Genomic DNA, 72,089 nt, shown 5'->3' with positions numbered 1-72,089 from the left:
TCTGTTGCGGAACTCGCTCTCTCAACTCGACCAACTCTGGGTCTTCGTACTGCCTTTCCTTGACTTCAACTATGAGGGATGATTTTGCAGTGTTTTGGAGTACAACTCCACCATCCTTAGAATCTACTAACCGAACCCCCAACGAAGCCAATTGATGAATCTCTCTAGCTAATTGTCTTTTCTCGGGCTCTACATGTGCTAAGCTACCCATAGATCGGCGACTTAAGGCATCTGCTACAATATTAGCTTTCCCTGGATGGTAGAGAATGTTAACATCGTAATCTTTCAATAACTCAAGCCATCACCTCTGTCGCAAATTCAACTCTTTCTGCTTGAAGATATATTGTAGGCTTTTATGATCAGTAAATACATCAACATGAACACCATATAAATAATGCCACCATATCTTAAGTGCATGGACAACCGCAGCTAACTCGAGGTCGTGGGTCGGATAATTCCTCTCGTGCTTCCTCAACTGCCTTGAAGCATACGCAATTACCTTCCCATGTTGCATCAGGACACATCCTAACCCGACACCTGATGCATCACAATACACGGCATAACCCTCTAGACCCTCTAGAAGTGTTAGAACTGGAGCTGAGGTCAACTTGTTCTTAAGCTCTTGGAAACTCCGCTCGCAAGCCTCTGTCCATTGAAACTTAGTTTCTTTCTGTGTCAACTTCATCAATGGTGCCGAAAGGGAAGAAAAACCCTCTACGAACCTCCGATAGTATCCTGCTAAGCCTAGAAAGCTACGAACCTCTGTCGGAGTGGTAGGTCTAGGCCAAGATTTCACGGCCTCAATCTTCTGAGTGTCCACCTTTATCCCTTCATCTGATACAATATGCCCCAAGAATGCTACAGACTTCAACCAGAACTCACATTTAGAAAACTTAGCATACAACTTACGATCACGGAGGGTTTGGAGTACCGCTCGTAGGTGGTCCGCATGCTCATCCTCTGAACGGGAATAAACCAGAATATCATCAATAAATACTATCACGAACAGATCTAAAAATGGTCGGAATAGGCTATTCATCAAGTCCATAAATACAGCGGGTGCATTAGTCAACCCGAAGGACATGACAAGGAACTTGAAGTGGCCATATCGGGTCCTGAAGGCTGTCTTCGGAATATCTTTTTCCCGAACTCTGACTTGGTGGTACCCCGACCTCAAATCTATCTTTGAAAAGCATCTAGCCCCCTGCAACTGATCAAACAAGTCATCGATCCTTGGAAGTGGATACTTATTCTTAATAGTTACCTTGTTCAGCTGCCTATAATCGATACACATCCTCAGCGAGCCGTCTTTCTTCCGCACAAATAGTACTGGTGCACCCCAAGGTGAGGTACTGGGCCTGATGTAACCTTTCTCCAACAAATCTTTTAACTGCTCCTTCAACTCCTTCAATTCGCCAGGTGCCATTCTATACGGAGGGACGGATATTGGTTGAGTTCCTGGAAGCAAATCGATGCTAAAATCAATCTCTCGCTCTGGAGGAATACCTGGAAGCTCATCTGGAAACACATCTGCATACTCTTTGACTACGGGAATAGACTGAAGTATAGGTATCTCAGCATCTGCATCTCTAACTCGCACAATATGATAAATGCACCCTTTTGCGATCATTTTCCTCGCCTTCAGATAGGAAATAAACCTACCTCTGGGTGTTGGTGTATTACCTACCCATTCAAGGACTGGCTCACCCGAAAAATGAAATCTGGCTGCCTTTGCTCGGCAATCAACTGTGGCATAGCAAGCTGCCAACCAGTCCATGCCCATGATAGCATCAAAATCCATCATCTCTAGCTCAACTAGGTCAGCTGAGGTCTGACGACTACAAATTGTCACCGTACAACCTCGGTAAACCCGTCTAGCAATAATCGATTCTCCGACCGGTGTAGATACCACAAAAGGATCACTTAGTATTTCAGGCACTATACCAAACTTCCTCGCGACAAATGGGGTAATATACGATAAAGTAGATCCTTGGTCTATCAAAGCATAAGCATCGTGAGAGCAAATGGTTAATATACCTGTCACAACGTCTGGTGAAGACTCCTGGTCCTGTCGACCCGCTAAAGCATAGATACGGTTCTGATTACCACTTGAACTGGAACCTCTACCTCTGCCCCGACCTCTACCAGCCGAAGACTGAGACTCGCGCCCTGAAGGATGCACGGACATAGATGATCCTGTTGCTGAACTCGCTGGTTGTGCCATTCCCCCCGAATCTCTATTTGGGCAATCCCGCATCATATGCCCTGGACGCCCACATGTATAACAAGCATCAGAACCTGCTCGGCATTGGCCCAAGTGTCCTCTACCACAGATGTCACACCGTGGAGGAAATGACCATGTCTGCGCAGATCCTCGCTGTCGCTGCAAACCCGACGCCCATGAGCTCTCACCTGGTCCTGACTGAGTATAGCGGTCATACCTGTAACCCTGTAACTGAGGTGGCGGAGGCCTAGGTGGCCGTCCGAAGTACTGGGTCCTATAACTACCCTGATATTGCTCCTGAGACCTGGGAAATCTCATCCTCTTACCTTGCCCTTGCTCAGCCCTTTCTGTACCCTGCTGCCGATGCCTACCCCTTTCTATATTTTGGGCGAATGCCTGAATCCGGGAGATATCCATACTATCCTGCAATGCAGCGGTGGCACATGCCTCGGTTAACTCTAGGGCTAACCCTGCTATAAACCTGTGAATCCTGTCCCGCATAGTAGCAACTATGGATGGTGCATATCTGGCCAATGAGTCAAAACGGAGACTATACTCTCGAACACTCATATTACCCTGCTTAAGGGCTAGAAACTGATTGACTCGAGCCTGTCGGATCTCCCGTGGTAAGTACTAGTCAAGGAAGGCATCTGAAAAATTCTCCCAAATAGCTGGAGGTGCATCACGTCCCATGGACCTCTCCCATCCCTCATACCAAAGGATGGCTATATCTCGGAGTCGAAAAGCTGCCAGCTCAACTGCCTCTTTCTCCGTGGCATGCATAACACGAAAGATCCTGTGAAGCTGATCTATGAAATCCTGCGGGTCCTCCCTCTGATCTGTCCCCGTGAACTCTGGGGGACTCAAAGTAATAAACTCTCAGACCTTTGAACTCCCAGACCCCTCAGAAGTTCCTGCACTAGCTGATGCCCTAGCCTGTTGCTGGGTAGCTACCAACTGTGTCAACAAATGCACAGCACTCCTTAAGTCCTGATCTGATGGAAGTGGAGGGGGAACTGGATGTGCGGTTTCCCTAGGAATCTCCGTAGTTGGTGGAGGAGCCGGTAATGGCTGAGTAGGGGTCTCACCTTGAGCCTCAGACTGGGCCCCATCTACTGGGGGTACCCTGCTGGTCCCCTCACCTACTGCTGTATCTCTCCTCTGGCTAGCCGTAGTCTTCCTAGTCACCGTCATCTGTGCATGCAAACACCAACACATAAGTTTAATTCAAATTTCCTATAACTCAGTTCTGTAGCACGATTTAGATTTCAAAGAAGGGTAACCAACTCCTAAATGCCCTGTAGTGCCCTGCTTATATAATGTGGTGCACAACACATCTATAAACAAGACTCTACTAGACACGGCTTGTAGATTCCCTAGGATAGAACTGCTCTGATACCAAGTTTGTCACGCCCCGACCTGGAAGCGAGACTGGCACCCGGTGCCTCAACTAACCTAGTGTACCAAATTGAGACTAAGGGACTCTGAACACATAATATCATACTTTGGCCCTGGGGCCACCTTGCAAGACAATTTGCGAAGCAAAATATAAAATTGAATGGAAACTAGCGCTAACTAAACATCAATATAAAGCTAGGCTGAAAAGGCCGTCATAGCTACTACAGCTGACAAACCACCAAATTATACATACCAGGCCTACAAACCCAACATACTGCACTAACCAACAGGATATGTCTACAAGCCTCTACTGATAGATGTACTATGATCGGAACAGGGCCCCGACCTACCCATAACATATATACAGATATACATAAGATGTACACAAAAACTCTAGACCTGGCAACTCCGAAAGACGTGGAGCTTACCGATCAGGCTGAACTCTGGAAACACCTACTGAGGAGGTATACCCGTCTGTCTATCTGAACCTGCATGCATGAAATGCAGCGTCCCCAGAAAAGGGACGTCAGTACAAAATAATGTACCGAGTATATAAGCTGATAACATAACTAAAAGTTGAAACTGAACTGATAATATAATAACTGAAAGTAATTGGGAGTCAAAGATGATCTGGAGATATACTTACCTGTTGATACTGACTCAACTCCTTCAATATAGTAAGTAAAATAATTATCCGGCCTTATAAGGCTCGGTATATATAACTGCTCTGCCGTAGTAGGCTCGCTCATAGGCGCTCGGCCATACTAGGCTATGTATCTCGACCATGCTGGGCTCGCTCATAGGCGCTCGGCCACAGTAGGCTCGGTATATAACTTTCCATCTGATCAGAGGTTGCCCAATAGGGGCCTGCCCATCAATTATAGCTCGATGGTAATGAAAATACTGTAATACTGTATATATAGGCTTGCTGCTCTCTTGACTGGAAGAAGACAATACTATATTGAATATAGAATCTCGATAAGGAATAATATTGTAACTTATGAGACTAGAATAGTGTGAATAAATTCATGAATATGAACTTCTCTTTTGTCTCATTACTAACACATGTAGCTACGAGATCATGCCAAAATGAAGGAAGGCTTAGCCTTAACATACCTTATCACAATCTTTGTAATAACCAAGTTGAACTCACCTCTTCGCACCTTAATCTACAAGAATGATAATAATACTATCGTTAAGTTACGAAAGGTACAACTATCGCACAACGAACGACAAACTTATTTTGTATTAAAACGGTCAGCATCTCCCCTATAATCCTTACTTCCTCCAAATTCAAGATAACACCAACAATACAAGAACAGAACAATAACAACATATATACATCATTTTCCAGCCCTATATAAACCATCAAATACTACAAAACAGCCCAACACACCCCAATCTCTTCATACACAAAACGACCACCGTAGTAGTATCAAACGACCCGGAAATGTTATGACGAATGACCAGCCAATCACCCTACATTTATATGGTGTTTATAAACCCCCTTCCTCCTCCAAAACTCCACAAAACAGTAGTAAAACACGCAGCCCAACAGCAACACAAAACAGTCCACAAAACAGTCCGCTACAAGTGAATAACTCAAACTCACGGCTTCCGATCACCGTCCCGTGAGTTCTTACAAGTATAGAACGACTTACCATGAATTTTCAGAAAAACAACTGGATGAAAGAGAGAAGTAAACTCACCTTATTTGTTGGATAACTCAGCTCCTATCTTGGTTCTTCAAACTCTAGGTTTTACCTCCAATTAGAACTTGAAAGGGAGAGAAAATCAATTAGGGTTTGTGGGAAATTTTTGGGAGGATTCTTTGTAGAGCTTATGTCTGGTTATTATGCTCTATTTTAAGTCTAATATATGAAGAAAATAGGCCCTTAAAAGGCCTCTTTGGACGACCCGAAATGGCCCATTTTTGGGCTTTCATTTAAGCAAGTAGGTGACACACCTACTTGTCACCTAGCAGCTTGCGCAGTATCGCACAAATGCCCATATCTTTCTACTCCAATGTCATATTGACAAACGGTTTAATGCGTTGGAAAATAAACTCATAGATCTTTAATTTGATGGGTGGAACACCCCATAACTCTAAGTATATTGGGAGAAAATCGCAGTTACATTTGACCCAAAATTTCAGTAAAACTTATGAGTGTAACTTGTGATGACTTTCATCGACTTTTGTTCCACAACTCGCTTGACATTAAAACATAACACACGGATGTCATACGACTAATATAAATCATAACATAATCTCCTTATCATATTAATCACCCTAGTCTCACCCCAAAGGTACATGTTATAACATTCCCAACTTGTCGACTTTCGACGAAATATTGTTTTATTTAATTGCTTTAGCTTCTGAACTGTCCAACCCTCTTTGTACTTGTTGTTCATGATCTTCAATATTTGTAACCTCAGAGGTAACATGATTAACTTACTTTATATACTTTTAAATATTATCTCATCTTTGGTCCTATATTAGTTTGCTTACGACGCATATTTACGTACGAAAATATAGGGTTTAACATGCACACAAGGTGCAGGGAGTAACGTGAGTATGCCAACTCAGTAAGTAACAACAATAAATAAAGAATGAGTAGTAGTGACGAGCAATAAAGCATAAAAAGTTCATATCATGAAATCTCAATAAAATACCACATGCTTTTAAAATCAGGATTTGAATCAAAACATCTCGTTTAAACCCAGTTCCAACAAAATCATTTAAAGATATTTTTCAACAGTTTTCAAACAGAGGTTAAATGCAAAGGTGAGAAACAAATGATGAAATCATAAATAGCCCCTCGGACAAAACATCACTCATATACAGCCCCTCAAGCAAACCTCACAGTCACTCATGCCTCTTGGGCATACCTCACAATCACTCATGCTACTCGGGCATACATCACAATCACTCATGCCACTCGGGCATACCTCATAATCACTCATGCCTCCCAGTCACTCAGCACTTGGCACTCGGCACTTGCACTCAGTAGGTACCTGCGCTCACTGGAGGTGTGTACAGACTTCGGAGGGGCTCCTTTAGCTCAAGCGCTATATCAAGCCAAATCATGGCATAAATCACTCAGGCCCTCAGCCTATATCGAACATGTTGCGGTGTGCAGCCCGATCCCATAAATATCCTTACAAATCAGGCCCTCGGCCTCACTAAGTCATAAACCTCTCAAGCCACTCGGGCATTTCAGTAAAAACAGGGCATTCAGCCCAAAACAACATTTATATGCATCAAAATAGAGTCATAAAACTGAGTTATGCAGTAAACAAGTATAATCATGACTGAGTATAGATTTTCAATCGAAAATAGAGATAGGATAGTAAGAAAAGGCCCCTAAGGGTCCAAACAGTACTGGCACAAGGCCCAAAACATGGCATTAAGCCCAATTTACAGAAACTCTTTCTAAAACATATAAGTATCATATAGTTTCAACAAAATATGCAACTTCACAGTTGCTACGGGACGGACCAAGCCACAATACCCAACAGTGCATGCCCATCACCTAGCATGTGCGTCACTTCAAAATAGTAAAATGATACGAAATCCGGGATTTCATGCCCTCTGGACTAGATTTACAATCGTTACTTACCTCAAACAGATCAAATCTCTACCCTGCAATGCTCTTCCCTCTCGACTCGGCCTCCAAATGCTCCGAATCTATTCATAATCAGTACAATACCATCAATATACGCTAATGGAATGAATTCCACAAGAAAAACTATCAAATTAGCCCAAAACTCGAAATTGGCTCAACCCGGGCCCACGTCTCAAAATCTGACAAAATTTGCAAAACTAGGAAGCTCATTCACTCACGAGTCCATACATACAAAATTTATCAAAATCCAACATCGTTTGGTCCTTCCAATCCTAAAATTAAATTCTCCAAAATCCCAAGCCCTAACCCCTCATTTTCACTAATTACATGATTACACAACGGGAAATCACCATACATACGAGTATAAGGGCTCAAGAAACTTACCTCACTGATAGCCCTTGAATCACCTTTCAAAATCACTCCAAAAGCTCCAAAAACCGACTTGAAAATAGTGAAAATGAACCAAATTCGCGAAGGGTTCTATTTATGGTTTCTGCCCAGGCTTTTTGCACCTGCGGACAATTTCTTGCTTCTACGCCACCGGATCTGCGGTCCAAACAACTGCACCTGTGCAAGTCACTTAAAAGCCCAGACTCCGCACCTGCGCTCCATTTCCGCATATGCGACCACACAGGTGCGGAAAATAGCTCGCACCTACGGCCACTGCCTGACTTCCTCGCTTCTGCTTCTGCATCACCTATCCGCATCTGCGAACTCGCAGATGCGACCTATCCTACGCACCTGCGGACCCAGCCTACCTCGACATTGTCTGCACCTGCGACCTTTTGTGCTCTTTTGTGGCCTCGCAGGTGTGGGAACTTCATTGCACCTGCGCCTTCTTCCCAACTCCTCTAACCTCGCATCTGTGACATCCCGCTCGCTTCTGCGGGCTCGCACCTGCGATGAGACATCCGCAGGTGCGATTATGACCGTTGATTTCTAACTTCCGCAATCCTCCAATATCCAAACTTGTTCCGTTAATCACTCGAAATCACCCCGAGGCCCTAGAAACCTCAACAAGTCATATATCAACATAGAAACTTAGTCGAACCTTTGAATCACTCAAAACAAGATGAAATCACCAAATTACCCTCGGATTCAAGCCTAAGAACTTCTAAACTTCCAAATTCGACATCCGATGCCGAAACCAACCAAACCTCGTTCGAATAACCTCAAATTTTGCACACATGTCACAAATGACATTACGGACCTACTCTAACTTCTGGAATTCCATTCCGACCACGATATCAAATTTTCCACTGCCGACCAAAATCGCCATATTTTTAACTTTTGCCAATTCAAGCCTAATTCCACTTCGGACCTCCAAATCACATTCTGGATGCGCTCCTAAGTCCAAAATCACCTAACAAAGCTAACGAAACCATTAGAATTCAAATACGAGATCATTTACACATAGGTCAACATCCGGTTGACTTTTCCAACTTAAGGTTCTAAATAAGAGATTAAGTGTCTCATTCCACTCCGAAACCACTCTGGACCCGAACCAGCCAACCCAATACAACACAATACAGCTAAATAACACATAAAGAAGCAGAAATGGGGGAAACGGGGCTATAACTCCCGAAATGACTAGCCGGGTCATTACATCCTCCCCCTATTAAACAACCGTTCGTCCTCGAATGGGTGTAGAAACATACCTGGAGTCTCGAATAGGCGTGGATATCTACTCCACATCTCCCACTCAGTCTCCCAGGTGGCCTCCTCCACAGGCTAACCTCTCCACTGCACCTTCACTGAAGCTATATTCTTTGACCTCAACCTTCGAACCTGCCGATCCAAAATAGCCACCAGCTCCACATCATAAGTCATATCACCCTCCAACTGAACCGTGCTGAAATCCAAAACATGGTACGGATCTCCAATATATTTCCGGATCATGGAAACATGAAACATTGGGTGCACACTCGACAAGCTGGGTGGCAAGGCAAGCTTATAAGCCACATCCCCTATCCTCTAAAGCACCTCAAAAGGCCCAATGAACCGGGGGCTCAACTTGCCCCTCTTCCTAAACCTCATAACACCCTTCATGGGTGATACCTTCAGCAAAACCTTCTCCCCAACCATGAAAGATACATCACAGACCTTCCTATCTACATAACACTTCTGCCTAGACTACACCGTGCGAAGCCGCTCCTGAATCAATTTCACCTTATCTAATGCATCCTGGACCAAGTCTGAACCCAAGAGCCTAGCCTCACCTAGATAAAACCATCCAATCGGAGATCTACACCTCCTCCCATATAAAGCCTCGTACGAAGCCATCTGAATACTCAACTGATAACTGTTATTATATGCAAACTCCGCGAGTGGCAAGAACTGGTACCATGAACCCCCAAAGTCAATGACACAAGCACGCAACATGTCCTCCAATATCTGAATAGTGCGCTCGGACTGCCCGTCCGTCTGAGGGTGTTGTGCTCAACTCAACCAGAGTACCCAACTCTCGCTGAACTGCCCTCTAAAGCTGCGATGTAACCTGAGCGCCCCTATCTGAAATGATGGAAACTAGACACCATGCAGGCGAATAATCTCTCGGATGTAAATCTCAACCAATCACTCTGAAGTGTAAGTACTACCAACTGGAATAAAGTGAGAGGACTTGGTCAGTCGATCCACAATAACCCAAATAGCATCGAACTTCCTCGAATTTCATGTGAGCCCAACTACAAAGTCCATGGTGATCCGCTCCCACTTCCACTCTGGGATCTCTAATCTCTGAAGCAAGCCACTCGGTCTCTGATGCTCATACTTGACCTGCTGACAGTTGAGACACCGAGCTACAAACCCAACTATATCCTTCTTCATCTGCCTCCACCAATAGTGTTGTCTCAAATCCTGGTACATCTTCGCGGCACCCGGATGGATGGAATACCGCGAGCTGTGGGCCTCCCCAAGAATCAACTCCTGAAGCCCATCTATATTAGGCACACATATCCGGCCCTGCATCCTCAACATGCCGTCATCACCAATAATCACATCCCTAGCATTACCTCTCTGAACCCTCTCCTGAAGAACAAGCAAGTGGGGGTCATCATACTGACGCTTCCTGATACGGTCAAAAAGAGAAGAACTGGAGACCACGCAAGCCAACACGCAACTAGGCTCCGAAATATCCAATATCATAAGCTAGCTCGCTAAGGCCTGAACATCCAATGCCAAAGGTCTCTCTGCTGCCAGAAGATATGCTAAACTCCCCAAACTCTCCGCCCGGCGACTCAAAGCATCGGCCACCACATTGGCCTTCCCCGGATGGTACAAAATAGTGATATCATAGTCCTTAAGAAGCTCCAACCATCTCCGCTGATGCAAATTAAGATCCTTCTGCTTGAACAGATACTGCAGACTCCGGTGATCAATATAGATCTCACAATGAACCCCATACAAATAATGGAGCCAAATCTTCAAGGCGTGAACAATGGTTGCTAACTCAAGATCATGGACAGGATAGTTCTTCTCATGGGTCTTCAACTGGCGCGAGGCATAGGCAATCACCGTACCTTCCTGCATCAGAACACAATCAATGCCTATCCTCGAGGCATCACAATACACGGTGTAAGAACCTGAAGCTGATGGCAGAACTAACATTGGAGTTGTGGTCAAAGCAGTCTTGAGCTTCTGAAAGCTCTCCTCACACTCGTCCAACCACCTGAATGGAGCACCCTTTTGGGTCAATTTGGTCAAGGGCGATGCAATAGATGAAAATCCCTCCACAAAGTGACGGTAATAACCTGCCAAATCAAGGAAGCTCCTAATCTTCGTGGCCGAGGATGGTCTAGGCCAACTCTGTACTGCCTTTATCTTCTTCAGATCCACATGAATACCCTCACTAGACACCACGTGCCCCAAGAATTCTACTGAACCGAGCCAAAACTCACATTTGGAGAACTTTGCATAAAGCTTCTCCTCCCTCAATATCTGTAATACAATCTTCAAATTCTAAGCGTGCTCCTCCTGGCTACGAGAGTACACCAGGATATCATCAATGAATACAACAATGAATGAGTCCAGATAGGGCTGAAATACATTGTTCATCAAATGCATGAACGTTGTTGGGGCATTGTTCAGCCCAAAAGACATCACTAAGAACTCATAATGGCCATATCGGGTCCTGAAGGCTGTCTTAAGAATATCTGAATCCCGAATCTTCAGTTGGTGATAACCGGACCTCAAATCAATCTTGGAGAACACCCTAGCTCCCTGAAGCTGGTCAAATAAATCATCAATACGAGGCAAAGTATACTTGTTCTTGGCTGTGAACTTGTTCAACTACCTGTAATCAATAGACATTCTCATGGAACCATCCTTCTTCTTCACAAATAGAACCGGTGCACCCCAAGGTGACACACTAGGCCGAATAAACCTCTTATCAAGGAGTTACTGAAGTTGTTCTTTCAATTCCTTCAACTCTGTAGGTGCCATACGATATGGTGGAATAAAAATGGGCTGAGTTCCAGGCACCAAATCGATACTGAAGTCAATATCCCTGTTAGGCGGCATGTCCGGCAGGTCTGCAGGAAACACATCTGGAAATTCACGTACCACCAGAACAGAATCAATGACAGAAGTCTCTGCACTAACATCCCTCACAAAAGATAAATAAGATAGGCAACCCTTCTCAACCATACACTGAGCCTTCAAATATGAAATCACCCTACTTGGTACATAATCTACAGAACCTCTCCACTCAACCCTCGAAAATCCCGGCATAGCCAATGTCACCGTCTTAGCGTGACAATCTAGAACAGCATGACATGGGGATAACCAATCCATACCCAATATCACATCAAAGTCAACTATACTAAGCAGCAAAAGGTCCACTTAGGTCTAAAAACCCCCAATAGTCACCACACGTGACCGATATACGCGGTCCACAATAATAGTATAGCCCACATGAGTAGATACATGAACATATGAAACTAAAGACTCACGAGGCATATCCAGAAGATGGGCGAAATACGAGGAAACATATGAATACATGGAACCAGGGTCGAATAATACTGAGGCATCTCTGTGACAAACTGAGACAATACATGTAATCACCACATCTGAAGCAATAGCATCTGGTCTGGCAGGGAGGGCATAGAAACGGGCCTGGCCACCCCGTGATTTGCCTCCCCCTCTAGGGCGACCCCTAGCTGACTGACCTCCACCCTGAGCTGACTGGGCGAGTGGTGAAGTAACTGGTGCTGAAGTCGAAGGCTGACCATTCTGCTGAGATAGACCTCCATGACAATGAGGACACTGCCTCCACATATGTCCAAGCTCCCCACACTCAAAACAACTCCCTGGTGCTGGTTGCGGAAACTGAAGGGAACCCCTAGCACCGAGATAACTAGTAAAAGAACCTGGCATAGAGGAGCCCTTAACTGGTGGAGCACGGGACGAACTTTGAGCTAGAAGGGCACTAAGTGATGTGTGGCCCTTATGATAACTGTGATAACCATGGCCAGATGATGCACCACGGTGAAATGGCCGAACTGACTGAGCCTGTCTGAAATGACAACCTCTACCGTGCTGAAATTGACCCCCAAAAGGAGTACCGTTGGATCCACCGTGTCCACGAGGCCTCTTGGCCTCCCTCTCCTGACCGCGAACCATCTCAATCTGTCAAGCAATGTCGACAACCTCATTAAAGGTAGCAACAGACACCCTCTCTCTGGTCATAAGCAACTGTAGCTGGAAAGTGAGACCATCAATAAACCTCATGATCCTCTCCCTGACCGTGGGAACCAACCAGATCGCATGATGGGCCAACTTGGAGAACCGTATCTCATACTGTGTTACAGACATATCACCCTGGTGAAGCCACTCAAACTGCCTGCGCAACTCCTTTCTGCGGGATCGAGGCACGAACTTCTCCAAAAAGACCACGGAGAACTGTTGCCAAATAAGGGGTGCTGCGCCAATAGGACTACACCTCTCGTAAGTCTCCCACCATCTGAGTGCAGCCCCGGAGAACTGAAAAGTAGAGAATGAGACCCCACAAGTCTCCAAAACACTAGCAGTACGGAGTATCCTTTGACACATTTCCAAGAAGTCCTGAGCATCCTCACTCTCTGTGCCACTGAAAGGTGGTGGCTGGAGTCTCCCAAACCTCTCCAACCTACGCTGATCATCCTCAGGCATAGCAGGAACCACATAATCCTATGCAGCTGCATTCGGATGGCCTGGTGGTGCCTCTGGTGTCTGAAGTCCCTGAACAACCTGCTCGGGTGTGCGAGCGACGAGAGTCTGAGTGCCTCCCCTGGCCTGAGAAATGGTTGCGGCCGTCGAGATAGAGACCGTCTGAGCAAGGCCGGTACACGCTGTCAGAATCTGAGCTAGGGCCTCCTGAAGGCCTGGAATCACAATAGGCACAGGGGGCACCTGAGATGGTGCATCAACAACTGGAACCTGGTCCTGATCTGGGACAACTGGTGGATCTACAGGTACTACCTCAGCTGCTATACGGGCTGCAACTCTGCCCCTACCACGGCCTCTACCGCAGCCTCAGCCTCTCGCGGCCCTGGCAGGTGGTACTAGTGGCTGGCCCTCCTGACCGGTAGCACGAGTCCTCACCATCTGTGATAGAATGAAACAACAGATGTTTAGTTACTAGAATCAACAGATTAGCATGACAAGAATTCAAGAATATGGAGTTTCCTAAAGGTTCTGCAGCCTCTTGAAGATAAGTACAGACGTCTCCGTACCGATCCGCAAGACCCTACGAAACTCGCTCAAGACTCGTGAGACCTATGTAACTTAGGCTCTGATACCAATCTGTCACGAACCAAACTAACCCCTGTCGTGATAGCGCCTATCATGGAACTAGGCAAGCCAACTCATTTCCAAAACAAACCAATATTTTTATTTCAAAGATAATTTCAATGCTATTTAACATAAAAACCTTCGTAAAGGAGTTCAAATCAAAATAAAAGTGCGAAAAAGAAAAGCCCGACATCGGGATATCACTAGTCATGAGCATCTACTACCATTTTTCTGACAATATCAAGACTAACATAGTCTGGAAAATAGCTAAATACAACTAAAGGAATATAATAGGGAGAAGAGCAGGGGCTGCGATCGCCAAGCAGCTACCTTGCTATCCCCGAGAAAATCTGCAACCAAAATAATCAACAACTGCCACCGTGTCCAGCTACACCTGGATATGCACACAAGGTGCAGGGAGTAATGTGAGTACGCCAACTCAGTAAGTAACAACAATAAATAAAGACTGAGCAGTAGTGACGAGCAATAAAGCATAAAAGGTTCATATCATGAAATCTCAATAAAATACTACATGCTTTTAAAATCAGGATTTGAATCAAAACATCTCGTATAAACCCAGTTCCAGTAAAATCATTTAAAGATATTTTTCAACAGTTTTCAAACAGAGGCTAAATGCAAAGGTGAGAAACAAATGATGAAATCATAAACAGCCCCTCGGGAAAAACATCACTCATATGCAGCCTCTCAGGCAAACCTCACAGTCACTCACGCCTCTCGGGCATACCTCACAATCACTCATGCCACTCGGGCATACCTCACAATCACTCATGCCTCCCAGTCACTCAGCACTCGACACTCAGCACTCGCACTCAGTAGGTACCTGTGCTCACTGGGGGTGTGTACAGAATCCGGAGGGGCTCATTCAGCCTAAATGTTATATCAAGCCAAATCATGGCATAAATCACTCAGGCCCTCGGCCTATATCGAACATGCTGCGGCGTGCAGCCTGATACCATAAATATCCTCGCTAATCAGGCCCTCGGCCTCACTCGGTCATAAACCTCTCAAGCCACTCGGGCATTTCAGTAAAAACAGTGCATTTAGCCCAAAACAACATTTATATGCATCAAAATAGAGTCATAAAACTGAGTTATGCAGTAAACAAGTATAACCATGACTGAGTATAGATTTTCAATCAAAAACAGTGAGAGGATAGTAAGAAAAGGCCCCTAAGGGTCCAAACAGCACTGGCACAAGGCCCAAAACATGGCATTCAGCCCAATTTACTAAAACTCTTTCTAAAACATATAAGTATCGTATAGTTTCAACAAAATATGAAACTTCACAGTTGCTACGGGATAGACCAAGTCACAATCCCCAACAGTGCACGCCCACACGCCCGTCACCTAGCATGTGCGTCACTTCAAAATAGTAAAATGATACGAAATCCGGGATTTCATGCCCTCTGGACTAGATTTACAATCGTTACTTACCTCAAACAGATCAAATCTCTACCCTGCAATGCTCTTGCCTCTCGACTCGGCCTCCAAATGCTCTGATTCTATTCACAATCAGTACAATACCATCAATTTATGCTAATGGAATGAATTCCACAAGAAAAACTATCAAATTAGCCCAAAACTCGAAATTGGCTCAACCTAGGCCCACGTCTCAAAATTCGACAAAATTTACAAAACTAGGAAGCTCATCCACTCACGAGTCCATACATACAAAATTTATCAAAATCCGACATCGTTTGGTCCTTCCAATCCTTAAATTAAATTCTCCAAAATCCCAAGCCCTAACCCCTCATTTTCACTTATTACATGATTAAACAACGGGAAATCACCATACATACGAGTATTAGGGCTCAAGAAACTTACCTCACTGATAGCCCTTGAATCACCCTTCAAAGTCTCTCCAAAAGCTCCAAAAACCAACTTGAAAATGGTGGAAATGAAAAAAATTCGCGAAGGGTTCTATTTATGGTTTCTGCCCAGGCTTTTTGCACCTGCGGACAATTTCTCACTTCTGCACCACCGCACCTGCGGTCCTAACAACTGCACCTGCGCAAGTCACTTAAGCGCCCAGACTCCACACATGCGCTCCATTTCCGCATCTGCGACCACGCAGGTGCGGAAAATACCTCGCACCTTCGCCTATCCTACGCACCTGCGGACCCATCCTACCTCGACATTGTCCGCACTTGCGACCTCTTATGTGCTTCTGCGGCCTCGCAGGTGCGGGAACTTCATCGCACCTACGCATTCTGCCCAGCTCCTCCAATCTCACATCTGCGACATCCCGCTCGCACCAGCAATGAGACATCCGCTGGTGCGATTATGACAACTGAGTTCCAACTTCAGCAATCCTCCAATATCCAAACTTGTTCCGTTAATCACCCGAAATCACCCTGAGGCCCTCGGGACCTCCACCAAAATACCAACAAGTCATATATCAACATACAAACTTATTCGAATCTTTGAATCACTCAAAACAACATCAAATCACCAAGTTACCTTTGGATTCAAGCCTAAGAACTTCTAAAGTTCCAAATTCGACATCTGATGCCGAAACTAACCAAACCACGTCCAACTTCGGACCTACTCCAACTTTCGGAATTCCTTTCCGACCCCGATATCAAATTTTCAACTCTTGCCAATTCAAGCCTAATTCCACTCCGGACCTCCAAATCATATTCCGGATGCGCTCCTAAGTCCAAAATCACCTAACAAAGTTAAAGGAACCATCAGAATTCAAATCCGAGATCGTTTACACATAGGTCAACATCCGGTTGACTTTTCCAACTTAAGGTTTTAAATAAGAGACTATCTCACTCCACTCTGAAACCACTCCGGACCCAAACCAACCAACCTGATACAACACAATACAGCTAAATAACACATAAAGAAGCAGAAATGGGGAAAATGGGGCTATAACTCCCGAAACGACCAGCCGGGTCGTTGCAGCAAGGTGACAAGAACACCATAAATATTGCGCAACAAATAATGAATACAAGTACAACCAATAAATCAAGTCCTTCCAATATAAATCTTTCGCCTATATATTTTTCAAATAGAAGTCTTCAGGATATAATACTTTCAAAAAATCTCTTTCAAATAAATTTCTTTCAATCTCTTTCAAATATAATTCCTTCAAATAAATATTTTTCAAATAAAATTCTTTCAAGTAAATCTCTTTTGAATAAAAGTCACCCTATGACACGGCATTTCAAAATCATAAAATATGGGTCTCAGCTCACTTTTATATTTTCACGGCACCTCGTGCCAATTTCTCTATCACAACTGCATGGACAACTCGCGTGCAAAATATCATCATTCATTTAACCATGGCACCTTGTGCCCACATTTCATATCACAGCTGCACGAACAGTTTACATGCCAATATCGTCATTATTTACCCACGGCACCTCGTGCCCACATTTCATATCATAACTGCACAGAAAGTTCATGTGCCAATGTCATTATTATTTAATCACGGCACCACGTGCTCACATTTCATTTCATAATCCACCTGGCAATAACCACATGCTCCCAATTTCAATATAAATCAGACTATCATCTATTTACCAACAAAAAGACAAATTGCACAAGGTATAAAAATGAACAAAAGGAAAATCACAACATCACATGAAAATTACCAACGCAATAATTCCACATCATCACATATCATCCCTGACAATAGACACCATTATCTCTCCTATAGCCACCCTCATCGCTCCTATAATATCCTTCCTTATCCCTCGGTCCTGACGATAACAATAGCCACCCTTATCGCTTTGCCTAGACAATATACCAACACACATAAAAACAGTGAAATGCCACCCTTATACCCACATAATATCAACAGTGAAATGTCACCCTTATATCCTCAAAATAATAATTCAAATAACACAACAATTTACACGGAATATTATCCCGACAATATAACAAAATCAATTCATATCACAATTTGCCCAATAGCCACAACCAGTTCCAAAGATATAACAAAATCAATTAATTTCACAACAAATAGCCCAAGGCTCCACACAATGTGTATAAAACCTAAAAACAACAACGGAGATGGAAAGTACGCAGTATAGGGCAACGCCTTCATTAATCCAAATTCTTGATAATTATATAACGTCTTGGTTTAAACTTATTTCATTAATTATTTGCAGATGAAATATCCATAATATAATTATTTCCAGAAAATATCAAATCACCCAACTCACAGAATTCACATAAATATACAAGCAATAACCACATCAAATTGTCATATAAAAACAAATTCAACAAACGCGAATTGAGGCATGGCAAAGAGATGATTTAATAAATGCAAACAATTATCCAATTTACTACAGAATATGCCTAAGACTTTAACCCAATCAATTTTGCACATATAATCCCGAGTACGTACTCGTCACCTCGCGTACACGGCTTTTCACATTTCACAAATGGCATATAAGACTCGATGCCTAAGGGGTAATTCCCCCACTCAAGGTTAGGCAAGATACTTACCTTTTTTAAGTTATGACGATATTTTAAAATTGCCTTCTTGCTTGAATTGACCTCCGGACAGCTCAAATCTATCCAAATTAATTGTATCACTTAATTAAAATTCATCGAAAACCATTTCGGATAATAAAACATCGACTTAAAATTTTATTCTAAAATGTTAACCAAAGTCAATGCGGGGCCCGCCTCTCAGAACCCGCCAGAATTTTAACGAAATACGAATACTCATTCAGGTATGAGTCCAACCATACCAATTTTATCAAATTCCGATAACGAATTGTCCTCCAAATCTATATTTTTGTTTTTGAAAAGTTTTATAATTTTTTCCCAAATTTCCAACTCAATTCACTGATTAAATGATGAAGATAACAATGGATTCATGTAATATAGCCAAAACCGAGTTAGAATCACTTATACCGAAGAATTCTTTTAATTAAATTTTGAATCTTTCGAAAATCAAACTCGAACACTCCCGCGGGTCATAATACATAGTACGAAGTTGCTCGAGACCTTAAGTCACTGAACGGGCGTTAATTCTTAAAACGACAAGTCGGGTCGTTACATTCCCCCCTCCCCCCCCCCTAAACATACGTTCGTCCTCGAACGTGCCAAGAATTGTTCCGATGATATTAGATTACTGAGTGCATTATTTTACACATGCTCACGGGTGATTCTATGTCACCGTAAATTTAACAGGGGTTCGACAACATCATCTCAGTGGAGATTATTTCTTTTATTCACACTGATTATCCTTTAAGCCAATTCCTTGCACTCCAAATAAATTTCAAATTCCTTACATCAACACACAATATTAGTCTCAACCGGCTGTAGCAATTCGTTCCTATGCACACATCATATATATGTCCATAACCACATCTCTAGTCATAAAAGTTGTTTATAATTAATTTCAACATCCTCAATTAATCTCATCTTAACCAAAATCTCATATCTAATTTTCACAATACTAACGGCAACACATGAGGCATGAGACCTCATAGTTATTTACCCAAATTACCGGGTCATATTTAACTCCACCTGGCCACTCACCTCGTAGTCTAAAACTTAACAATTACCACACGAATATGGCAAATTATGCACAGAGAAATTGATACAAGAATTTTTTTCAAATAAGCCTAAAAGGCATGACTCCCTATAAGTACTATAGTACAAATTTAATTTCACAAGGGAGAATTTAAACATATAAATTTTTATCACAAGGATCTCTTCCTTATATAACTTCCACTGCGGCTCGTAGCCCAGTTTAAACATTTCACATCATATTAAAATGCGAGGATCCCATCCTCAGCTCTAAGTCACAAGTAATATACACATTGTGCCAACTGAAAATTTTCATTTTCTTCTCTTCAATAATTTCCGTTAAACAAAATCACAACACATAATGAAACCCATATCGGTAGGGCATTAAATTCATAAAATTGAAATCAATTATCCTAAAATTACATCAAAACCCACTGTAGTGAGAAATAGAAAGTCACTTTTGGACTCATAGCCCTCAATAGTGTGCAAAACAACATGATAGACACGGGCTAACACCATCAAATCTCCCAATAGGGATAAACACGTGAGTGGTATACAAATCACAAACTCACCCTATATAGAGCATGATAGGAGGTCTCACCTCGGTAATCAGAATTGAATCAAAATAAGAATAGGGCTCCTCTATTATGTATTAAATCATACCAGTAATGACACCATCTGGTGTAGCGGCCTTAGCCATACATAGAAAATTTATCAACAGGCCGGGCCTCCCCCTCTAGGGTGCCCTCTACCCGCCTATCCTCCACCCCTAACTAGCTGTGTATGTGGGGTAGTAACTGGAATAAAGCCTATAGCCTGAGTGTTCTGATGAAATTTGCCTCCCCCCAAGTCTGGGACAACCTCTCATGGTGTGCCTAGTATCACCACACACATAAAAAACCCCTCAGCGGGCGCGGCTGCTCATACCGAATCTGTGCCGGATAACTGGAATAACCACTGTAAGAACCCTGTATTGATGATACACTAAAAGTATTAACGGGAGCACTACGAGTATTCTGAATTGCAGACTAGGCTGACCGACTGCCCGAGCCTATGCCATGATGAGTCATAGATGCACAGTAGAATCCACTGAATCATCTATAGTTCCGAGACCTTTTGGCCTCCTTAGACTTCTTTTCCTCACTTCAAACACGTTCTAACATTCTGTCAATCGCTACTACTTGTTTAAATGGAATGTCAATCTGCAACTCTCGATCCATACATATTTTAAAATCATAATTGAGCCCTTCAATGAATCTGCGGACTCGCTCTCTTACTATAGGAACCAAAGCAAGTGCATGGTGGGCTAACTCACTAAACCTGATGGCATATTCTGACACTGTCATGGTGCCCTGATACAACAGTTCAAACTCCACGCATCCTAGAGAGTCTGGGGAACAAACTATTTCAAAAACATCTCTGAAAATTGAGCCCAATCTAATGGCATTGCACTGGTTGGTATACCTTATTCATAAACTTGCCACCATTAATACGCTGCTCCTGACAGCTGAAATATAGTAAGGGCAACTCCAATTACTTCCACACTACCCATGGTGCGGAGAATACGATGATGCTTTTCCAAAAATCCCTAGGCATCCTCGGTGTCTGAGCCACTGAAGGTAGATGGAATATACCTCTTAAATCTCTCAAGTCTCTTTTGTTCTTCTTCTGATGCCTCTGGCTTGACCTCAGACTGAACTGGAATAATAGGCTATACTGGCACCACACCTAGAACGTGACCAATATGAACCTATTGTCTGGAGTACGGGCGGTAGGAGTCTGAGCTCTTCCCCCTATCTATGAAATATTTGGTGAATTGGAGATCAATCCTGAATGAGTTAATGTACCAAACATGTTTAGGAACTGTGCTAAAGTCTCCTAAAGTCTGGGGGTAACAATAGGTATCTCTGGTACTTGTCCCCCAATTGGATCTACTGGCGGCTCTTGAACCACTACTCTGACAGGTGCTTTAACTACGACACGTGCCATTCCTCGACCTCTACCTCGGCCCCGCCCTCTTGCGGCCCTAGCAAAATGTGCGGGTGTCTGCTCACCATCCGTGATAGAATAGAGATATAAAGGCTCAAACTCCAAAATCAATAATTTTGCACGACATGAATGAAAGAAGTAGAAATTTCCTAAAAGTTCTATAGCCTCTCGAAGATAAGTACAGATGTCTCTGTATCGATCCACAAGACTCGTTCGTGACTTATAGAACCTATGAACCTAGAACTCTGATACCAACTTGTCACGACCCAAAAAAAAACCTCCACAAGCATCGTGATGGCACTTAGTCTCTAAGACTAGGTAAGCCGATTACAATTACATTTCGAGCCATTTTATTTTTTAAACCAAAAGAGAAAACAAATATAACAACCTCCCAAGACTGGTAATACTGAGTCACGAACTCTAACTGAATACATGAAATGATCTCAAGGATCGAATACTCAATACTGTTTGATTAATAATTAACAGTACAATAAAATGGAAAGACTTCAAGGGACTGTGATGACCAAGCAGCTCTACCTTGAATCCTTGCGATCACACTTTAACTCTGTCCGAGTCCGATAGCTCCAATACCTGGCTCTGCACAAAAATGTGAAGAAGTGTAGTATGAGTACACCACGATCGGTACCCAGTAAGTATCAAGACTAACCTCAGTGGAGTAGTGACGAGGTACAGTCGAGACACTCACCAGTCTAATATCATGTGCAATATAGTATACAAAAATAATAGAAAACAAATAACAATGATGGAAATAATAATCAACCAGTGATATACATAGCAGGGCGACAAGAACACCATAAATATTGCGTAACAAATAATGAATACAAGTACAACCAATTAATCAAGTCTTTCCAATATAAATCTTTCCCCTATATATTTTTCAAATAGAAGTCTTTAGGATATAATACTTTCAAATAAATATCTTTCAAATAAATTTCTTTCAATCTCTTTCAAATATAATTCCTTCAAATAAATATTTTTCAAATAAAATTATTTCAACTAAATCTCTTTCGAATAAAAGTCACCATGTGACACAGCATTTCAAAATCATAAAATATGGGTCTCAGCCCACTTTTATATTTCCACAGCAACTCGTGCCAATTTCTCTATCACAACCGCATGGACAACTCACGTGCCAAATATCATCATTCATTTAACCACGGCACCTCGTGCCCACATTTCATATCATAACTGCACTGACAGTTCACGTGCCAATATCATTATTATTTACTCACGGCACCTCGTGACCACATTTCATTTCATAATCCGCCTGGCAATAACCACAGGCTCCCAATTTCAACATAGATCAGACTATTATTAATTTACCAACAACAAGACAAATTGCACAAGGTATAAAAATGAACACAAGGAAAATCACAACATCACATGAAAATTACCAATGTAATAATCCCACATCATCACATATCATCCCTGATAATAGCCACCCTTATCTCTCCTATAGCCACCCTTATCACTTCTATAATAGCCTCACTTATCCCTCCGCCTGACAATATTAATAGCCACAATTATCGCTCCTATAGCTACCCTTATCACTTCTATAATAGCCTCCCTTATCCCTCCGCCCTGACAATATCAATAGCCACCATTATCGCTCCTATAGCCACCTTTATCGCTCCGTCCAGACAATATCCCAACACACATAACAACAGTGAAATGCCACCCTTATACCCACATAATATCAACAATGAAATACCACCCTTATATCCTCAAAATAATAACTCAAATAACACAACAATTTACACGGAATATTATCCCGACAACATAACAAAATCAATTCATATCACAATTTGCCCAATGGCCACAACCAATTCCAAAGATATAACAAAATTAATTAATGTCACAACAAATAGCCCAAGGCTCCACACAATGTGTATAAAACCTAAAAACAACAGAGTTGGAAAGTACTCAGTATAGGGCAACGCCTACATAAATCCAAATTCTTGATAATTATATAACGCCTCGGTTTAACCTTATTTCATTAATTATTTGCAGATGAAATATCCATAATATAATTATTTCCAGAAAATATCAAATCACCTAACTCACGAAATTCACAGAAATATACAAGCAATAATGACATCAAATTTTCATATAAAAAAAAATTCAACAAACACGAATTGAGGCATTACAAGTAGATGATTTAATAAATGCCAACAATTATCCAATTTACTACAAAATATGCCTAAGACTTTAACCCAATCAATTTTGCACATATAATCCCGAGTACGTACTCGTCACCTCGCGTACACAGCTTTTCATATTTCACAAATGACACACAAGACTCGATGCCAAAGGGGTAATTCCCCCACTCAAGGTTAGGCAAGATACTTACCTTTTTTAAGTTATGCCGATATTCCAAAATTGCCTTCTTGCTTGAATTGACCTCCAGACAGCTCAAATCTATCCAAATTAATTGTATAACTTCATTAAAATTCATCGAAAACAATTTCGGATAATAAAACGTCGACTAAAAATTTTATTCTAAAAACTCAACCAAAGTTAACGTGGGGCCCGCCTCTCGGAATCCGGTAGAATTTTTATGAAATCCGAACACCCATTCAGGTACGAGTTCAACCAAACCAATTTTATCAAATTCTCATAACGAATCCTCCTCCAAATCTATATTTTTCGTTTTTGAAAAGTTTTATATTTTTTTCCCAAATTTCCAACTCAATTCGCTGATTAAATGATAAAGATAACAATGGATTCGTGTAATATAGCCAAAATCGAGTTAGAATCACTTATCCCGAAGAATTCTTTTAATTAAATTCTGAATCTTCCGAAAATCAAACTCGACTACACCCGCGGGTCATAATACATATTACGAAGCTGCTCGAGACCTTATGTAACTGAACATGACATTAATTCTTAAAACAACAAGTCGGGTCGTTACACCCTATTGCTCAAGCAAAGTGAGCATCACATTGGTGATTTGAAATTTGCCCGCCCTAATACGGGGAGGGACTATTGCACTTGCATATCCTTCATTGGGTAATATCCGGTGTGGAGCTGCTCGTGGTGGATGTGGGGATAGAGCGGGGACAATGTCATAAGGCACTCAGCCTCTTCTATTCACTTTAGGTTCAAGAGGAACCTCATCGACTTGATCATCCTCGACGTCCACATCCCCACAAAGGCAAATTTTCGAGCTCATTGTTCGCCATGGTTGTACCTACGATTTCTCACACAAGTTAGTAACACAGAAGGAAAAGAAGATATTCCAAAAACACACCCAAATATATATCTAACACCGTTTTAACTCCCCGGCAACGGTGCCAAAAATTGATGACGTCCACAACACACATCTGTAGGAGATATGATACGGTCGTATGCAATAATAATATCCAACAAGAGTCGGTGTCGATTTCCAAATGGAGTTATGAGGGGTGTTAGGAGTATATATTTAAAGCAAGCAAATGGGTTATCTAAGATTACACTTCCACAACAAGGTTTTGTTTTCTATTTTTACTTTTACTATAATGAATGCAAGCTAAAGAAAATATATTATAGATAAATATTTTTGAGGTTTTTCTAGTTAGATTAAAGGCCTAGGGCTGTGACCATAACCTAGGTGTTTGTCTAATGGGATAAAGATATTTATACTTGTTTTGTTGATTGGGGTGTATTATAGCTCTCAACTCCACGTTACCCACTCAATACCTCTTGATCAGAGAGTGATTTTGCCCAACTTGGCTTTCTCAAGTCCAAATGGGTGTCAACCAAAATAATTGATAAGAGCTCGAGTCGAGTTCTTACTATCTCTAGTTTGAACCCTTTTAATTAGGTTAATCAATCTTTCAATTAACCCAATTCCTTGTTATTTAAGTTATCCTAGACTAGGTCCCTCTTTCTCAAGTAGAGACTAAGTCAAATAGGCATGAATCAATATTTGCAACCATTAATCTAAAATTGAAGCATGAACTAAGCTAAATAATCAGCACTCAAATCATAAACAAGCATAAAATTAATCACCCATAAGGTTTACACACTAGGGTTGGGTCACAACCCTAGTAAAAATCTAGCTACTTATAATGGGATTTGAAGAATATAAAGATGAAAAGCTAATTAAACTCATGATGGAAGATTAAAATGATGAAATCTAATGTTAAAATACTCAAATAAGCTAAAACTTCCTAAAATAGCAAAGAGTAACGGCTACAACAGCTTTGTATGTTCAAACATGACCTAATTTTATGAAACTCGTCTACTTATACATGTCCGAAAATCATGGACAAAAATGCCCCTCAGGAAGCTCTGCAGTCACACAATCCATGTGTGGTCTGCAGATTTCTTCAGTTGGCAGGCAGGTGAGTTCTGCGGCCGTACATTTCTGGACTACGGCCACACATTTCTGAACTGCGGCCGTACATTTCTGGACAACGGGTGCGGTCCACACTTCATAAAGGCTCCTAAACTTGGTCTTTTTGCATACGCTCTGATCTTTGACTTTTAAGCCCAGTTCTGTGGTTGCAACATTCATGTGCGGTCCGCACATTACTGAAAGTTTTGTTGGGTATTTCTTCTTGGTTTGCGGCCGCAAATAGAATTCTATGGTCCGTAATTTCTTCTACGGACCACACATTTGTGCGTCTACGCCCTTTATTGCCTTGTGCTTCGGAACACTCCTTTTTTAGTCGAATTTCATCTCAGGAGACCAAACTTCCAGCATTCCTACAATTTGCACAGTTTCATTAGTTTCGGGAACACATTTCAAATTTTCAAACTAAAACAAAAAGCTAAAAAGTGCTAATAAGCAGTCAAAATCCCTACTTATCAATTTGCTTCTTTTTAATTTTCAAATTTTCTTGCAGATTTCACAAAACTTGCAATAAAATAAATAGGAAACATTTGGAGTGTAGATGCTAATCTCATGAAGCTACACAGAACGCTCCTTATGGTCCATGTGATGATTGACAATGTGGAGCATGGTTAAAAAAGTTTCCCTGACAGCATAATCAAGAAACTGTGGGATGTTTGGCTTGAAGAAGCCACCATACTTTTCTATGATGTGGATGACCTCTTTGAAGATCTCTTGCTAGAATTAGATCAAAGAGAAGAAGATAAACGGGTGGTACGTGACAAATTGCTTTCTAATTTTATGATAGACGTACCAAATGCAATAGACGCACATGCGGAAAATTTAGAAAACATTGTTAACGATAGGATAAATGAGGTAATTAGAATATTCTTTCAAGAGTTTGTAAACAATAAGATAAATGATTATCCTAAAAACAACAATGAAATAGTTATGGTGTGGATGCTAATCTCACGAATAATGAAATAGTTATGGTGTGGATGCTAATGAAATAGTTATGTAAAATAAATAGGAAACATTTGTAGTGTGGATGCTAATCTCACGAAGCTACACAGAATGCTCCTTAAGGTCCAGGCGAAGATTGACACTGTGGAGCATAGTTATGCAAGTTTCCCTACCAGCATAATTATAATAACTCGGCCGGTCGTTTCGAGAGTTATAGCCCCATTTCCTCCATTTCTGCTTCCTTTTGTGCTTTTCAGCTATATTATGTTATACCGGGTTAGTTGGTTTGGGTTCGGAGTGGTTTCGGATTGGATTGAGACACTTAGTCTCTAAAGTACAAACTTAAGTTAAAAAAGTCAACCGGATATTGACTTATGTGTAAACAATCTCGGATTTGAATTCAGATGGTTCCATTAGCTTTGTTAGGTGATTTTGGACTTAGGAGCGCATCTGAAATGCAATTTAGAGATCCGTAGTGGAATTAGGCTTGAATTGGCGAAAGTTGGAAATTTGGCGATTTTGGTCGGCTGTAGAAAATTTGATATCGGAATTGGAATGGATTTCCGGAAATTGGAATAGGTTCGTGGTGTTATCTGTGATGTGTGTGTAAAATTTGAGGTCATTTGGACGTGGTTTGAATGGTTTCGGCATCGGTTGTTGAATTTGGAAGTTTAGAAGTTCTTAAGCTTGAATCTGAGGATAATTTGGTGTTTTGATATTTTTTTGAGTGTTTTGAAGGTTTGACTAAGTTCGTATGTTGATATATGACTTGTTTTTATGTTTGGTCGAGGCCCCGAGGGGCTCGGGGTAAGTACGGGTGGTTAACGGATTATTTGAAGTTGGAAAATGCAGCCGAAGCTATTGAAGCTGATATTTCCGCACCTGCAAAGGGGGGAGCCGTAGGTGTGCATGGGAGTTCGCAGGTGCGGACAGTGTTGAGGTAGGCTGGGTCCGTAGGTGCATAGAAGAATACACATTTGCGAGTACGCAGATACGGATATATGCCCACAGAAGCGGAAGGGAGGAGGTCAGGCAGTGGCCGCATGTGCGAGGTCTTTTCCGCACCTGCGTGGTCGCAAATGCGGACATGAAGCGCAGGTGGAAAGTTTTGGGCTTTAATGATTTTCCGCAGGTGCGGGCATTTTTGCGCAGATGCGGCACCGCAGGTGCGCATATTTGTGCGAAAGACCTGGGCAGAAACTATAAATTAAACACTTTGCGAATTTTGGCTCATTTCAACCATTTTTAAGTCGGTTTTTGGAGCTTTTAGAGTGATATTTGGAAGGGGATTCAAGGGTATTCACTGAGGTAAGTTGCTTGAGCTCTATTATCATTAGCTATGGTGTTTTCCCATTAATTTCTCACCTAATTAGTAGGAAATTTGGAGTGTAATAAGGGGTTAGGGCTTGGGATTTTGGAGAGAGTAATTTGGGGATTTGAGGGACCAAATAAGGTCGGATTTCAATGAATTTAGTATGGGTGGACTCAGGAGTGAATGGGATTTCGAGTTTTGTGACTTTTGTCGGATTTTGAGACGTGGGCCCGGGGGCCGGGTTTTAGTGAATTTCGGGTATTTGGTCTAAATTGGTATTTTCCTTGTGGGATTCATTCCTTTAGCTCATATTGATCGTATTTTATTGCTTGTGGCCAGATTCGGGTCATTTGGAGGCCGGTTCGAGAGGAAAGAGCATTCCGGAGTAGGAGTTCTACGTTGTTAAAGTAAGTAACAGTTTTAAATCTGGTCTTGAGGGTATGAAACTCGGAGTTTTGTATAATGTGACTGTTTGGAGGTGGAACCCATGGTAGCTGACAGGCGTGTGGATGTACGCCGTGAGGGATCGAGACTTGGTCCGTCCGGGGAGACTGTGAAGTCTATTAGCCTTTATTTGTGTTCATATGCATTCCCGTCTACTAGAACTTGACTGCCTTTCAAGTTAGAAATCTTGCTTAGGCTATATTCCTTCGCCTGGTAGTTATATTCAGTCATAATGTTTCTTGTACATGTTTACCTCAGTCTCTGCTATTTTCCCTTATGATATATTGTAACACTTTGATTTGGGATGTTTTCCTTTCTTTATTGAGAGCTATGAGACTAGAGAGGTTCATGACTGAGTAAGGCCGAGGGCCAGGTTGTGAGGTATTGTTCTATGGCACGTGAGTTGTCCGTGCGGATCCTTATGTTTATACTATGGCACGTGAGTTATCTGTGCATCACGTGAGTTGTCTGTGCAACATGTGAGTTATCCGTGCGGATCCAGATATGATATTATAGCACGTGAGTTATCCATACAGCAAGTGAGTTGTCCGTGCGGATTAGCGCTTGGGCTGTAGGAACCCCTCATGAGCCTGAACACCCCCAGTGAGCGCAGGTACCTATTGAGAGTGTGTATTGAAAGCTCAAAGCCAAGAGTGTGAGCTGTTGAGATGGGTTGAGTGACTGCTGCCTTGAGAGGCTGTACTTGCTTTTATTTATTGTTGCACTTAGTTGTTATCTGTTGCTGTTGTGAAATTTCTGAAAGATTCATATTTGTTATACATGAGCGCGAACTGATTTGACTTATACCACAGGATTTGAAAGCATGTTCACTCTTTACTGATAACTTTTAAAATGAATTGTACTATATAGCTCGTCACTGCTTCTCAGTTCCTTATTTATTTCTGTTACTTGCTGAGTTGGTTGTACTCATGCTACACCCTACACTTCATGTGCAGATACAGGTGTGTTTGAACACGAAGGTCGTTGAGTTCGGGAGGATCGAGTACCGGAGACTTCGAGGTAGCTGCCGACGTCCGTAGGACCTTGTCTCTCCTTCTATATATTTCTTTCTGTCTTGTATTGATGCTTAGACTCTGGTTGTATTAGTTTGGTTATCTAGATGCTCATGACTTAGTGACACCCCGATGTCGGGCTATTTTTCCGCACTTATGTTTTTATTTGGGTTTTACCCTATATTTATGAAAAATTTCGGATATTTTAAATGTCTTAATTCACTTCTGTTAAAATTTTGAAAGAGTCTTGGAAAGGTCGGCTTGCCTAGTACCACGATAGGCACCATCACGACGGGTTAGGTTTTGGGTCGTGACAAGTTAGTATCAGAGCAGTTGGCTGAGATTTATATCTGAGAGGTTATTCGTCTGCATGGTGTTCCGGTTTCCATCATTTCAGATAGAGGTACTTAGTTTACATTGCAGTTTTGGAGGGCCGTGCAGCGAGAGTTGGGTTCTCGGGTTGAGTTGTGCACAGCTTTTCACCCTCAGACGGACGGGCAGTCCGAGCGCACTATTCAGATATTGGAGGACATGTTGCGCGCTTGTGTCATTGACTTTGGGGGTTCATAGGATCATTTCTTGTCGCCTCGCGGAGTTTGCATAAAACAACAGTTATCAGTCGAGCATTCATATGGCTCCGTATGAAGCTTTATATGGGAGGAGGTGTAGATCTCCGGTAGGATGGTTTGAGCCAGGTGAGGCTAGTCTCTTGGGTACAGTCTTGGTCCAGGATGCATTAGATAAGGTGAGATTGATTCAGTAGCGGTTTCGCATGGAGCAGTCTAGGCAGAGGAGCTATGCGGATAGAAAGGTCCGTGATATGTCTTTTATGGTTGGGGAGAAGGTTTTGCTGAAGGTATCGCCCATAAAGGGTGTTATGAGGTTTGGAAAGAGGGGCAAGTTGAGACCCCGGTTACTTGGGCCTTTTGAGATGCTTCAGAGGATAGGAGAGATGACTTATAATCTTGCCTCGCCACCCAGCTTGTCGAGTGTGTATCCAGTGTTATATGTTTCCATGCTCTGGAATTATGTTGGCGATCGGTCCCATGTTTTGGAATTCAACACGGTTCAGTTGGAGGGTGATATGACTTATGATATGGAGCCGGTGGCCATTTTGGATCGGCAGGTTTAGAAGTTGAGATCAAAGGACATAGCTTCGGTGAAGGTGTAGTGGAGAGATCAGTCTGTGGAAGAGGCCATATGGGAGACCGAGCAGGAGATGCAGAGCAGATATCCATGCCTATTCGAGACTTCAGGTATATTTCTAGATCCGTTCGAGGACGAACGGTTGTTTAAGAGGGGGAGGATGTAACGACCCGGCTGGTTGTTTCGAGAGTTATAGCCCCATTTCCTCTATTTCTATTTCCTTTTGTGCTTTTCAGCTATATTATGTTATACCGGGATAGTTGGTTTGGGTCCGGAGTGGTTTCAGAGTGGATTGAGACACTTAGTCTCTAAAGTAGAAGCTTAAGTTGGAAAAGTCAACCGGAAATTGACTTATGTGTAAACGATCTCGAATTTAAATTCTGATGGTTCCATTAGCTTTGTTAGGCGATTTTGGACTTAGAAGCGCATCCGGAATACGATTTGGAGGTCCGTAGTGGAATTAGGCTTGAATTGGCGGAAGTTGGAAATTTGGCGATTTCGATCGGCTATGAAAAATTTGATATCGGGGTTGGAATTGATTTCCGGAAGTTGGATTAGGTTCGTGGTGTCATTTTTGACGTGTGTGTAAAATTTGAGGTCATTCGAACATGGTTTGGTTAGTTTCGGCATCGGTTGTCTAATTTGGAAGTTTAGAAGTTCTTAGGCTTGAATACGAGGGTAATTTGATGTTTTGATGTTGTTTGGAGTGTTTCGAAGGTTCGACTAAGTTTGTATGTTGATATATGACTTGTTGGTATGTTTGGTCGAGGTCTCGAGGGGCTCGGCGTGAGTCCGGGTGGTTAACGGATTATTTGAAGTTGGAAAATGCAGCTGAAGCTGCTGCTACTGATATTTTCGCACCTGCGGAGGGGGGAGTTGTATGTGCAAGGTCGCAGGTGCGCGAGGGAGTTCGCAAGTGCGGATAGTGTTGAGGTAGGCTGGGTCCGCAGGTGCGTAGAAGAAGTCGCATCTGCGAGTCCGCAAATGCGGATAGATGCCTGCAGAAGCGGAAAGGGAAGAGCTCAGGCACTAGCCGCAGGTGCGAGGTCTTTTCCGCACCTGCGTGGTCGCAGATGCGGACATGGAGCGCAGGTGCGAAGTTTTGGGCTTTAATGATTTTCCGCAGGTGCGGACGTTTTTGTGCAGATGCGGCACCGCAGTTGCGCATATTTGGCCGCAGGTGCGAAAGACCTAGGCAGAAACTATAAATTGAACACTTCGCAGATTTTGGTTCATTTCCACCATTTTCAAGTCAGTTTTCTGAACTTTTGGAGTGATATTTGGAAGGGGATTCAAGGGTATTCACTGAGGTAAGTTGCTTGAGCTCTATAATCATTAACTATGGTGTTTTCCCGTTAATTTCTCACGTAATTATTAGGATTTTTGGAGTGAAAAAAGGGGTTAGGGCTTGGGATTTTGGAGAGAGTAATTTGGGGATTTGAGGGACCAAATGAGGTCGGATTTCAATTAATTTAGTATGGGTAGACTCGGGAGTGAATGGGCTTTCGGGTTTTGTGACTTTTGTCAGATTTTGAAATGTGGGCCCGGGGACCGAGTTTGAGTGAATTTCGGGTTTTTGGTCTAAATTGGTATTTTTCTTGAGGGATTCATTCCTTTAGATCATATTGATCGTATTTTATTGCTTGTTTCAAGATTCGGGTCATTTGGAGGCCGGTTCGAGAGGAAAGAGCATTCCGGAGTAGGAGTTCTACGATGTTGAGGTAAGTAACAGTTTTAAATCTGGTCTTAAGGGTATGAAACCCGAAATTTTGTATAATGTGATTGTTTGGAGGTGACACCCATGCTAGGTGACGGGCGTGTGGATGTACGCCATGAGGGATCGAGACTTGGTCCGTCCCGGAAGACTGTGAAGTCTATTAGCCTTTATTTGTGTTCATATGCATTCTTGTCTACTAGAACTTGACTGTCTTTCATGTTAAAAATCATGCTTAGGCTATATTCCTACTCCTGATAGTTATATTCAGTCATAGTGTTTCTTGTACATGTTTACCTCAGTCTCTGCTATTTTCCCTGATGATATACTGTGACACTTTGATTTGGGATGTTTTCCTTTCTTTATTGAGAGCTATGAGACTAGAGAGGTTCATGACTGAGTAAGGTAAGGGCCTGGTTGTGAGGTATTATTCTATAGCACGTGAGTTGTCCGTGTGGATCCTTATGTTTATACTATGGCACTTGAGTTGTCCGTGCAGCACGTGAGTTGTCCGTGCGGATTCAGATATGATATTATAGCACGTGAGTTGTCTGTGCAGCACGTGGGTTGTCCGTGCGGATTAGCGCTTGGGCTGTAGGAGCCCCTCATGAGTCTGAACACCTCCAGTGAGCGCAGGTACCTATTGAGAGTATGTATTGAGGACTGAGAGCCGAGAGTATGAGCTGTTGAGATGGGTTGAGTGACTGCTACCTTGAGAGGTTGTAATTGCTTTTATTTATTGTTGCACTTAGTTATTATCTATTGCTATTGTGAAATTTCTCAAAGATTCATATCTTTATTACATGAGCGCGAACTGATTTGACTTATACCACAGGATTTGAAAGCAAGTTCACTCTTTACTGAAAACTTTTTAAATGAATTGTACTGTATAGCTCGTCACTGCTTCTCAGTCCCTTATTTATTTCTCCTACTTGCTGAGTTAGTTGTACTCATGCTAGACCCTGCACTTCATGTGTATATCCAGGTGTGTTTGATCACGGAGGTCGTTGAGTTCGGGAGGATCGAGTACTAGAGACTTCGAGGTAGCTACCGGCATCCGCAGGACCTTATCTCTCCTTCTATATATTTGTTTCTGTCTTGTATTGATGCTTAGATACTGGTTGTATTAGTTTGGTTATCTAGATGCTCATGACTTAGTGACACCCCGATGTCGGGATATTTTTCCGCACTTATGTTTTTATTTGGGTTTTACCCCGTATTTATGTAAAACTTCGAATATTTTAAATGTATTAATTCACTTCTGTTAAATTTTTGAAAGAGTCTTGGAAAGGTCGGCTTACCTAGTACTACGATAGGCGCCATCACGACGGGTTAGGTTTTGGGTCGTGACAGTAATCAAAAAAACGTGGGATGTTTGGCTTGAAGAAGCCACCATACCTTGTTATGATGTGGATGATCTCTTTGAAGATCTCTTGCTAGAATTAGATCGAAGAGAAGGAGATAAACGGGTGGTACGTGACAAACTGCTTTCTAACTTTATGATAGAAGTACCAAATGTAATAGACGCACATGTGAAAAACTTAAAAAACATTGCTAATAATATGATAAATGAGATAATTAGAATATTCTTTCCATAGTCTGTCAACAATAGGATAAATGATTATCCTAAAAATAACATTTTTAAAAAAACTAATATCTTTAGTATTTGTCTTGCTTTTGTGTTTGAAAGGCAATGTGCTTTTCGCCTGTTAAAGCTTTAAACATTGTAACTTTATACTAAAAGCACACAAAGCCTAAGCGTCTAACCAAGGTTGTCATTGTCACAGAACCCTAAGCGCCGAAGAACCAATGGTTTACATTGTCACAGAACTCTAAGTGGCGAAGAACCAAGGCTGCCATTCTTACAGAACATTAAACACTCATACCGTCAAATTTCAACAACCAATAGATACTCATGGATGAAGACTTTCGTACTGGCTTTGCTTTTTCTCATTTTCAAATTTACTAGTAGATTTCACAAAACTTGTAGTAAAAGAAATAGAAAAATTTTGGGGTGTGGATGCTAATCTTAGGAAGCTACACAGAACTCTCCTTAAGGTCCAGACGATGATTGACACTGTGGAGCATAGTTATGCAACCCCTTCCAGCATAATCAAGAAACCGTGGGATGTTTGGCTTGAAAAGACCACCATACTTTTTTATGATGTGGATGACCTCTTTGAATATCTCTTGCTGGAATTAGATCTAAGAGAAGAAGATAAACGGGTGATACGTGACAAACTGCTTTCTAATTCTATGATAGACGTACCAAATGCAATAGACGCACATGTGGAAAACTTAGAAAATATTGCTAACAACTTTTCAAGATTGAATGGGTTAAACTAGAAATGCCGAAATTGATTGGAAAGAAAAATTCTTATGCTCTTTTAAGTTCAGCACTAGATGAATCACTCATAATTGGGAGAGAGGATCAAAGGAGGAAAGCACTAGAAATGTTGTCTTCGGATGATGTATCTGTCATATAGGTAAGTGTGACATAGGCAAAACAGCACTTGCTCAAGTACTTTTCAATGACCAAAAGGTGGGTGGAATTTTAAGTGGAGGATATAGGTTTCTATATCCGTAGAATTTGACCTAATTAAAATTACAAAGTCAATACTTGAGTCTGCCTCCAACAAAAAATGCAAACTGATGGAATTGGAATTGCTATAGTCCAAACTTCTAGATCAACTTCGCCACAAGAAGTTTTTGTTGATATTAGATGATTTTTGGAGTGAAGAGTATGCAGATTGGGACAACTTGTGTGCACCTTTTAAGGTTGGTTATGAGGGTAGTAAAATCATACTAACGACCCGAAGTGCAAAAGTATCATCTGTTGTTGGAGCAAACTCATTGCACCTTTCAACTCTTTCTGACGAGGATTGTTGGGAAATAGTGAAACAAAAGGCATTTTTCAATACGCAACTGCTTGGTGAAGATAATTTGGAAGAAATGAGATTGGATATAGCAAGGAAATGCAAGGGATTACCTTTGGCATCGAAAATACTTGGAGGTTGACTTCATGGTATACCTGATTAGGAGTGGGACTCGATATTAAAAAGTAAGTTGTCAGACTTGCCACAATATGAAAAAAAATATACTCTCTGGTCTTTTGTTTAGCTATTATTCTCTACCACTAAACTTTGAAGAAATGCTTTGCGTATTGTTCATTATTTCCACTTGGTCATATGTTTGTAATGGATGATTTGGTATTGTTGGAGATGGTGGAAGGGTTGATTTAACCCGTAGGTGAAATGAGGTTAGAGGACATTGGGAGAGAAGATCTTGATATTCAAAAGAAATTGTATACGATGCATGAATTTATTCACAACATGGCACAACTTGTTTCATCTAATATATGTCATCAGATGGAAAATCAAAGCTCTTATCGCTTACTGGAAAGTATTCATCACTTGTCTGTGTGTTGGGAAAATATGCAGTCAGTAGAACTAAAGAGGTTTTCATGTAAGAAATTGAAAACCTTTCTTTGGCCATGTGCAAGTGGTGTGGTTATTGGTCAGCAACTCTTTTCTTTGTTTGAGAAATTTACAATTATAAGAGTGTTGGACCTGAAAAACGGAGGCATTACTCAATTACCAGAGACAATTGTCTGCTTAAAGTATTTGCGTTATCCAAGGACGTCTCAACCAAATTTATGGCCTAAAGTCAAATTTTAATAATGGACTTTTTTTTTGTCTATAGTGTAGTTATCTTACAAAATATAGTATTAATATTTACGTTGGTTTCTTTTGTTCGCTCTTTATGCCTATAGTGTAGTTATCTTATAAAATATAATATTATATTTGCATTAGTAAGAAAATTCACGTTAATAAGATGTTAGAACGTATTTACAATGCATACCTTAGATCTTACTATAAAAATGTTATTTACCAATATGAAGATTTGAATATCTTATTCAAAATTTTAAAATATTTCTGTTGTTAAAAAATAGACAGTTTTTCTTTCTACTTTTATAAGGACTTTTTATTTTTTTCTATAAACTTCAATATTGTCTAAGTGAAAATAAGATAAAAAATCCACAACCAAAAATATTTTTGGGGCCAAAATATTTAGGGTCCTAAAGCAATGGTTTTTCAATATTGTCTAGGGGCAATCACTTCACTAGTTTACCAGAAACAATAGCTATGCTTTCTTGCTTACAAACATTAGTGCTAAAAGATTGCCCATTGCTTGTTAAATTTCCAGAGAACTTCAAGAATTTGACCAGTCTTCGACATCTTGAATTTGCTGTAAAAGGCCAACTTAGTAGAATGCCATTAGAACTCGGGAATTTGGTCAATTTTCAAACACTTTATATGTTTATTGTTCAAGTAGGTGAAGGATATGGCATTGAGGAGCTGAAGAACATGAAAAATCATGGAGGATCACTTTGCATCACAAAACTTGAAAATGTAGAGAATAAAGTGGTAGCTGAGAAGGCATTCTTGAAAAACTTGAGTTGGAATGGGGAAATGTTAGCAATAGGAATATGCAACGTGAGGTCTTAACTGGCCTTCAGCCTCATAAAAATTTAAAGGAGTTGATCATAACGAAGTACTCTACAATGCTGTTAAATGAGAGTTGAGATCAATTTGCCAACAATTCTTTTAAGTCTCTCACCAGAAGCTTAGACAAAATTTTGTAGAAGCTACCCACAAGGCTAATAGGCCAAAAGTTTTTAAGATCCCTCGCACCATTCTTCTTATTGAACAAAGCAATAAAAGAGGGCATTAAAGGTTTTCTCAAAGTATGCCCGATTAGTGCCTCTAAATATTTCTGATAGAAACCATGATAAAACCATCAAGGTGAGGGGATTTTCGCCCATTAAACTGAGTCTTTTGATATTGTTGTTAAATCATGCAGTTCATAGTGTTGTATGTTAGTGAGAAAAGGACTTGTGTAACTCATTGGCAATCGCTTGACTCCTGGTGGACTTGTGACTTTCGCCAAGGCAAGCTTTCAGTAGTAAGCCTCCAACTTTGTCTGTCCTATGGGAGGATAGCATAAGTGTAGCTCGCTTATCTTGTTCTCACCCGGAACTTGAGGGCAGTATTTTCAGCAACAGACTAATCGATCACTTATTCATTAAGCCTGATTTTGAATGGCTTGTGCATCCCTGCACTTTCTTTTGACAGAAAGTTAGCCTATTGCAGTAAGTTTTGATATTGGTAGCTATTTAGCTGTAAGTTTCCTGTAGAATTTTGAATTTAGCATGGTATCACACAATTTACAAAGTTTCATGTGCCAAATCCTTCAATGCGCAACAATAAATCTAGAACTAGTGTCAGTCTGAGGAATATTTTGAGAAATTTGAGTTTGAACTTAGTACAAACAGTCTTTGTTCGTATACCTCTCTTTGTGTTTTCTCTTAAAATTGTTCCTTCTATTTAGTCAATTAATATCAACTGATCTTCTTCTATTTAGTCAATTAATAACAACTGATCTTATTCTATTTAGTCAATTAATAACAACTGATCTTCTTGTAGCCTATATTTTCAAAGTTTACTAAACCTGTTTTCGTGAAAGGAAGTCTGTTCAGGGTAGCTTTAGTTTGATTCTTAGTATAAAAGAAATGTACTACCAAATACAATATTAGAACAGCACGACTATCCTTTGCTACTTCTGATTAATTGATCTACTAGCATCTAGTATAAAAGTGTTTCATTGTGTAAAAAAACAAATAAGCAATGAAGTTGCAGAATCTTTTTCTCTTACTGTATTCACAGTATTTGCATCTCTTTATACAAGTAATCTAGCTAAAAGAAAATATAAAATAAAATGATACTATACACTTGTTTAATTCCTATTCCCTAATGCTATGACAGAAAAGCTAATTTTATTCTCTCACATGTGCTCACATATGCATCTTACGTGTAAAGTAGCTCCCTTCCATATTTTATTCATTCACATGTGCTTACATGCTCCTTCTTTACGGTTGTATTTGCATATCAATGTCACATATTAAAATGCCTCAAGAGTCAAATATAAAAAGAAGAGATAGGGACTTTTATCTAGAAAAGTACGAAGCCACATTTCTTTGTCTGAAGACTTTCTTCTTCTTCATTTCTAAACCTGATGAAATCCCTTTCTTCTTCTTTGTTTCCATTTCATCTTCTTTCAAATTAATATGGCGTTTCATCTTAACATCCCCCTTCAAGTTGGAGGATGGAGAGAAAACCCCCAACTTGGGCAAAATCTGATTGTGAGAAACCCCTGTCAGATGTTTGGTGAAAAGATCGGCGAGCGGAAGCTTTGAGGGAACGAAAGAGAGAGTGATTAAACCTGAGAGATATTGTTGGCGGACAAAGTGGCAATCCAGTTCCACATGCTTAGTCCTTTCGTGGAAGACTGGGTTGCAAGCAATATAGATGGCCGCCTGACTGTCTGAGTGAATGGTGACTGGCAAAGTAGGAGGAGCGGAGAGATCAGCGAGGAGACGAACTAGCCAAGTTATCTACGCAGTGACACGCCGCATGGAGCGATACTCCGTCTCAGCACACGATAATGAGATAGACATATATTTCTTCGATTTCCAAGAAATCGGTGCTCCACCTAGAGTAATAAAGAAGCCACTAACAGAACGGCAATAATCCTTGCAAGCAGCCCATTCCGCATCGCATAAAGCAATCAAATCAAGAGAGTGATTTGCAAAGAGAAGTATACCTTGTGCCGGATCGGAATGCAAATACTTCAAACACACGCAGCCCAACAGAAAAATGTGAAATTGAGGGCTTTTGCATGTACTGGCTAAGAGTGAGGACAACAAAATAAATGTTTGGTAGGGTGTTGGTGAGATAATTAAGTTTACCAACACAACGACGATAGAGTATAATGTCATCCAACGGGGCCATCAATTCAGCATGCAATTTAGAGGAAGGATCGAGTGGAGAAGAAACAGCAACTCCTGAGCAACCAAATTCCTCTAACAGCTCTAAAGTAAACTTCCGCTGGTTGATAATGAAACCTTGTGGTTCTCTGATAATTTTCATTCCCAAGAAATAGTGAATGTCACCCAAGTTCTTGACTTTAAATTCTGAATTGAGAAAGTGAGTAATGTGGTCTATTTCTGCCATGTCATTTCATGTTAATAGTATATTATCGACGTAAACTACTAGAATATAAATGAGATCTCCATTTTATCTAAAAAATAAAGAATAGTCATTTAAGGATGTTAAATAACCCTTGAAGCTAAGAGCACCAACTAGTCTAGCATACCACTGTCTAGAAGTCTACTTCAATCCATAGAGAGATTTCTTCAAAATATAAACTTAATTAGGCTTGGGTGGAGATAGACCAGCGGGGAACTTCATGTAGACCTCTTCCTATAACCCCATGCGAAAATGCATTATTAACATCAAGTTGAGACACATTCCAACCCTTCTTCACAGCCACTGTCAAGAGACATCTGATTGTGGTCATTTTAACCACAGGGGAGAATGTCTCAGAATAATCAATGCCTTTTCTTTGAATATCCCCCCTTACTACCAATCGTGCTTTTAATCTTTCAACATATCCATCTAATTTGTGCTTCACCTTGTAAACCCATTTGCAAGGTAAGGCGTTCTTGCCTTGTGGCAAGTTTACAACATCCCATATGTTGTTGAGTTCAAGAGCTGCTAGCTCTGCCTCCATAGCTTGCCTGAGCCTACATCCTGAAAAGCTTGTGCATAACTGGAAGGTTCTGAGACAGAACATACTGACCTTAGAACATTCTGATTATTGAGTGATAAAACTCCAAAAGATAGGGCAATGGGGTGAGAAGCGTGATTGAAATAAGAGGAAGTAATGTCAGAAAGAAAAATGTTATTGCATACATAGTCATTTAAATAACTAGGCTGCTGAGAAATTCGTTCAGATTTTCTGATAGGTGGTGGAGGTATAGGGATGGTGATACTAGAACTAGGAGCAGGTAAGGGAGAAGTGGGATTAGAAACTGGGGTTGAAGATGTTCTAGGATTGGGAACAATAGGTAAAAGAGGACCAGGAGAATTGTAATTGGGAGATGGAGAAGAGAAATCAAGTGACCTAGGAGAGGGAAGTGTGATGGGGTTTGTATCTGGAGGGGCAATGTTGTTAGGAATAGGCCAGGGTGAAGGAGATGATGAAGGATAGGAAGGAGATGAAAATATATAATTAGGTATTGTGTTGTCTGGGAGAGGTGCAGTTGGAGGAAACACCTGATAGCTTTGTGATGTAGGTGTGGTGACAAAAGGGAAATGGTTTTCATAGGACTTCACATCTCTAGAGACAAAGACAGTCTCTGTCTTCAATTCTAAAAGCCTATATCCTTTTTGATGTTGTGAATATCTTAGGAAGGCACAAGCCTGTACTCTAGGAGCAAATTTTTCTCTATTGTGAGCTAAAGTAGAAGCATAGCACAAACATCCAAAAACTTTGAGATTATCATACACAGGTGGTTTGCCAAATAGGATTTGATAGGAAGTCTTTCCTTTAAGTACGCTGGAAGGGAATCTGTTAACTAAGTAGGTTGCAGTCAAGATGCACTCACCCCAGTATTGGATAGGAACCTTGGATTGAAAGAATAAACCCTTTGCAACCTCTAGTAAATGCATATGCTTCCTCTCAATTATCACATTCTGTTGGGGTGTGCCCACGCAAGAAGTTTCATATAAGATCCCCTGTGATAGAAGGAAATCAGATTGTTGTTATCTTTTTCCCAATTCCAAAGCATTATCAGATCTCACCTTCTTGAACTTAATGTTAAACTGTCTTTCTGTCATGGCAAAAAATAATTTCAAAACTGTGAATGCATTTGCTTTTGAATTTAGCAGGAAAGTCCATATTCCTCTACTAAAATCATCTACAACAGTTAGAAAATACTTATAACCATTATAGATGTCAGACTTAAAAGGTCCTCAAATATCAATGTGTATAATATCAAATATGCCATGTGTCTTGATTTGACGTATGGGAAAAGGAAGTCTAGTTTGTTTAGCTTGATGACAAACATCACACACATAATCAAAAGAAGAGGGGAAAGAGATACAACTAAGAGTCTTCATTACTTCAAAAGGTAAATGGCCCAATCTAGCATGCTATTGGATTATATCAGAAATTGTACTCCTAGATATAGGTCCTAAACAAGAAACAGTATTGGAAACAAGACTGGAATGATTTCTTTTTGGAATTAAAAATTCATCATTACTAGAAGAAATAGATTCTTCACTAATGAAAACAGGTTTCAACAGGTACAAGCCTCCTCTTATTTCACCAAAAACTTGCCCCTTACCCACTAAAGGGACCTGCAAGACACACCCACTAGAAGTCAAATTAAGAGAACATTTGAACTGAACATATAACTTATGAATTGTTAGTAAGTTATATTTAAAAGATGGAACATAGAGGACTCTTTCAAGAATCGTGTTATTTTGAATAGAAACTCTTCCTATGTGTGTGACATATAATTAGAAAGAATTATGCAAGCTAATATGAACATGTATAGGAAGAGGAGATAATTCTAGAAAGGAACTTGAATCAAAACACATGTGTTCAGATGCCCCTAAATCAATGATCCAAGTTTTAGTGTTAAAAACTGCTAAACATGTTCCTGAATAATTAAGAATAGTATCAGCTACTACATTGGCATTAATTTTAGATCTTGCATTGCCTGTATTACCAACTTGAACATGTTTGATGATGTTAACTAGTTCTGAGATCTGTTCCCTGATGAAAGACTGATTCTGACTTCCCACATCCCCTTCATTGCTAGGACTTGGGTTGATTTTATTATCTTGTCCTCCCATTACTGCATTCCCTTTTACTGCAGCTTGATAATTATTAGATTTGGTAAACTAAAAATCATTTGGAAAGCCAATTAGCCTATAACAATCTGCCCTAACATATCATGTTCTCATGCAATGAGTGCAGCTGGCATTGGGGTTATATTTGGCCTTCCAAGCTTTATTCTTTTGTTGATTATGTTCAAATTTTGATGAAGCACTCCATCCCCTTTGTCCTTGATTGTTGTACCTTTGTACACCCTTCCCTTGTGCACCTACTATGAATGAAGATGCATCTGAGTTATGTCGAGGACTCATAAGATTCACAAAAGCCTTTATTTGATTCTCATCTTGTAGAAGCAATAAATAGGCAAAATCCATGCTAGGCAATGGACTCATCATGAGAATGTTTCCTCTAGCCTGGGCATATACATCATTAAGTCCCATGAGGAACTAAAGGATCATTTGATCCTCTAAGAACTTAGCCACTTTAGTCTTTCCACCACACACACAGTCACAAGAGCAATTTAGATGAGAGCTTAGTGAATCCATTTCATCCCATAGTTTCTCGAGTGTAGTGAAGTAGCTTAAAACACTGTTATTTTCTTGAACTGATGCTAAAATTTCCTTTTGTAGCTGATAATAGTTTGGCCCCATTTGACTGGCCAAACCTGTGTTCTAAACTGTTCCATAGGTTCCTTGCCGTTTTTGAATAGATGACACTGTCACCTATGCCCTTTGACAGTGAGTTAAGCAACCATGAGGTAACCATATCATTAGCTCTATTCCATAGAGGATAATCTGCTGAGTCCAGCTTTGGTTCTACACAAGTGTCATCTTGGCTGAAAGAGCAATGAGAATGGATCTCCTCGGAAACCTCTGCCATCAAAATGTGCATTGACAAGGCTCATCCCAGGTGCATCTGAAGAATGAAGGAAGTAAGGGTGATTGGAGTCATGGTTCTTTGTTTGACTGGTCAAGCCAGTAACAGTGAGAATGAGGAAGCTTCTATTCCAGTCATGGATGAAGATCAGATTAAAATAAGATATAGGATTTGACTAAGAATTGAAAGATCGAGCTAACCTTGCTCTGATACCATGTAAAAAAAAATAAATAAGCAATGAAGTTGCAGAATCTTTTTCTCTTACTGTATTCACAGTATTTGCATCCCTTTATACAAGTAATCCAGCTAAAAGAAAATGTAAAATAAAATGATACTATACACTTGTTTAATTCCTATTCTCTAATGTTATGAAGGAAAAACTAATTTTATTCCATCACATGTACTCACATGTGCATCTTACCTGTAAAGTAGCTCCCTTCTATATTTTATTCATTCACATGTGCTCACATGCTCCTTCTTTACAGCTGTATTTGTATATCAATGTCACATATTAAAATGACTCAAGAGTCAAATATAAAAAGGAGAGATAGAGACTTTTATCTAGAAAAGTACGAAGCCACATTTCTATATCTAAAGACTTTCTTCTTCTTCATTTCTAAATCCGATGAAATCCCCTTCTTCTTTGTTTCCATTTCAACTTCTTTCAAATTAATATGGGGTTTCATCTTAACACGTTGTGCTACTGAAATTTTGGTGCTGTGGTGCGTACTTTTGTAGCTGTTATTGCTACGCTGGTGTATGAAATCATGATGCTGGTAATGTGGTGCACATTTCCTTTAGTTTCTGCTGGTGCATATTTCTTGCAGTTGTAAGTAGCAAAAGTCTGAAATTGTGGTGCTGTGGTGTTTTACTGTTGTAGCAGTAGAATTTTGCTGGTACAACATCAATAGTAACAACTGCTAAGATGAATTGTACATAAAAGTTTTCTGAAAGTAGCAAAAGTTGTAATAGCAGTAGCTATCATTTGTTAACAGTACAATCACTACTCTTTGCTGTAGCATTCTGCAGTTTACAAGTTGATTAGATTGCCTTTTTGATAAGTTCAATGCCCATGTCACCTTTTCTTTGTCATGCAACTACTATCTTGCAAATACAATGTCTTAATTTGGGAGGAAAGCTGGGAAGCTGCAACTGAGTTCTAAAAAACACACGACTGCATTGGTATGATTTCCAATTAGGGCTGCAATCCAACGTCTTAATTTGGGAGGAAATCTGGACGAGTTATTTTAGTCTGGTGGGTAGAATTGGTTTGGTCTTTTACCAAGTTTTGTTAGTTTTTGACCGAATCTGTTTGCACCAGAAGTGCACTGGTTTAAACTTACAATGGAATATGAGATCAACTCTGCCCTAAATCCTGTCTCACGCCAATGTGAGGTGAGTGACAGATTTTTTAAACCTAAAATCTTCCGTAGGCCTCTTAATATTACGTGATAAGCTTAATAGTCTTCAACTTTTATTGTCATTTTCTATTAAGTAAGCATAAAGATATAGCTCACTGCTAAACTATAGTTCGGTCTCCAAAGCCCAATGAACCGGGGGCTCAACTTGCCCCTCTTCCCAAACCTCATAACACCCTTCACGGGTGATACCTTCAGCAAAACCTTCTCCCCAACCATAAAAGACACATCACGAACCTTCCTATCCGCGTAGCTCTTCTGCCTGGACTGCGCCGTGCGAAGCCATTCCTGAATCAATTTCACCTTATCTAATGCGTCCTGGACCAAGTCTGTACCTAAGAGCCTAGCCTCACCAGGCTCAAACCATCCAATCGGAGATCTACACCTCCTCCCATACAAAGCCTCGTACGAAGCCATCTGAATGCTCGACTGATAACTGTTGTTATATGCAAACTCCGCGATTGGCGGAAACTGGTCCCATGAACCCCCAAAGTCAATGACACAAGCACGCAACATGTCCTCCAATATCTAAATAGTGCGCTCGGACTGCCCGTCCATCTGAGGGTGAAAAGTTATGCTCAACTCAAACTGAGTACCCAATTCTCGCCGCACAGCCCTCCAAAACTGCGATGTGAACTGAGTACCCCTATCTGAAATGATGGAAACTGGGACACCATGCAGGCGAACGACCTCTCGGATGTAAATCTCAGCCAACCGCTGTGAAGAGTAAGTAGTACCAATTGGAATGAAGTGCGCAGACTTGGTCAGCCGATCCACAATAACCCAAATAGCGTCGAACTTCCTCGAAGTCCGTGGGAGCCCAACTACAAAGTCCATAGTGATCCGCTCCCATTTCCACTCTGGGATCTCTAACCTCTGAAGCAAGCCACCCGGTCTCTGATGCTCATACTTAACCTGCTGACAGTTTAGACACCGAGCAAAAACCCAACTATATCCTTCTTCATCCGCCTCCACCAATAGTGTTGCCTCAAATCCTGGTACATCTTCGTGGCACACGGATGGATGGAATACCGTGAGTTGTGGGCCTCCTCAAGAATTAGCTCTCGAAGCCTATCTATATTAGGCACGCATATCCAGCCCTACATTCTCAGCACCCCGTCATCACCAATAGTCACATCCCTAGCATCACCTCTCCGAACCCTATTTCATCCTCGAAAGGGTCTAGAAACATACCTAGAGCCTTGAATAGGCGTGGATATCTGCTCTGCATCTCCCGCTCGGTCTCCTAGGTGGCCTCCTCCACAGGCTGACCTCTCCATTGCACCTTCACTAAAGCTATATCCTTTGACCTCAACCTTCGAACCTGCCGATCCAAAATAGCCACCGGCTCTACATCATAAGTCATATCACCCTCCAACTGAACCGTGCTGAAATCCAAAACATGGGACGGATCTCCAATATACTTTCGGAGCATGGAAACAAGAAACACTGGATGCACACTTGACAAGCTAGGTGGCAAGGCAAGCTTATAAGCCACCTCTCCTATCCTTTGAAGCACCTCAAAATATCTCTACATATCTTTAACAATGTTTTTTCCCCTTCAAATATAACTTTCGGCTGATCATCATAGAGAAACTCTTGAAAGTATGAATTTGATCCATAATGAAGAGAGGATAAACCTTAAAATTAGTCAAAATTGTTGACTAATTTCAGCCTCTGTTGGGATCTAAACAGAAATTGTTAAGTAACCTATGTTGAGATCTGAACATGAGAAAACTGAATTTTAGACTGAATTGGGACCTGAAGAAGAGAAATAAATATTTCGTATTCTAATTAGAGGGAACAATTTCACTTTTATTGTTTAGATTTCTTCTCTAAAATTGCAAAGTATAAACAACTGAAGGCATGAAGAAGCTCAAATATTTCGTTGGTATTAGAACTCACCTTCCATGGCATAAACTGAGTCAAGGGTAATATCTGGACAAGAAATATTCCTTTGCTATTTCTTCTCAAAATAATTGCAAGCATACACATAGTCAAGAAGATTATACAGAAATTCTCCTAGCCCCTAGTCGAGCAAATTAAAAAAATAAAAACAAAAAATTCCAGACCTGTACAGTTCCATAAAATAAACTTTAGTCGTGCAATTTGAATTTATATTTGATCAACTAGCCCTTTTTAAAAGTCTTGACACCATAAAATATTCCCACTACTCTTTAACCATTTATATCTCAGTTATCTAAATATTCTGTGTTCTAGTAGTTGACACATTGAAGCTATTATGGAGGAGACAACTTTACCAGGACACCTGTTTTACAAGACAAAAACTAACTAAACAACTGAACAAATTAAGTAGGTTGATGCATCTTCAATTAAATAATATCAATAAAAAAATTGTGTCATAGTATTGGCACCATGTCTGGGGACAGAAAAAGGCAAATCATTCAAAAACCCACATGATAATGAGATGCCTCATGTTTATCCCATAACTAAGAGGAATAATGAAAGTAATCAGCAGAACCTTTAGTTGGCCAAATGTGCAGCAGGTTTACAAGTTCCAAAATGATCCAACAGTGCAATCACATGCTGATTTAATTAGGCCATTGCTTATCGTGTCCTCGGCTCCTCCTATGGTGTACTGCCTATAAATACCAACTCTCAAGCTTCAATTCCATCACAACTTTGAGAAATTCCTCATCAGAAAGAAAACCTTAAGAAATGGCCGCTCTATCTTCAAAACCCAATCATGTTCGATCAATCAGTTTGCCTGGGAGATCACACCCTATCACCCAAAGAGTTGAAGAGGAGATAAACAAGCTCAAATCAATATCAGTTGCACCAACAGCAGACACTGTGTACAGTGGTCTATTCGGATTGGAGAAATTATACAAGTGCATAGATGATCTTTTCAACTTGCCACAAACCCTTTGCCAAAGTCTAGATGCTAAATTGATTGAAGATTTATTGGACAAATCCGTGAGGCTTCTTGATGTTTGTGGCACTAGAAAGGAACTTGTCTATCAATATAAAGAAAATGTAAGAGATCTTCAATCATCTCTCAGAAGGAGAAAAGGAGATTCAACTACAGATGACAGCGTTGCCAGATTTACCTCTTTCAGCAAGAAGATCAAGAGGGATGCCAAAAGATTATTCTTGACTTTGAAACAAATGGATCAAGAGACTGCAGTATCAGTCTTGCTAGATGCAGATCAAGATACAATAGATGCGATTAGAGCACTAAGAGAAGCTAATGCAGTATGCATTTCAACTTTCCAAATGCTCTTGTCCTTCCTGTGTGTGCCACTTTTGAAGCCTAAGCAATCAAAATGGTCATTGCTTTCAAGATTGGTACAAAAAGACAGAATAGCACCTGAAGTCCAAGAAGAAAATGCGAGCTTGGAAACTAGGCTGGAAACCTTCGGGGCGTACCTTGACAGCTTTGAAAATGCACTGGAAGCTACATTTAGGCGCTTGATTAGATGTAGAAGCTCTCTCCTCAATGTTCTTTCTTGTTAATCTGGCAGTTGTTGTTCCATACTCTGTAAATTGTATATAAACAGTTTTGTAGTTAGAAAGATTATACACCATTTATTGCCTCTATCTCTCTCTCTCTCTGATTAAAATTTAAAAGGTTATGCCTGTGAGTTTCAGCGCAAAGAAACCACTTAGCAGTATTTCTCCATACCTGATATCAGGTTAAGTTTGTGTCTCAAATATCTCGATATCTATTGAAATGGTCCTCTTTAGACTAGATGGGGAAACAGATAAAACGCATAGCATATTCACTACATACTTTCTCTGCATAATTGGCTTCAAAGATCAAACTAATGAAGGGCAATAATCTGGACGAAAAGTTTCTTCCTTATGCTCCTTATCCACCATATTTTTAGCATCACTGATAAATAAGAAATATAGCTTATGATCTGCTTATCTTACTTCATAGTCCAACTAGATATGGAGACGACTGTAACTATGACAATCTTGATTTTATCCGTCTTCCTTCTGAGATAATTGGAAGCAGTAGATCTAATCAGAAGGCTTATCCTATGTCCTTTTTTCTTCTAGATCCTTAGCCAAATTCAACAATGAAAACAAAATGAAGATCTAGCACAAGGATCTGGCACCAGATCAGCGGGCAAAGCAGCCAACCTACCATTCTTTCGAACATATAAATGGAGCAATTAACAATGCCACTTTGTTCGACTCAATATCAGTTTAGTATGAACGAATAAAGTGGCATTGCTCAGCAAGCTTAATTGCATTGCTCCCGAAAGATCCTCTAGCAGTCCCTGAAAATAACAATATGTACGCTCCCCAAAAATAGATTTGAAGTGTGGATAGAACTCTTTTGAGGCTCTGCTGACAACTTCGAATATAGTTTGGAAGGAACATAGGTGCCTGATTACATTGCAGAGTTCTCTCCTAAAGATCTTCTCATGCTAATCGGGAAACTTCTATTGCACTGATCTGAAGTTGGCTAGACATTTTTCACATATATAATGTCATGGGCACGGCGTCCCTGGGTAGCTTCTAAATGTGTAGTACCATGGACAGGCCCACTAGACTTGCTTAGCCAACTAAGTGTGCCCCTGCCTATGTCAGAGATCTTCAATCCTCTATCAGACGGAGAAAACGAGATCACTTAAGTACAGGAGCCAGCTTTACCAGATCACCTCCTTCAGCAAAAAGATTGAGGAGCCAAAAGTTATTCCTGGTCTTGAGGAATCAGAATTCCAAGATTCAGATATTGACACTACATATATGATTAGAGTACTAAGGGAAGCCAACCTAGTATGCATTTCAATTTTGCAAATGCTCTTGATACTTCTTATCTCTCCAAGTTTTAAAGTCAAACTCATCTAAATGGCACTGGTTTTGAGATTGGTGCATAAGCGAAGAAAAGCATGTGAAAGTCGAGCAGATAACATTAACTTTGAAACTAGGTTGGAATCCTTCGATGGTCACCTTGAGAGTTTTAACGATGGATTAGAAGGAGCATTTAGGTGCCTGATTGGATTGAGGAGCTCTCTCCTGAATGTATTCTCTCCTTGTAGCTCAATATGCATTCTCATGCGTTCCTTCCCCTGCGTACTTAAAAATAAGATATCTCGGAAAGAATGTGAAACTCATGGATTGTACCTTATAAAAGTTTGCTAGTAAAAAATGTATAGGAAAACAACTATGCAGTCAATAATTTAGTAAACATTAAACAAGCACAGCATAACCAGCCATACACGGATGCACAAAATTAAATATTTTTATTTCCAATACACTCGTGTATCAATTATTGATTTAATTAAAAATTGCTCTTTGAGTGAAGCATCCTGAAGAAGCCACCTACCGCTGGACTAATTAAAAGGATGAACATCATAGCCATATCTCGGGCATCTTTAACCAAGTCAAGAAGAAGGAGTTCTTAGCTGTAATCTTCCGGATGGAGCCAAGGAAAATATCAGGACATGATTGTACCGACATATATTAATTAGTTTTTCCCACCATTTATTGGAAGCATTACATTTAGTCCAGGAGCTTATACAGATATTCTTCCAACCCCTTGCCAACCAAATCCAAAAGAAAAAATCCCATACATGTACAACTCCATAAGATAAACTTCAGTCGTGCATTTTGAACTTTATAGTTGATCTACTAGCCCCTCTGAGATCTTGACACCTTAAAATATTCCCATTATTCTGTCATTATTTACATTTCAAAATATTATGCATTCTAGTAGTTGATGGATTTAAGCCTTTATGGAGGAGACAGCCTTACCTGGCCACCTATAACATGACAGAGACTAACAAAACAACTGAATAAATAAAGTAGGCTTTTTGAAGTTGATGCATCTTCAATCAAATAATATCAATAGAAAAGTTTTTTGTCACAGTATTGGCACCATTTCTGGAGACAGAAAGAGGCAAATCATGCAAACACTTACATGATAATTATATTCCTCGTGTTCATCTTATAACTACGAGGATTAATGAAAGTAATCAGTACAACCTTTTGTTGGCCAAATGTGTAGCAGGTTTACAAGTTCCAAAAAGATCCAGCTGTGCAATCACATGCTGATTTAATTTGGCCATTGCTCATCTTGTCTCCTCCCATGGTTGTTTTCCTATAAATACCAACTCTCAAAATTAAATTCCATCAAAACTTTGCGAAATCCCCTAATCTGAAAGAAAACCATAAGAAATGGCTTCACTTTATTCAAAACCCAATCACGTCCGATCAATCAGTTTGCCTGGGAGATCACACCCTACCATCCAGAGAGTTGAAGAGGAGCTAAACAAGCTCAAATCATTGGAAGTATCTGTTGCACCAACAACAGTGAGCAATGGTCTAAAAGGTTTGGAGAAATTGTACAAGTGCATAGATGATCTTCTCAACTTGCCTCAAAACCTTCATGCCCTCTCCCAAAATCTACATGCAAAATGGGTTGAAGATCTATTGGATAAATCAATGAGGCTTCTTGATCTGTGTGGCACTGCAAGGGAACTTGTATCACAATGCAAAGAAAATGTAAGAGACCTCCAATCCTCCCTCAAGAGGAGAAAAGGAGATTCAACCAGAGATGACAACGTTACCAGATTTAACTCTTTCAGCAAGAAGATCAAGAGGAATGCCAAAAGATTAGTATTGACCTTGAAACAAATAGATCAAGACACTACAGTATCTGTTTTGCTAGATGCAGATCAAGATACAATAGCTGTGATCAGAGCACTAAAAGAAGCTAATGCAGAATGCATTTCAACTTTCCAAATGCTCTTGTCCTTCTTGTGTGTACCACTTTTGAAGCCCAAGGAATCTATATGGTCACTGCTTTCTAGATTGGTAAACAAAGAAAGAATAGCATCACTTGTCATAGAAGAAAACATGAGCTTAGAAACCAGGCTCGAAAGCTTTGAGACTTATCTTGTCAGCTTCGAAGATGGATTGGAAGCAACATTTAGATGCCTGATTAGATCTAGAAGCTCGCTACTCAATGTTTTCTCCTACTAATCTGGCAGTTGTTATTCTATACACTGTAAATTATATATACACATTTTTGTAGTTATGTTAGAAATATACAATCTTCAAGCGATTGATTATACATCAATGTCATGTCTCTTTCTCTCTATATGTATTGTATATGGAGCGTACATGAATACTGCCATAAACTGTGTAGTAGGACTATAATTCAAATACCTGAATGGAGTCCAAATTTTAACAGGTTATGCCTATGACTTTCAGCATTGTCTAAATCTTATGTCAGGTTAAGTTTTATCCTGAAAATAGCTCAAAATATCATTGAAATGATTCTCCTTAAACTAGAGGAGAAGCAGATAAAACTAATAGCAGATCCTTTACATACTTCCATTGCATAATTATTGAAATGATCAAACCAACGAGCGAAAGAGAAAATTCTATGACTCCTAAACCAATATTAAAGTGTAAGAAGCCACTTATCTACATTTGGAAAAAAGTACTTCTTCCTTATTCTTCTTATCCATCATTCTTACACAACTATAATTTATTAGATAATACTGTGAATGATATCTTTTTCTATTTGGTTCATAATCAACTAGCTATGGGGCCACCACAGGTTTTCTGAATTTGTTCTTACAATTATTGGAAGTATTAGACCTAAATCCTAATCAAGAAGGTTTCTTAAAACTGTAGACAAAATTCTTTCTTGACAGAGCAGGTTCGTGAAGGTAAACGGTAAGCAAAAGTTTTTAATTTTTGTTTGTGAATGTAAGTAGAAGCGGATGATTTAATAAAAATCTTTAAGTTTCCACATATGAGATACATTATAATAGTTCTACATGTGAGATAACACTCAATTTTTGACGTATTACATTTTCTTAGTGCCAACAGTAGACTGCATTTTGAGAGTTGACTTCAAACATTAAAAAGAACTTGAAATGCATAACTTGATAACTAGTCGTATTATGTTTATCCGCTAACTTGATCACGCTATTTCATTTTTTGACTGGATCATCACATTTACCTATTTATACTACAGTATAAACTATTTACCACGTAGAGAGGTTATAACTTAATTACATTATCATATTTATATACAAAATAATGTATTAGAATCTTACCCATTTTCTCTCCTTCTTCTTCTTCTTTCTCCAAATTCAAACCTCTTCAAATTCATTGACGATCCATAAAATTCTTTCACCATCAACTCTGCACCAGTCAGTTTCACTCAGCATCTAATTTCTCTAAAAAAACATAGCAATAACAAAAAATAAAAAGCAACAAAGTTTGAAGGAAAAGAATGAATGAACAGACCTGCGAAAGAAATAAACCTCTTAACGGATTGAGAGGACTCTGGTAAACCCACCGATGTTATAGAGAAGAATTTGACAACTAATAAAAATCTTCGTTGACAGCCACTAAATATTTTGAGAGAATTTGGTGAAGATCCGGTTGGTTTTTGTTGGAATTTCAGACTTCTCTATGCGGAGTGTACAAACAATAAAAAAAAAAAAATACAACTAACATAATTATATAAAAAATAAGTTGTATGTAAATTATAGATTTTTGACTGGATTCCGCAAAAAAATAATATATACAAGTTGTATATAAATTGTATATAAATTGTAGCAAAATTTCTAAATTTGTACAACAAAAATTGTATTCAAGTTATATATAAAATCTTTACAAATTCAAATTCTAGCTAGGGGTGTACATGAGTCGGGTTGGTTCGAATTTCCTAATTACCAAACCAAACTAATTGTATCGGATTATTAAATCTAAATACCAAACCAACCAATAAAAATCGAGTTTTTTCATCTCGGTTTTGCTCGGGTTTTCAGGTTTTTTCGGGTTTTTTCATAAAGTCTTCATACAACAAAAAGTAAAATTTGTGCTTCAAATATTTCTTTAACCCTAGTAAGACAGAACTATATAAGGTGTTTTTCAATAAAATAACATAAATATGAGATGAGTCATAACACTGTACTAAAATTCAACAATAAAGATAATAAAATCGCATAAAATAAGCCATAATGAAAACAAACATAATTTAAAATTATGACTAATAAATACTACTATTTACATGACTAACCACTAAAAGAAAAATAAGTTATACATTTTATCAAAACCATGGAAATACTAAAAATAGATATCCAACACTATTTTTATTCATAGTACAATCGAATTCAATGTCTTTTATTAGCATTAGTATTGATTTGATTTTGGTTTAGGATTTATTTGAATTACTAACATTTATGGACTATAAAACTTATTGGAGCATCCAAAAATTATAAGCACAAGCTTGAAATTGTAATGACCCGACTTGTCGTTTTAAGTATTAATGCCCCGTTCAGTGACTTAAGGTCCCGACCAACTTCATAATGTGTATTATGACTTGCGTGGGTGATCGAGTTTGATTTTCGGATGATTCAGAATTTAATTGAAAGAACAATTCTCATTTTGAAGCTTAAATGAAAAGAGTTGACCGAAGTTTGACTTTTGAGCAAACGACTCTGGAATGGAATTTTGATGATTCCAATAGTTTCGTATGGTGATTTCAAACTTAGGCGTATGTCCGGAATTGTATTGGAAGTCCGTAGGTCAATTCGACGAATTTTGGCAAAAGTTGGAAAATAAATTTTTTTGGAAAGTTTGACCGGGAGTTGACTTTATTGATATCGGGGTCGAAATTTGATTCAGAAAATTGAAACAGCTACATTATGTCATTTAGTACTCGTGTGCAAAATTTGGGGTCATTCCAGATTGATTTGATAGGTTTCGGCATCGAATGAAGAATTTGAAATTCGGTAGTTTTCATTAAGCTTGAATTGTGATGCAATTCGTGTTTCAGTGTTGTTTAATGTAATTTGAGGCATCGACTAAGTTCGTATCATGTTATGGACTTGTTAGTATACTTAGTTGGGGTCCCATGGGGATCGGATGAGTTTTGGAAAAGTTTTTGGAAGAGTTTGGTATTTTGAGCATAAACATGTAATGATCCAAAGATCCATTTTTAGTTGTAGAGATCGAAAATCGAGACTTTCGTGAGTTTGTTAATGAAGTATAGGAATGATTTGGAATGTTTGGTCTAATTTCATCAAGTCACGATTGGGTTTTTAGTGTGAAACATGAGTTGATTGTTTAACGAGCAAAATTGGTATCGCATTGAGAAAATGAGTTCCGAATTGAGTTTCGATTGAACGAGTAGGTTCGTATTATTATTTGTGACTCATAGGAACAAGAATCGTTGAATTCCGACTTTGTATGATGGAGTTAGAACATTTTTAGTGAAACATAAACTGCTGGTGTAAACAGTTTTGGTGCGCACCTTTAGCGACCAGATTTGGTACTTTTAGCGACAGTAATTGGACTTGTACCGACCATAATAGTGTTTTTATTGGGCAGAATCTTAAGAACCAAAAATGGTCATTTTCTTCATTTCGTTTTAGATTTTTGGAGCACGGTTCTTGGGCGATTTTGACGATTTCTTCAAAACTTCAACTTGGGTAAGTGTCCTATATAAAAAAGTGATTATATTTCATAAATCCATGATTATATTCATCATTTAATTCGGATTTAAATGGAAGAAATTGGGATTTTTGCAAAATCTTTCAAAAACAGAAAATTTAGATTTGGAGGCCGAGTTGGTATCGGAATTTGATAAAATTGGTATGATGAACTCGTATCGGAATGGGTATTTGGATTTCATGAAAATTCTCCCGGGTTCCGAGATGCGGGCCACGGGCGCATTGACTTTGGTTGACTTTTTAAATGTGAAATTCTAAGTCGACGTTTTAGTATCCGGAATTGTTTCCGATGAATTTTAATGAAGTTATACAATTAATTTGGATGGATTTGAGTGAGGGAATTACCCCTTAGGGTTTTTTGGATTTTCGGGTTATTTCGTTTTTTTTTTCATAAAGTATTCATAGCACAAAACGTAAAATTTGTGCTTCAAATATTTCTTTAATCCTAGTAAGACAAAACTATATAAGGTGTTTTTTAATAAAATAACATAAATATAAGATAAGTCATGGCACTGTACTAAAATTCAACAATAAAGATAATAAAATCGCATAAAATAAGCCATAATGAAAACAAACATAATTTAAAATTATGACTAATAAGTTCTACTATTTACATGACTAACCACTAAAAGAAAAATAAGTTATACATTTTATCTAAACCATGGAAATACTAAAATATAGATATCCAACACTATTTTCATTCATAGTACAATTGAATTCAATGTCTTTTATTAGCATTAGTATTGATTTGATTTTGGTTTAGGATTTATTTGAGTTACTAACATTTATGGACTATAAAACTTATTGGAGCATCCAAAAATTATAAGCACGAGCTTGAAATTGTAACGACCCGACTTGTCGTTTTAAGTATTAACGCCCCGTTCAGTGACTTAAGGTCCCGATCAACTTCGTAATGTGTATTATGTGTATTATGACTTGCATGGGTGATCGAGTTTGATTTTCGGATAATTCGGAATATAATTGAAAGAACAATTCTCATTTTAAAGCTTAAATGAAAAGAGTTGACCGGAGTTTGACTTTTGAGCAAACGACTCTGGAATGGAATTTTGATGATTCCAATAGTTTCGTATGGTGATTTCAAACTTAGGCGTATGTCCGAAATTGGATTGGAAGTCTGTAGGTCACTTCGACGAATTTTGGCAAAAGCTGAAAAATAAATTTTTTTTGAAAAGTTTGACCGGGAGTTAACTTTATTGATATCGGGGTCGAAATTCGATTCAAAAAATTAAAACAGCTACATTATGTCATTTAGTACTCGTGTGCAAAATTTGGGGTCATTCCAGATTGATTTGATAGGTTTCGGCATCGAATGAAGAATTTGGAATTCGATAGTTTTCATTAAGCTTGAATTGTGGTGCAATTCGTGTTTCAGTGTTGTTTAATGTAATTTGAGGCATCGACTAAGTTCGTGTCATGTTATGGACTTGTTAGTATACTTGGTTGGGGTCCCATGGGGCTCGGATGAGTTTTGAAAGAGTTTTTGGAAGAGTTTGGTGTTTTGAGTATAAGCATGTAATGATCCAAAGATCCATTTTTAGTTGTAGAGATCGAAAATCGAGACTTCCGGGAGTTTGATAATGAAGTATAGGAATGATCCGGAATGTTTGGTCTAATTTCATCAAGTCGCGATTGGGGTTTTTAGCGCGAAACATGAGTTAATTGTTTAACGAGCGAAATTGTTATCGCATTAAGCAAATGGGCTCCGAATTGAGTTTCGATTGAACGAGTAGGTTCGTATTATTATTTGTGACTCATAGGAACAAGAATCGTCGAATTCGACTTTGTATGATGGAGTTAGAGCCTTTTTAGTGAAAAATAAACTGTTGGTATTAACAGTTCTGGTGCGCACCTTTAGCGACTAGATTTGGCACTTTTAGCAACGAAAATTGGACTTGTAGCGACGAGAATAGTGTTTTTATTGGGAAGAAACTTAAGGACCAAAAATTATCATTTCCTTCATTTCGTTTTAGATTTTTGGAGCACGGTTCTTGGACGATTTTGAAGATTTCTTCGAGACTTCAACTTGGGTAAGTGTCCTATATACAAAAGTGATTATATTTTATAAATCCATGGTTATATTTATCATTTAATTCGGATTTAAATGGAAGAAATTGGGATTTTTGCAAAATCTTTCAAAAACAGAAAATTTAGATTTGGAGACCGAGTTGCTATCGGAATTTGATAAAATTGATATGGTTGAACTCGTATCGGAATGGGTGTTCGGATTTCATGAAAATTCCGTCGGGTTCCGAGATGCGGACCTCACGTTGACTTTGATTGACTTTTTAAATGTGAAATTCTAAGTCGACGTTTTAGTATCCGGAATTATTTCCGATGAATTTTAATAAAGTTATACAATTAATTTGGATAGATTTGAGCAGTTCGGATGTCAATTCAAGCAAGAAGGCGATTTTGGAATATCGACTTAACTTAAAAAATGTAAGTATTTTGCCTAACCTTGAGTGGGGGAATTACCCCTTAGGCATTGAGTCTTATGTGGATATTGTGTGATTGAAAGCCGTGTACGCGAGGTGGCGAGTACGTACCCAGGCTTATATGTGAAAATTTTATTGGTTTAAAGTCTTAGGCATTTTTTATTTATTAAATTGGATAATTGTTAGCATTTAGTAAATCCTTGAATTGTCATCTCTCATTCCTTGTCTGTCGAGTTTGTATTTTATATGATAATTTGGTGTGATTGTCACTTGTATTTTTATGTGAATTCTATGTATTTGTTGATTTGATATTTTCTTGGAATTAAAATTTATTATGGATTCCTTATATGTAAATAATTATTAAATAAAGTTTAAATTGAGGCGTTAATATATTTATAAAAAAACATTGCATTTAAAAAGGCGTTGTTCTTTGATGAATTAATTTCCAGTTCATGTTTTTGAAATTGGTATTGAGTTATAAAGGACGTAAATCATATTGAGGCAAAGTGTTAAATTGTGAAATATTATTCCGTTGAGTTGTTCACTCTCGGATATTTCTGTTAAGATTTTGTGCACATTATGGTCAAGCCATGGGCTCCTTATTGAGAAAATTAATGTATTGCTGATTTCTGTAGTAAATTATAATATTTGAGCACTTGATGTACAATTTGTGATATTGACACGTGATATTGTTGAGATGTTTGTTCAGGTGTTTGCACGAGGTTTTTGCCGTGCTATTGTAACTATTGATATATGCACATGCGGCGTGACAAGGCGGGCTATATATGTGGGTTTGCGCATGTGGTGAGACAAGGTGGGAATATTATTATGCGCGTGCGGTGAGACAAGGCGGGCATTTACTTTATTATTGCGCACGTGACGAGACAAGGTGGGATATGTCGGGGATTGATTTGTGATGACTTGTGATGGCTTGGGGGCATTATTGTTGAAATTTATTTATGATTAGGGAGTACGAGGCGGTACCTCGGGAGTGCCCTTTTGTTGATATTTCTCTATGGCTGCACTTGCCTTTGGTTATTTTATTTTTCCATAAAATGTAAATGTATATCTTCTCCATGATGTATTATTTGACTTAATATTAAGTGTTTTGTATTTCTTGTAGTATTATGTTGGCTTTGGCTTTTTCGTATGAAACTCTGAGGATTTGTATTTCTGGTTTGTACTTGTTCTTAATGATTTAGTATTTTTAAATAAAAGAAATTACTACTTCCTCCGTTTCAATTTATGTGAACCTATTTCCTTTTTAGTTTGTGCTAAAAAGAATGGCCCATTTCCTTATTTGGAAATAATTTACCTTTATGCAATGATTTATAGCCACAAAAAATATATGTGCCTCATTTTACACCACAAGTTCAAAAGTCTTCTCTCTTTTTTTAAACTCTGTGCCCAATCAAATGGTTTCACATAAATTAAAACGGAGGGAGTATTATGTTTTAATTTAATAAGTTTTATATCCAAATCAGTAGCCTATCTTATGCTTTATTTTAATTGAAATGTCATTTTTTTCACTCAAACTATTTCAAAAATAAACTCATTTCTTTGTTGAATTTTTACTTGCTTTAAAAATTGTAACCTTACTTTATTGAAAATAAATTGATCGCGCATATTTTATGTATTGATATATTTGGCACGAGAATTGTCAGTGCGGTTGTGATAGAGATATGGGCACGAGGTGTCGTGAGAACATGAAAGGGGGTTGAGACCCGTATTTTATGATTTTTATTTGAAGAAATATATTCGGAGGGTATTTATTCGAAATAATTATATGTGAAAGATTTATATTTGAAGGACTTGTTTAATTGGTTGTACTTGTATTTCTTATTCGTCTGAGCAATAATTATGGTGTTCTTGCTGTTTATATCACTAATTTGTTATTATTGCTATCATTGCTATTTGTTCCCTATTATTTTTGTATGCTATATTGCACAAATTATTTGACTAGTGAGTGTCTTGACTGTACCTCGTCACTACTCTACCGAGGTTAGTCTTTGATACTTACTAGGTAACGACTGTGGTGTACTCATACTATACTTCTGTACATTTTTGTGCAAAACCAGGTAAATTGGAGTTCGTTGATCTCTAGCTAGCTGTACGGATCTTGCTGTGGAGACTCAAGGTAAACCTATTGCTGTGTTCGTAGGCTTCAGAGTCACCTTCTAATATTGTTCTTGCACTGTTTTATCTCTACTTGAAAACAGTTATATTTAAAGGCTTTCTAGTAACTTAGTAGAGCTTATGACTTGTACTACCGATTTTGGGATTGTAAGTATTTTATAGTGATTTCTACTTCGCATTTATCAGCCGTTAACTAATTTTGTTATTATTTCAGTAAATGTTAGGCTTACCTAGTCCCTAAGACTAGGTGCCATCACGACATCCTACGAAGGGAGATTTGGTTCGTGAAATGTTGGTATCAGAGCTCTAGGTTCATAGGTCCTACGAGTCATAAGCGATTTTAGTAGTCTTGCGGATCGGTACGGAGACGTCTGTACTTATCTTCGAGAGGCTACAGAACTGCTAGGAAATTTTCACTACTTTCATTCCTGTCGTGCGGAATTTGTTGATCTTGAAATTTGAGCCTTTGTATCTCTATTCTCTCACAGATGGTGAGGACATGTGCTACTGAGTCAGCTGAGCAGACACCCACGCAGGGCCGCAAGAGGCCGGGGCCGAGGAAGGGCACGTGCCGCAGCTAGAGCACCTGTCAGAGCAACAGTTGAGGAGCCACAAGTAGCTCCAGTTGGGGGACAGGCACCAGAGACATGTGTTACCCCCGGACTTCAGGAGACTTTCGCACGATTATTGAACATGTTTGGTACATTAATTCAGGCAGGGTTGATTCCTGTCGCACCAGCTAGTTCACAGACCGGGGGAGGGGCTCAGACTCCCACCGCTCGTACTCCAGAGCAGCGAGTCCACATTGGTCAGGTTCCAAGAGTCATTGTGACTCAGCCTGTGGTCCCAGTTCAGCCCATGGTTAGGCCCGCAACATCTGAGGAAGAACATCTTAGACTTGCACGGTTCAAGAAGTATGACCCTCCTACCTTCAGTGGTTTGGCTTCAAAGATGGCACAGAGTTTTCTAGAGGAGTGCCACTGCATTCTCCGCACTATGCATATTATGGAGACGAGTGGGGCTGCTTTTCGTACGTTCCAGCTTAGAGGAGCAGCTTATCAGTGGTGGCGAGCATACGAGTTGGGTAGTCCGGCCGAGGCAGCTTCACTCACTTGGACTCAGTTCTTAGATATGTTCTTAAGGGATTATGTTCCCCAAAGTCTCAGACATGCATGGCACGCAGAGTTTGAGCAGTTGCGCTAGGGTTCTATGGCCGTGTCAGAGTATGCGGTCCGGTTCAGTGATTTGTCTAGGCAAGCACCAGCCTTGGTTGCTACTGTTCGAGAGCGGGTTCGTCGATTTATTAAGGGGCTTAACCCCAGTATCAGATTTGGCATGGCCCGAGAGTTGGAGACGGATATTGCGTACCACCAGGTAGTGGGCATCGCTAGGAGACTCGATGGTATGTGGGACCAGGAGAGAGAGGGCTAGCGAGGTCATGAGACAGAGGACATGGAGGCTAAGAGGCCTCGCAGACCGGAGAGATCTGCTGGTCCTTATTTTGGAGGCAGGGTACGACATGGTAGAGGATTTGTGGGTCAGCCAGTTTAGTTTGTCCTTTAGGCTTCACACGGTGTTTCAGGCGCTTCTGGGTCTTAGAGTACCCGTACCGCACAACTTCCACAACCACATCAGCAGAGAGGTTGCTTTCAGGTAAAAAATGGATTAAAATGTGAATTAGATGTTTAAAACATAACTGAGTTGACTTTGGTCAACATTTTGAGCAAACGAACTCAGATCAATGTTTTGATAGTTCCGGTAGGTCCGTATCGTGAATTGGGACTTAGGTGTATGCCCGAAATCAAATTCCGAGGTCCCTAGCCCGAGATATGGAATTTTGATGAAAAATTTAAAGTTTAAGTTCAAATAGTGACCAGATGTCGAATTATGTGCAAATGACCCCGGAATAGAATTTTGATGATTCCAACAGCTCCGTATGGTGATTTTGGACTTAAAAGCGTGATCAAAATTTTATTTGGAAGTCCGTAGTGGAATTAGGCTTGAAATGCCGAAAGTTGAATTTTTGGGAAGTTTGACGTAGGAGTTGACTTTTGATATCGGGGTCGAAATTCAATTCTGAAAATTTTTATAGCTCCGTTATGTAATTTATGACTTGCGTGCAAAATTTGAGGTCAATTGGACTGGATTTGTAGGTTCCGGTGTTGATTGTAGAAATTGAAAGTTCAAAATTCATAGATTTTGATTTAAGGTGCGATTAGTCCTTTTGATGTTGTTTGATGTGGTTTGAAGCCTCGACTAATTTCGTATTGCATTTTGGGACATGTTGGAATAATTGGTTAAGTTCCCGAAGGTCTCGGGTGGAATTCGGAGGGTAAACGGAATGGATTTCGGACAAAGAAGGTTGCTGGAAATTTGCATAAATTTCTGCGAAATTTCTGGTGTGTGTAGCCAACTTTGGAAGCTTATATTCGTAATTCATAAGGAATCGGAAAATTGTCAAAACATGAAAGTTGTAGTTGTTTGTTTCTAGTTTCCAGAAAGTTAAACCATTCCTTATTTGGACATTTGTACAGAAAGTTATGATAGATTGAATGAAGGCTGGTAGAGTAGTTTCGTCAGAAATTCTGATGCATGGAGCCAAATTTGGAAGCTTATATCTAGTAATCTATAAGGAGTCAGAAAAGTTACAAAACATAAAAGTTGTAGTTGGTTGATTCTAGTTTCCAGAAAAGTAAACCATTTATCATTTGGACATTTGTACATAAAGTTATGATCAATTGAAGGAAGGCTGGTAGAGCAGTTTCTGGTGGACTTTTAGTGACGGAAAATGAACTTTTAGTGACGGAAAATGGACTTTTAGTGACGGATTGGCAGAAACTTAAGGACCAAAAATGGTCATTTCATTCATTTCGTTTTGGATTTTTGGAGCACGGTTCTTGGGCGATTTTTGGGTGATTTTCACGGGAAAACATTGGGGTAAGTGTTTCTTATCCTATATTGATTATATTTCATGATTCCATACTCATTTACATCATGAATCCGTGAATTTATGGAAGAAATATCAAGATTTTTGCAAAATCTTCCAAAAATGAAAATTTAAGATTTGGAGGTCGAGTTGTTATCGGATTTTGGTAAAATTGGTATGGGTGGACTCGTAATTGAATGGGTTGTCGGATTTTGTAAGTTTCGCTGGATTCCGAGATGTAGGCCCCACGGGCAAATTTTGAGCTAATTTCGGATTTTAATAAAAATATAATATTTTCTTATGAAATTGATTACTATAATTTTTGTTGAGCGTATCGAATTAATTATGACTAGATACGGGTCGATCGGAGTCGGAAAATCGAGGAAAAAATATAATACTTGGTTAAATTGGAGCAAGTCGAGGCAAGTGACTTGTCTAACCTTGTGTGGGGAAAATTTCCCTTATAAGTGATATTAATGTGATTATTGAAATGTGTTGAAAGTCATGTACACGAGGTGACGAGTGTGTACACGGGCTAATTATGAAAGATTATATTTTTAAATTGTGTAGATCATTGTTGCACATTTATTAAATTATTTTATCTTGTTATAATCTTCATCATTGATCTGTGATATATATATTTTAAATTTGTTTGCCTTTTTCCTGCTAATTGTTTTACCTGTTTAATTAAAACTTAGTTTCTTTCATACTGTGTATTATTTGAAGGTTGATTTTCTTTAAATTAAATATTATTAATATAAAGTATTTGACATTTTTAATTTTGATATTGAAGCAGCGTATTAAAATTTTGGAATATTAGTTTCCTGAATTATTTATTCTTGAATATTTTTGTGAGATTATTTTTCGTGGAAAATTGAAATATTGGGCACTTGAGGTACAAATTATGATATATTGTGATATTGATACGCATGCGGTGGTATAAGGTCTGGGTGTTGAAATACATGCGGTGAGATAAGGGTGGCTTGATACGCGTGGCTAGTAGGGGTGACTACTAGAAGTCATGCGGTGTGATAAGGGTGGCTAAAACGCGGGATGCTATTTCAAAAAAAAAAATATTTTCTTTAAATAAATTATGAAGGCTCCCGTGGTGATATAAGGAAATGAGATATTGTGAAATTATTTATAATTTGGGACTACGAGGCGGTACCTCGGTAGTGCCCTTATTAATATTGATTTATGGCCATAGTTGCCTTCGATTAATTGTTGTGATTTTCATAAAGTTGAAGGAAATTCTGTTTTGATTCCACGAGATATTATTTGCAATTATTTGGTGTCATTAAATGTGACATACTATTTGATTCATTTCTAGTGTCATTTTATTTTACTATATTGTTAAACATTTTACCATTCCATTATTATATTCCAGTAGGGCCTCACCTGACATCGTCACTACTCTACCGAGGTTAAGCTTGGCACTTACTGGGTACCACTGTGGTATACTCATACTACGCTTCTGCACATCTTTTTGTGCAGATCCAGGTACATCTTACCAGCCTAGACGTCAGTGAGTTACCTGCGTACGGAGACTTCGAGGTATATCTGCCAGTGTCCGCAGACTCCGGAGTCCCCTTCTATCATTTTATGTTGCTTCCTTATATTTTATTTAGACCTTGATATATAGAGATATTGAGAATAAATTCTTAGAAGCTTGTGATTTATTTCTACCGGGTTTTGGGAGTTGAAATTATTTGAATTGTAGTTTATTTATTTCAGATATTTATTATTATTCCGCATTGTTAGGCTTACCTAGTTTTAGAGACTAGGTGCCATCACGACATCCTATGGAGGGAATTTGGGGTTGTGACAAGTTGGTATCAGAGCACTAGGTTCATAGGTGTTATGAGTCACAACCAGGTTTAGTAGAGTCTTGCAGATCGGTACGGAGACGTCTGTACTTATCTTCGAGCGGCTATGGAATGATTAGGAAATATTCACTTCTTTGATTCCTTATCGTGCGCCTTTGTTGATTTCAAAGTTCTAAACAATTGTCTTTCTATTCTCTCATAGATGGTGAGGACACGCACAACTAGATCTGATGATCAGACACCCGCGCCCCCTGTTGGAGCCTCAAGAGGCCGGGGTCGGGGTAGAGGCTGAGCCAGAGGCCGAGGAAGACCATGTGGTGCAGCCAGAGCACCTGCACGAACTGCTGCACCAGAGCCACCAGTAGCTCCAGTTGGAAAGCAGGCACCTGATACGCCTGTTACTACTCCTGCACTTCAGGAGACGCTTGCCCAGTTTTTGAGCATGTTTGGCACTTTAGCTCAGGCAGGATTAATTCCACTTGCTCCCGCCACATCCCAGGCTGGGGGAGGAGCGCATACTCCCACCGCCCCTACCCCAGAGCCACGTGCACAAGTTGACCATGCCCCAAAGGTTATTCCAGTGCTACCAGTTGTCCCAGTTCGGCCTGATATTAGGACAGCAGTTTCAGGGGGGGCAGCTCAGGCTTGAGAGGTATAAGAAGTACCACCCTCCCACGTTCAGCGGTTTAGCTTCAGAGGATGCTCACGGTTTTCTGGAGGAATGTCACCGTATCCTTCGTACTATGGGTATTGTGGATTCCAGTGGGGTTTCTTTCACGTCATTCCAGTTTAGAGGAGCAGCCTACCAGTGGTGGCAGGCATATGAGTTGGATAGTCCCGTTGAGGCATCTTCACTCACTTGGACTAAATTTTCGGATATGTTCTTAAGGGAGTATATTCCTTAGAGTCTTAGGGATACATGGCGCGCAGAGTTTGAGCAGTTACGCTAGGGTTCTATGACTGTGTCAGAGTATGCGGTCCGATTCAGTGATTTAGCTAGGCATGCACCAGCCTTAGTTGCTACTGTTCGAGAGCGGGTTCGCAGATTTATTGAGGGTCTTCACCCTAGTATCTGATATAGTATGGCTCGAGAGCTAGATATGGACATCACATACCAATAGGTGGTGTCAATTTCTAGAAGATTGGAAGGTATGCGAATTCAGGATAGGGAAGAGAGGGAAGCTAAGAGACCCTGAGATTCTGGAACATATAATAATTCTCGTGCCCCAGTTGCAGCCCGTCATGGTAGAGGTTATGTGAGCCATCCTATTCATTCAGCACTTCCAGCTTCCAGTGGTATTCCGACTACTCCCAGACCTCAGGTTCCATATTATGCACCACCAGTGTCTTCTGTACCTCCTGTACGGGGTGCTTTCAGCTGACAGTCTAGTCGATCCGGCCCGAGCCAGTCCCAACATCCACGTCCTCCGAGGGCTTGTTTTGAGTGTGGTGACACTCGTCATATTATGAGAGATTGCCCCAGATTTAGGAGGGGTGCACCTCCACAAATTCCTCAGGCCCCACCTATTCCACAGGGTCCTCAGACTTCTCAGGCCATGATTACTGCACCAGTCGCCACTCCACCTGCACACCTAGCTAGAGGTGGAGGTTGGACAGGTAGAGGTCGCCCTAGAGGGGGAGGCCAGGCCAGATATTATGCCCTTCCTGCTAGGGCAGATGCCGTTGCATCCGATTCTGTTATCACATGTATTATTCCAGTCTGTCATAGAGATGCATTAGTTTTATTTGATCCAGGCTCCACTTATTCTTATGTGTCATCTTATTTTGCCCCGTATTTGGGCGTATCCCGTGATTTCTTGAGTTCTTCTATTTATGTATCTACACCCATGGGTGAATCTATTATTGTGGACCGTGTGTATCGGTCGTGTTTAATTGTTATCAGTGGTTTTGAGACCAGAGCTGATTTATTATTGCTTAGTATGGTGGATTTCGATATGATTTTGGGCATGGACTGGTTGTCGCCCTATCATGCTATTCTTGATTGTTACACCAAGATGGTGACATTGGCTATGCTAGGTATACCGCAGCTGGAGTGGAGAGGTACCTCAGATCATGTCCCTAGCAGGGTTGTTTCATTTCTTAAAACTCAACGAATGGTTGAGAAGGGGTGTGATGCGTATCTGGCCTATGTGAGAGATGTTAGTATTGATACTTCTACTGTAGAGTCAGTTCCTGTAGTAAGGAATTTTCCTGATGTATTTCCAGCAGATCTTCCGGGTATGCCACCCGACAGGGATATTGATTTTGGTATTGATTTATTACCGGGTACTCAGCCCATTTCTATTCCACCATACCGTATGGCCCCAACTGAGTTGAATGAATTAAAAGAACAGTTACAGGAATTGCTTGATAAGGGTTTCATTCAGCCTAGTGTATCACCGTGGGGTGCTCCTGTCTTATTTGTAAAGAAGAAGGAAGGTTCTATGCGGATGTGTATTGATTATCGCCAATTAAACAAGGTTACAGTGAAGAACAGGTATCCATTGCCATGTATTGATGACTTATTTGATCAGCTTCAGGGTGCCAGGGTATTCTCTAAAATTGACTTGCGTTCAGGCTATCATTAGTTGAAGATTCGGGAGCCAGATATTCCGAAGACTGCTTTCAGGACTCGGTACGGTCATTACGAGTTTCTTGTGATGTATTTTGGGCTGACCAATGCCCCAGCAACATTTATGCACTTAATAAATAGTGTATTTCAACCCTATCTTGATTCCTTCGTCATTGTGTTTATTGACGACATTCTGGTGTATTCCCGGAGTCGGGAAGATCATGAACAACACCTGAGGACTGTGCTTCAGATTTTGAGAGAAAGGAAGTTATATGCAAAATTTTCAAAGTGTGAATTCTGGCTTGATTCAGTGAGATTTTTGGGTCATATAGTTTCGTGTGAGGGGATCAAGGTAGATCCAAAGAAGATTGAAGCAGTGCAGAGTTGGTCCAGACCATCCTCAGTTACGGAAATTCGGAGTTTCCTTGGTTTGGCTGGGTATTATCGCCGATTTGTAAAGGGTTTCTCTTCTATTGCTGCATCTATGACCAAATTGACCTAGAAGGGTGCTCCGTTCAGGTGGACCGAGGAATGTGAGAGAGCTTCCAAAAGCTCAAGACAGCTTTGACTATAGCCCCAGTATTGATATTACCTACAGGTACAGGATCTTATACTGTGTATTATGATACGTCGCGTATTAGTCTCGACGCAGTGTTGATGCAAGACGGTAGGGTGATTGCCTACGCGTCCAGACAGTTAAAAGTGCATGAGAAGAATTGTCTAGTACATGACCTGGAGTTAGCAGCTATTGTTCATGCCTTAAAAATTTTGCGGCATTATTTGTACGGTATCCATTGTGAGATCTACACCGATCACCGGAGTCTACAATATCTGTTTAAACAGAAGGATCTTAACTTGCGGCAGCAGAGGTGGTTGGAGTTGCTTAAGGATTATGATATCACCATTGTCTATCATCCTGGGAAGGCCAATGTGATGGCCGATGCCTTGAGTCGTAAGGCGGAGAGTTTGGGCAGCTTAGCATATTTACCGGTAGCAGAGAGACCTTTGGCCTTGGATGTTCATGCCTTGGCCAACCAGTTTGTTAGATTGGATGTTTCCGAGCCGAGTCGAGTTTTAGCTTGCGTGGTTTCTCAGTCTTCTCTTTATGATCGTATCAGGGAATGCCAGTATGATGATCCCCATCTACTTGTCCTTAAGGATACAGTTCAGCACGGTGATGCCAAGGAAGTCACTATTGGAGATGACGATGTATTACGGATGCAGGGCAGGCTATGTGTGCCTAATGTGGATGGCTTATGTGAGTTGATTCTCCAGGAGGCTCACAGTTCGCGGTACTCCATTCATCCGGGTGCTGCAAAGATGTATCAGGACTTGAGACAACATTATTGGTAGAGGCGGATGAAGAAAGACATAGTGGGGGTATGTATCTCGGTGTCTAAATTGTCAACAGGTGAAATATGAGCATCAGCGATCGGGTGGATTACTTCAGAAGTTAGAGATTCCAGAATGGAAATGGGAGCGGATCACTATGGATTTCATTGTTGGACTCCCACGGACTCAGCGAAAGTTTGATGCAGTTTGGGTGATTGTGGATAGGCTGACCAAATCAGCTAATTTCATTCCTGTGATTACTACTTACTCTTCAGAGCAGCTGGCTCAGGTATATATTCGCGAGATTGTCAGACTTCACGGTGTACCAGTATCTATCATCTCTGACCGGGGTACACAGTTTATCTTAAGGTTTTGGAGGGCAATACAGCGTGAGTTGGGTACTCGGGTAGAGTTGAGTACAATATTTCACCCTCAGACAGACGGGCAGTCCGAACACACTATTTAGATACTGGAGGATATGCTTCGTGCTTGTGTAATAGATTTTGGGAGTGCTTGGGATCAGTTCTTACCACTTGCGGAGTTTGCTTACAACAACAGTTACCAGTCAAGCATTCAGATGGCTCCGTATGAGGCCTTGTATGGTAGGCGGTGCCGGTCTCCAGTGGGTTGGTTCGAACCAAGCGAGGCTAGACTTTTGGGTATAGACTTGGTTCAGGATGCCCTGGAAAAGGTTAAGTTGATTCAGGATCGACTTCGTACAGCCCAATCTAGACAGAAGAGTTATGCAGATCGGAAGGGAATGTTGCATTCATGGTCGGTGAGCGGGTATTGCTCCGGGTTTCGCCTATGAAAGGTGTAATGAGGTTCGGGAAGAAAGGCAAGTTGAGCCCAAGGTATATTGGGCCTTTTGAGATTCTTGAGAGAGTTGGAGAGGTGGCTTACAGACTTGCACTACCACCTAGTCTTTCTGCGGTTCATCCGATATTCCATGTTTCTATGCTTCTGAAATATCACTGCGATCAGTCTCATGTGTTAGACTTCAGTTTGGTTCAGTTGGACAAGGATTTATCTTATGTTGATGAACCTGTGGCTATTTTAGATAGGCAGGTTCGAAAGCTGAGGTCAAAGAACATTGCTTCTGTGAAGGTTCAGTGGAGGGGTCATCCGGTCGAGGAGGCGACTTGGGAGGTCGAGCATGATATACGCAGCTGTTATCCACACTTATTCACCAGCTCAGGTACTTTTTCTAACTCCGTTCGAGGACGAACGTTTGTTTTAGAGGTGGAGAATGTGATGATCCAAAATGTTATCTTTAAATTTAATGATTAATTATGTTATCTAAGCACTATTTACCATTACTCGACTTGCGTGTGCAGTCCATAAAAATTTTCCGAAAAGTTTTCAGGTGAAAAATGGATTAAAATGTGAATTAGATGTTTAAAACATAACTGAGTTGACTTTGGTCAATATTTTGAGCAAACGGACTCGGATCAGTGTTTTGACAGTTTCGGTAGGTCCGTATCGTGAATTGGGACTTGGGCATATGCCCGGAACCAAATTCCGAGGTCCCTAGCCTGAGATATGGAATTTTGATGAAAAATTTAAAGTTTAAGTTCAAATAGTGACCGGATGTCGAATTATGTGCAAATGACCCCAGAATAGAATTTTGATGATTCCAACAGCTCCATATGGTGATTTTGGACTTAGGAGTGTGATCAAAAATTTATTTGGAAGTCCGTAGTGGAATTAGGCTTGAAATGCCGAAAGTTGAATTTTTGGGAAGTTTGATCGAAGGGTTGACTTTTTGATATCGGGGACAAAATCCGATTCTGAAAATTTTCATAGCTACCTTATGTCATTTATGACTTGCGTGCAAAATTTGAGATCAATTGGATTGGATTTGATAGGTTCCGGTGTTGTTTGTAGAAATTGAAAGTTCAAAGTTCATAGATTTTGATTTGAGGTGCGATTAGTCATTTTGATGTTGTTTGATGTGGTTTGAAGCCTCGACTAAGTTTGTATTGTATTTTGAGACATGTTGGAATAATTGGTTAAGGTCCCGAAGGTCTCGGGTGAAATTCGGAGGGTAAACGGAATGGATTTCGGACAAAGAAGGTTGCTGGAAATTTGCAGAAATTTTGCCAGAAGTTTCTGGTGTGTGGAGCCAATTTTGGAAGCTTATATCTCGTAATTCATAAGGAATCGGAAGATTATCAAAACATAAAAGTTGTCGTTGTTTGTTTCTAATTTTCAGAAAGTTAAACTATTTATTATTTGGGCGTTTGTACAGAAAGTTATGATGGATTGAATGAAGGCTGGTAGAGCAGTTTCGCCAGAAATTTTGATGCATGGAGCCGAGCTTGGAAACTTATATCTCGCAATTCATAAGGAATCAGAAAAGTTGCAAAACATACAAGTTGTAGTTGGTTGATTCTAGTTTCCAGAAAGTTAAACCATTTATCATTTGGACATTTGTACATAAAGTTATGATCAATTGAAGGAAGGCTAGTAGAGCAGTTTTTGGTGGACTTTTAGTGACGAAAAATGGACTTTTAGTGACAGAGTGGCAGAAACTTAAGGACCAAAAATGGTCATTTCATTCATTTCGTTTTGGATTTTTGGAGCACGGTTCTTGGGCGATTTTTGGGTGATTTTCACGGGAAAACATTGGGGTAAGTGTTTCTTATCCTATATTGATTATATTTCATGATTCCATACTCATTTACATCATGAATCCGTGAATTTATGGAAGAAATATCAAGATTTTTGCAAAATCTTCCAAAAATGAAAATTTAAGATTTGGAGGTCGAGTTGTTATCGGATTTTGGTAAAATTGGTATGGGTGGACTCGTAATTGAATGGGTTATCGGATTTTGTAAGTTTCGCCGGTTTCCGATATGTGGGCCCCACGGGCAAATTTTGAGCTAATTTCGGATTTTAATGAAAATGTAATATTTTCTTATGAAATTGATTACTATAATTTTTGTTGACTGTATCGAATTAATTATGACTAGATACGAGCCGGTCGGAGTCGAAAAATCGAGGAAAAAGCATAATACTTGGTTAAATTGGAGCAAGTCGAGGTAAGTGACTTGTCTAACCTTGTGTGGGGGAAATTTTCCCTAGAATTGATATTAATGTGATTATTGAAATGTGTTGAAAGTCATGTATACGAGGTGACGAGTATGTACACGGGCTAATTGTGAAAGATTATATTTTTAAATTGTGTAGATCATTGTTGCACATTTATTAAATTATTTTATCTTATTATATTCTTCATCATTGATCTGTGATATATATATTTTAAATTTGTTTTCCTTTTTGCTGCTAATTGTTTTACCTGTTTAATTGAAACTTGGTTTCTTCCATACTGTGCATTTTTTGAAGGTTGATTTTCTTTAAATTAAATATTATTAATATAAAGTATTTGACATTTTTAATTTTGATATTGAAGCAACATATTAAAAATTTGGAATATTATTTTCCTGAATTATTTATTCTTGAATATTTTCGTGAGATTTGTTTTCGTGGAAAATTGAAATATTGGGCACTTGAGATACAAATTGTAATATATTGTGATATTGATACGCATGCGGTGGTATAAGGTCTGGGTGTTGAAACTCATGCGGTGAGATAAGGGTGACTTGATACGCGTGGCTAGTAGGGGTGACTACTAGAAGTCATGCGGTGTGATAAGGGTGGCTAAAACGCGGGATGCTATTTCAAAAAAAAAAATATTTTCTTTAAATAAATTGTGAAGGCTCCCGCGGTGATATAAGGGAATGAGCTATTGTGAAATTATTTATAATTTGGGACTACGAGGCGGTACCTCGGTAGTGCCCTTGTTAATATTGATTTATGGCCATAGTTGCCTTCGATTAATTTTTGTAATTTTCATAAAGTTGAAGAAAATTCTGTTTTGATTCCACGAGATAT

At 39.9% G+C, this 72,089-nt stretch overlaps 4 protein-coding genes across 4 annotated transcripts; all 4 read left to right on the top strand.

The window, feature by feature from the left end:
* The first annotated feature begins 34,797 nt into the window (after window positions 1–34,797).
* Window positions 34,798–35,467, top strand: LOC138904769 (putative disease resistance protein RGA3). Its single transcript, XM_070193272.1, has 2 exons — window positions 34,798–34,920; window positions 35,123–35,467. The coding sequence occupies exons 1-2, from the start codon at window positions 34,798–34,800 to the stop codon at window positions 35,465–35,467; spliced, it is 468 nt and encodes a 155-aa protein (XP_070049373.1).
* Window positions 35,468–35,703: 236 nt separating this feature from the next.
* Window positions 35,704–36,957, top strand: LOC138904768 (putative disease resistance protein RGA3). Its single transcript, XM_070193271.1, has 2 exons — window positions 35,704–36,068; window positions 36,558–36,957. The coding sequence occupies exons 1-2, from the start codon at window positions 35,704–35,706 to the stop codon at window positions 36,955–36,957; spliced, it is 765 nt and encodes a 254-aa protein (XP_070049372.1).
* A 10,159-nt stretch (window positions 36,958–47,116) lies between these two features.
* Window positions 47,117–48,049, top strand: LOC138906464 (uncharacterized). The gene has a single exon (XM_070195286.1). The coding sequence runs from the start codon at window positions 47,170–47,172 to the stop codon at window positions 47,965–47,967; it is 798 nt and encodes a 265-aa protein (XP_070051387.1). The 5' UTR covers window positions 47,117–47,169; the 3' UTR covers window positions 47,968–48,049.
* Window positions 48,050–50,643: 2,594 nt separating this feature from the next.
* On the top strand, window positions 50,644–51,450 carry LOC138904765 (uncharacterized). Its single transcript, XM_070193269.1, has one exon. It carries the CDS (start codon window positions 50,644–50,646, stop codon window positions 51,448–51,450), a length of 807 nt encoding a protein of 268 aa, XP_070049370.1.
* The last annotated feature ends 20,639 nt before the right edge of the window (window positions 51,451–72,089 follow it).

Source organism: Nicotiana tomentosiformis, chromosome 2 (assembly GCF_000390325.3).
Source record: "Nicotiana tomentosiformis chromosome 2, ASM39032v3, whole genome shotgun sequence".
In the NCBI taxonomy this organism is placed as follows: domain Eukaryota; kingdom Viridiplantae; phylum Streptophyta; class Magnoliopsida; order Solanales; family Solanaceae; genus Nicotiana; species Nicotiana tomentosiformis.
This window is presented reverse-complemented; position numbering and strand designations above follow the sequence as displayed.

What these genes read in the sequence shown, in the direction of transcription:
- LOC138904768 (XM_070193271.1), top strand. Translation starts at nt 35,704, where the DNA reads ATGAGGTTAGAGGACATTGGGAGAGAAGATCTTGATATTCAAAAGAAA. An exon ending in GAGACAATTGTCTGCTTAAA is followed by an intron (nt 36,069 to 36,557) that starts GTATTTGCGTTA and finishes AATATTGTCTAG; the next exon opens with GGGCAATCACTTCACTAGTT.
- LOC138904769 (XM_070193272.1), top strand. Translation starts at nt 34,798, where the DNA reads ATGCCGAAATTGATTGGAAAGAAAAATTCTTATGCTCTTTTAAGTTCA. An exon ending in AAATGTTGTCTTCGGATGAT is followed by an intron (nt 34,921 to 35,122) that starts GTATCTGTCATA and finishes GAATTGCTATAG; the next exon opens with TCCAAACTTCTAGATCAACT.
- LOC138904765 (XM_070193269.1), top strand. Translation starts at nt 50,644, where the DNA reads ATGGCTTCACTTTATTCAAAACCCAATCACGTCCGATCAATCAGTTTG.
- LOC138906464 (XM_070195286.1), top strand. Translation starts at nt 47,170, where the DNA reads ATGGCCGCTCTATCTTCAAAACCCAATCATGTTCGATCAATCAGTTTG.